Here is a 72,089-nt window from a genome sequence, read left to right as displayed (position 1 = left end):
TCATTTCAGTAGAAGCAGTCCATCAGTGGCACCCAGCATTGTGGAACAGGTGCAGACAGCATCAGGTGACATCATTTCAGTAGAAGCAGTCCATCAGTGGCACCCAGCATTGTGGAACAGGTGCAGACAGCATCAGGTGACATCATTTCAGTAGAAGCAGTCCATCAGTGGCACCCAGCATTGTGGAACAGGTGCAGACAGCAGTCCATAATATTCACTATCACTAATCACACTGTTCATCAGAGTTTATAAGCAGAAAGTAAACATGTCCTATTGGCACCAATCATGTACAAAAAGTACAAGTAACAGTCCATAATATTCACTATCACTGATCACACAGTTCATCAGCAGAAATTAAACATTTCTAAGTGTCACACATCATGTTGAAAAGTGCAGGTAACAGTTCATAATATTCACCATCACTACTCAGACAGTTCAAGCATGAACAATAGTTTGAATACACATACAAATGCTTTTACACTAAACATACAAATCATAACAAACACACAAATGATGTCAGGTAAGTGTCATATTAACTATTACAAGTACACAAACATCAGTAAACCTATAATATTTATGGGTGTCAGTGCAAGCCACTACAAACAAATAAAATAATATTTAGGAGATAGGTGGGTAGGATTAGGAAAGGAAAACACACAAAACACACTCACTCATCTTTCATCCACATTAAGTACTACTGTGTAATTGAATAGTGTTAACTGTGTAATTGCAATTCTGTCAAAATTTGATGTTCATCATGTGTATCAAGTGGTAGTGGCAGCAATGTATAACAGTCAATAATAGTTAAGTCAACGTCATAGTCATCATGTCAAGACCAATGTTTGCCAAGCCAAATAAAAATGTACGGTTGCTGAACAACTGTCAGTGTGCCAAGATATGCAAATACTTCCTCTCTTCAAAAATATATGTACTGCTTAGTGATGCATATTTTTTTTTGTTGTTGGTCTATATGGAACAAGGAGGATGAAGATAGCAGACTAGAACACTAAAATGGAAGGAAGATTGTCTACACACACTTTGTTAAATCACTAAGCAGTATGTACTTTTTTTTTGGAGAGAGGAAGTTGCATATCTTGGCACACTGACAGTTGTTCAGCAACCGTACATTTTGATCTGGCTTGGCAAACATTCGTCTTGACATGATGACTATGACGTTGACTTAACTATTATTGACTGTTATACATTGCTGTCACTACTACTTGATACACATGATGAACATGAAATTTTGACAGAAGTGCATTTACACAGTTAACACTATTCAATTACACAGTAGTACTTAATGTGGATGAAAGATGAGTGAGTGTGTTTTGTGTGTTTTCCTTTCCTAATCCTACCCACCTATCTCCTAAATATTATTTTGTTTGTAGTGGCTTGCACTGACACCCATAAATATTATAGGTTTACTGATATTTGTGTATTTCTAATAGTAATATGACAATTATCTGATATCATTTGTGTGTTTGTTATGATTTGTATGTTTAGTGTAAGAGCATTTTAAAAGCATTTGTATGTGCATTCAAACTATTGTTCATGCTTGAACTGTCTGATTAGTGATGGTGAATATTATGAACTGTTACCTGCACTTTTCAACATGATGTGTGACACTTAGAAATGTTTAATTTCTGCTGATGAAAAAAGCACAAGTGTAGCTGTTCTGTGTGTGGAAGTGTGACTCAACGTACACATCTGGCACGGTTCTTCTTCAACAAGACAAGAATTTTTAAATACCAATTATATTGACGTGATAAAAGAAAATTAGAAATACTATAATTGTGCAAGAAAACCAAAATTACACTCTAATACAAGAACACAAGCCAGATGCTTTGTTGACTGAACCTGTAATGATGCATTATTTGAGACACACAAATAATAAAAGAACATAGCGTTTTATTACCTTCATATGTATTGACGAAATGCACTCTGATCATTACAATATCTCCATTAGAATAACATCTGCTATCTCTCCCATCAAATAACTGCATAAAACATGGAAGAAACACTCCCTACTACCACATATCCACTCCGACTTCACGACAAGCAGTGTCCACCACAACTTCTCGGCAAGAACTCTCCACTATCTCTCCATAATCACTGCCAGTGGAGGCGGCAGAACAATACTCTCTGGCACGATCTCTGGCGCTGTGGCTCAGTGTAGCCACCTTTCAGCCCATGACTTAAAACACCACCAAAAACAATTCAACTTTAATTCAAAACCATCTGCTATGAGCCATACAAATATACACAACAGAAAATAAGAAAAGGCAGTGCAGCTAACGGCGCTCAGAAGTTTCTTGGGTCGGCCAGCACTTGAAATACTAACGTTCACTTAGGTGAGACAGGCAGGCAGGCAGGCAGGCCCAACCATTCTAGATCCGACGACAACCCAACCAAGAGACAGTCAACGGACTCACCGACAAGGTAACTTGCGCTCCACTCGACCAGCACACAACCGGGAGTTAAATGCAAACGTAAAAGGCATGGACGCCCACAACCAAGCATACATTAAGCTATCGAACTACACACCGTGCTGGACAGTGACAACACGGTGAGGAAAGGGCACTGCCTAAATTTACGTCGACGTCCAGGGCAGGTAATCGGAACGTTAACGGCCACAAGGCAGAAAATTCCGTTGGTGAATTTCAATTGCAAACAAGCAAATACAGTTAGACTCCACCGGACGGTGGCTAAACCTTCGCCAACTCGAACACACACGTTGTTGCCCGCGGGAATGTCCCAACAGCCAACAACGAGAACCAAACGGAACAGTCTTGACTTGATGGTAAATTAAATCCAAACTCATCTTTCGTCTCCAGGGTCGATGAGCCACGGACCTCGTAGCAGTGGGAACAGCCCCACACACTGTGACACTGCATAGAGACCGGCAACGGGCCCAGCCAAACTACGCCCTGCGGAGATTTCCTCGCTGCTCCACGCCAACCGACCGACTCCTCGCACACCAGCACGGAGACAGCACTACAATAACTGAGCAGTCGACATCACAAGCTACACACACTTTCACAAACACTAGGAAGGAGAACGCAACCAATGGTAAAAGCAGTGACCGAGTAATGACGCAGCTTAACCACGAGTTGAGACACACACCACCAACCAATAAGCGACCGGCGAGCAAATACATGTCGTCCGGTAAGATGACCAACCGACGATCAACCAAGACCGTCCCCAGTTCATGTGTGCCGGCGACGGTCGGGCGAGTCATCGCTATCCAAGCCTCACTATTGCTCCAACCCGACCGACTTCTGCCTCATCCCAACTCTACGACTGCCAGGGTCCGAACTGCACTGCAGGCGCGTTCCAACTTCCTGATAGATCCGAACTCCCTCCCAACACCAACCGGGAAGTAATAGCTTATGTCGATAAGCGCCGCTGCTGCCGCTCATGGGCAGGCAAGGCGGCAAGTCAGTGACACCAGTACCTGAAATTAACATAACGAGCTGATAGTACAGTAAAAACAGGATGTCAAATGAGACATGGCACGAACACGAACCACGCACGGCTCACATGCAACTGTTCTGTAGAAATCAAAACGAATTCCACAAGTACCAATTGTGTGGAGGTTATCTCGACAGCAGATCGTACACCGATGCAGTGTTTTTTGACTCCCAAACACCTTTCGAGTCCTTTCACCACAGTCGATCGGTAAACAACATAAGTTAGTAAGGAATATCGCACTCACAGTCGATATAATGTTCTATGCACGCCTATGTTTTATGGACCTTCTGCAAAACGTGTGGTGATGATTCCCATTATTAACGTGATGATCGAGTGTCATAGAGGGACATGAAGATGGTGTACCGTAATGCCAAATAAATCTAGTGAATACAACCGATGATGGTATTTTTACTAGATACATTTATAAATGACTGTAAGTTTGTCTGTTCAAAATTCGCTCCTACGAGGATTGACTTCAATAATATTTGGTACACATATCCTTAGTGTCTCAAAAGAATTGCTGTGGGAGTAAGAAACATCTGGCTCCCATAGGGGTGGGGGTGAGCGTTTGGTAATCGCTGACATCAGAGCAACCATTCATGACTGGTGTTTTGAGGATAGTATCAGATTGCCCTTCAAGGGGTACGTGCGGATGGGCACAGCTGAGCGCAGAGAGTTGGCAGTAAGAGGGGAGGAGGGGTGAATGAGATGGGCAGACGAAAGGCAGATGCACAGATATATGTGAAAGAAGGAGATGGACAGAGAGGGCGAAAAGGACAGACAGAGGGGAAGGATGAGATGGACAGCAAGAGCAGGGACGAGGAGACAGTCGGAGATGGTCAGAGAGAGGTGGGAAGAGGGATGGACGAAGGTGAGAAAGGGATAGACAGAGGGAAGAGAGGATAGGACAGGGAGGGGGGGGGGGATGAACAGAGACGGGGAAGATGAAAAGAACAGATGTGTAGGGGGCATGAGGAGATAGAGAGCTTGTGGAGGAAGAGTTGGAAAGAGACAGAGAGAGGGAAGATTAGAAGAACAGATGGACTGGGGCAAGAGGAGATAGAGAGTTTGGAGAGGAAGAGATGTAAAGAGAGATATAGGAGAAGGAGATGAACAGGGGATGAGATGGAAGGGGGAAGAGGAGACAGAAAGACGGGGGAGGGGTTAAGAGTGATGGAAAGAGATGGGAGGAGAACAGATTAAGGGAGGAGGTGGAGATCGTGAGAGGAGGGAGTAAGACTGGAATAAATAAGTATCTGGGCAATGTAGGCTATTCAGTTAGTAATATCAGGTATAACAACTGCTGTCCCAATATCCAGAAGACTGATGTGAGGAGATTAGTCATCGCTGGTGATCGGAAACTTACTCTTACTATACAGAGAGCTTTTAAGTAGTTCCACTTTCGTTTCTGTGTACAAGCTTGGAATTCTGACCAACTTTACCGAGATTTGTAGGCGCGTTTGGTGGCTTAATGAGTGCGCACGTAATTTCTGAGCTGAAGTTTCATATCAGATTGTGGAGTTGTCGGCTAGGTGGAGGTAGTGTTTGATGTAAAATTGTTTGTCGTTGGTTTATTAACGTTAAGAGTCATATTTGTATTTATTAAACATTGCAAGTTTCTAAAGAAGTAAATGCAGGTTATTAACGTTTTATGCAGGAGTTATTGGTTAATGAGTCACACGAATCACTTCCCGTCCCATCATATCCCGCATGTGGTCGACTGGAGACAAGTCCGGAGATGGTGCTGGTCAGGGAAGTTGTTGCACGACTTGCAGAGCACGTTGGACCCTACGAGCAGTGTGTGGGTGAACGTTATCCTGTTGGAACAACACATCACCTTGCTGCTGCAAAATGTCAAAAGAACTGGTCTACCAACATTCTGAACGTACCGAGCGCTGGTTAGTGCCACCTCCAGAAACACCAGAGATGAACGAGAGTTGTAGCTTTTCGCATCTCAGACCGTCATTTCTGAGGTGGGGCCAGTATGCCTTGGACGAATGCACTCTAGGAGACAATGCTTACCAGGTCTACGTCTTGCGCATGAACACTTGAGTGCCGGCGGAATCTGCTTTCATCGGTTGAAGACCAAGGAGCGCCATTTAATTCCAAGACATCCTTTGTCAGCACCAGTCGAGCCATGCTCCTCGATGTTGTGGCGTGAGTGGAGGACGAGGTAGAGGTGTACGTGTCCATAGTCCCACTGCTACTGACCGGTTCGCAACAGTTCACGTTAACACGTTTGGGCTTACAAGCCCTCTTATCTATGCTGCGATAGCTTTAGGATCTGCCACTGCTGCCCTTACAATAACGACGATCCTGCATGTGTGCTGTCCAGAACCTCGTCTACGGGTGTGAAAATGTTCACGTGATCACTGATATCAGGATCGTTGCACCACTGACACAGTGCGCCAAACATGTGGAGAAGTTCTCCGAAAGGACCATCCCGCCAGTCGGAAGACCGTTTCAAACTCGCTTATTTGGCTGCAGGGAACGCATCTCTGTCGCATGGTTGCCTGCTCACTTCTTATGTCTCATCCTCACTGAGCCTTCTGGCTGTGAACTTTCCCCACTAAAGAGAAGACACGGATGCCGCTCTGGTAGCTATCGGTGGCTAGACGACGTTGAAACCATTGACAATATATCTGCTATCCCCCAGGTGGCATATGCCGTCATCGCATCAAAATCGCCGGCTATCCTTCCTGGCGTGCTAATTTTTTTTCGACAGTATAACTATCTGAGGGTTGTATACCGTAAAGGGGGAGTAGAAACAAATAAATAACTTAGATCTGTTGCTGGAGAGGAAAATATCTAATACGAAAAACAGTTACTAGCTCGTAGATAATTTCACCAATCGCCGGACTTAAAATTCAACTGAAGAGATAACATAACAACACTGCTGCTCATTCATTCACTGATTCATCAATTCACACAACTTGTTCCATAAATTCCATCGTGAAGGAGCACCTCAAGGATGTGGAACGAATTACGTAACACATCTGTAAAATGCACCATAAAGGAAATTGTGACAAGGGGTAAGCTGCTCACAGAGATAATGATGAGGACTACGAAAAGCAGCTATTTCGAGAGAGCTAGTTCTCTTCCTTTTGACACTTCTCAGCTGCTTTTATTAAATAACTTTACTGATTTCTTGCTGTCGTCTGTCTATACATGGGAAAACTTAAAAATGTGTTTACCAGTGGTAATCGATATTTATACTGCCTAGTTTAAATATTTAAATAAATTACAGGAGTGATGTTGTTTAATAATCTCTGTCGAGTGCATTTATTATTTTTCTTGCGTCTGGAACACGTTCTGTGAGTGTTTTTCTGCACGAAACAAATAGCAAACATTGACCACCGCTGCATTTCTTCTGCTATGAGGTGTTGGACGTGAGGGTCACATTGGTGATGTAATTAATAAGGTTGCATTAAGTTAAGATGCGGAAGATTATCAACAACTTCTGCAGAGACCACACTGCAGTTCTGATGAGCAAAGGATGAATTGAGAAGTCAGTAAGCTAGGATTTCAGCCCATGTCCCATGTTATTTTATCTATGCATACACCAAGCAGCAAGGAAATCTCAGGACGAATTTGAAAAGTTGTTTAAATTTCAGGGAGAGGAAATAATAATGACATCGTGATTTTGCCATTGTTTTTAAATGATATGGAAGATCTGTTGAGAAAAATGAGTGATGTCTTGAAAAATATGCGCATATATAGATAGCTGACTGTTTGGTGTGTCTCCACTGCTTTGTCTGCACCTATAGGCTCAACGCAGAACTGTCGGTTGCATAACATAGTATCTAATCCTAAAACTATCGTAATATAATTTGGTCTGGTGTATCCACTTATATCCCCTGCTCTGTTAAAGCGGAAGTGCTACTACAGTCAATGTTTTCTATTTCTTTTGTGAAAAACAAATACATAAAAAACGTCTGGGACAAAAATATTATATTTTCATCAGGCTCCCTGGCTGCCTCAAGTTTAATGTCTTCTTTATATGAATTTTCCATTCATTCGTTGACACATATTGTGCTGTAATTCCCCGCATGAAGCCTTCAGAGATGTCATAACCGGAAGCGCCAGCCACTGCTAGCTACTTCTGTAGAATAGGTACTAACCAATTGTGACAAGAGCTAATCCACTTTCACTGAATGTTCTTCCTCTTAGGCTTCTCACTGCTTTACCTGCTGAGCTTCACTCATTAACAACGTAAAAAAAAGAAACACCAATAATATGAAGTTTAGTCTTGACTGCAGTTCACAACTCAAGAGTCCAAATAATCTGGTAAAATATGGGAGTACTTAATAAGGTACGCTTTCACTTTGGTGTCTTTTTTTTGGGTTCCGTTCCTCAGTCTGTAAAAACGGAACCTTTATTGAATTACTTTGTTGTCCGTCTGTTTGTATGACTGTTCAAAACCCCTTTTTCTCAGGAAACAGTAGGCGCATCAAGTTTATGTCACTTACCAAGGTCTTTGGCCTCTTGGCGGTATAATAAATGTTAGCTTCTAAGTCAGTGCTGTCGTGGCGCCGCCAGACACCACACTTGCTAGGTGTTAGCCTTTAAATCGGCCGCGGTCCGTTAGTATACGTCGGACCCGCGTGTCGCCACTATCAGTGATTGCAGACTGAGCGCCGCCACACGGCAGGTCTAGTCGAGACTCCCTAGCACTCGCCTCAGTTGTACAGCCGACTTTGCTAGCGATGGTTCACTGTCTACATACGCTCTCATTTGGCGAGACGACAGTTTAGCATAGCCTTCATCTACGTCATTTGCTACGACCTAGCAAGGCGCCATATTCAGTTACTATTGATATTGATATTTTGAATCATGTACTTTCAAGAGCGAGGTTCATCATTAATCGATTAAAGTTAAGTATCAAACTAATTTCGTCCGCTTTCTGAATTCTAATTCCTTGTCATGTTCCAGACCTCACGTCAGTATAGTTCTTCCCTCCTCACGCCAGCCTGCGTGAGCTAAGACGCGTGCATTTCGGCCTCCTCTAGTAACACGGTGTTGGCTCTTCTGCCAATACAATAAGTGCAATCAAAGATACCGGCGGTTACATCACATATTTTGATACTCGCAAACTCACTCATCAGAACCTACAGGTTACTTCCCGTTGACCTACAACCATGAAATTTGGCAAGAAATAAGGCTTCACACTACAAACAAAGGAGAAAATCAGAAAATTGTTGATTTGTTATTATACCACACGAAAACAATTGCCAGCTTTTTATCCGACTGACCTTCTGTCCGTCCGTTTTTGAGACCCTATTTTTTAAGGAATGAGTAGTCTTATAAAGTTGAAATTTGCGTCAGATACTAAAGTCCACAGTCCTTTGGTTGTGAAATATTTTAAGCTCCTATGTCTATGCGATCAAAAGATAAGGCCATATATGTGACACATTTTGATACACGCGAAGTCAGTCATTAAAACCAGTAGGCTACTTCCCCTTGATGTAGAATGATGAAATTTGGCGTCCGCAGCTCGTGGTTGTGCGGTAGCGTTCTCGCTTCCCGCACCCGGATTCCCGGGTTCGATCCCGGCGGGGTCAGGGATTTTCTCTGCCTTGTGATGACTGGGTGTTGTGTGATGTCCTTAGGTTAGTTCGCTTTATGTGGTTCTAAGTTCTAGGGGACTGATGACTATAGATGTTAAGTCCCATAGTGCTCAGAGCCATTTGAACCATTTTGAAATTTGGGAAGAAGAAAGGTTTCACAGTACAAGAAGAGAAAAAAATCAGAAAATTGTTAATTTTTAGTTATACCATACGAAAAAATATTTCTTTTGTCATTTGTTATCCGATGTCAAACTTGAAGTTCAAACATTCGCGAAAGTCTTGAAATCAAAAAATGGCTCTGAGTACTATGCGACTTAACTTCTGAGGTCATCAGTCGCCTAGAACTTAGAACTAATTAAACCTAACTAACCTAAGGACATCACAGACATCCAGGCCCAAGGCAGGATTCGAACCTGCGACCGTAGCGGTCGCTCGGTTCCAGACTGTAGCGCCTAGAACCGCACGGCCACTCGGGCCGGCAGTCTTGAAATCCTTGGGACTGACATCTTGCCAGTATCAATGTCGAGAACAATCAAAAATCGTGGAGATCCTCGAGTCCTGGTTAGACGAACTGTCTATCTACATACTAAGTTTGCATGGGATCCTCATAGTGCACGAGTCCTACTCGCATCTGACCAATTTTTTATTATTTTTTGTATATCGATAATTTCCAACTTCCTCACTAACGTGTACAGAAAACTTTTCGAATTTCGTACAGCAGACTCCTCCCCCCCCCCCCCCCCAATTTTGCGCGCCCACCAGATACACACACGCTAAGATTTGTCTGCGCAGAAATCGCAGACATATCGTAGGGTGTGTTTTGAAAAGAGTGAATCGTGTGGTCCCACGAGAACTGCAGCTACTTGTCTCTCTATACACGCGTCAGGGCAGGCAAATAGTAGCGCGTGGACCGAAATCAACATCAGTGCTGCCCGCTCACGCAGCGTGTGCCGGGGAGCCTTTGACAGAGAGGGGTAGGCGTGGCCCTGACCGGACTCTGTCTGACCTGTCTTGAGCGCCTCACTTCGCCTCCCACCGCTGGCCTGCCGCCCAAATCGGTTTGCTGCCTCCCCCCCCCCGTTCTCCCCCCCTCCCCATCCCCGCCACGCCTCCAACACGCCGACCGTCAAAGCCTGCCAACTCCCGCTTCCGGTCGTTCTCCCGGCAGACTTCGTTTCCGCGCCTGTCGCTGCTGTGACGTCACTGGGCGTCCGACTCCCCGCTCCTTTTGCAGTCCTCCACCGCGGCCCCAGCGACCGCGACTTCTCAGTCGATTTTCACCACTCATCCTCCTCCTCCGCTTCGTCATTCGATTATCTGGAAGGGTGATGGGAAGAGAAACGCAGTACGCTTCCTACTGCCGGCATTCTGTTGCTCGGGTCACGACTGCAAATGACATTTTCCTCTGGCTTTAGTGAATAAAAAACTTCCTGAATGTGCAACGATGATTCGTTTGCGATATCCCGGCTCCAGGCGTTACGAGTTTCAACCGATATGCCACAGATACTTATCGTGTTTCATTCAACTGCTTCGGTAGTTCTGCTTCAGTTCTCGTATACACTGGGGTAACGAAAGCCATGGGATAGTGGTATGTACATATGCAGATGGTGGTAGTATCGTGTATGTCCTCAGGGGATTCATGTGAAAGGGTTTTCGACGTGGTTATGGTCGCACGACTGGAATTAACACACTTTGGACGAGGTAAAATAGTTGTAGCTAGATGCATGGGACATCCCATTTCGGAAATCGTTAGCGAATTCATTATTCCGAGATCCTCAGTATCAAGAGTGTTCCGAGAGTACCAGATTTGCGTATTACCTCTCACCATGGACAAAGCACAGGCCGGCGGCCTTCACTTACCGACCAAGAGCAGCAGCATTCGCATAGAGTTGTCAGTGCTAACAGACAAGCAATACTCCTAGAAATAAACACTGAAACCAATGTGCGACGTGCGGCGAACGAATTCATCAGGACAGTGTGTTGAAATCTGGCCTTAATGGGCTATGGCAGCAGACAACCGTCGCGAGTGCCTTTGCTAACAGCACATCGCCTGCAGCGTCTCCAGTTGGTTCATGTCACATCAAACTGCTGCACTGGGGAAAAAGGGTCCGATACGATATTAGGATGTATTCAGTGACTCTTCTCATCTCAGTGTACAGCATGCAGAGATGATGTATTTTCTTAAATGCTAAAAAAAAAGTCATGTTTTCTATTTTTTATTATTTAGGTGTTTTAATACAGCGAAAACAAGGCTCTCCAGAAATTACACAATGGAGTTTTTTCTGAATTTTCCTAGCTAATTGGACAAGTGGGATATTAAAGTCATCAGTTTGAAGTATAGTTTTACAGGAAAGGTTTAATAGCTTGATAGGTATCACGGTGTTTAAGAAAAACGTAGCTGGTGACTTGAAGGAAATATTTCCCAAACAGCTGCTGCTAGGCATCTAAATGAAGCGTCAAAAAATAGTTTCCTGTGTCTGTTTCACGCACGAAAAGTTACCTTGGTGTAGAAATTGTAGACTTCAGTCTTTGAGGATGATAAAATAATTAAATATTGAATTACAGAATAAATGAAACGCCTCCGCTCTCTCTTACCTCTATATCGGTACTCTTAATAATAGTACGAGGGTTGGAACTTTAATAGCGGCAACTATTTATTTACAGCTCATACAAAGTAGATACTGTTTCAAAGTCTTACTGGCCTTCAAAGTAGTCACCAGCATTGTGTACAACCCGTTGCCAGCGATGTGGAAGTCGTAGGATACTCTTAGCAGTGCCAGTTGTGTTGACAGTTCGAATGGCGCGGTCTATTGCCCGACGAATTTGAAGCAGTTCTAGAGCGTATGCCGTGAAGTGTTTCCTTCAGTTTAGAAATGGAGTTGAACTCAGGTGGGCTTAGGGGAGTGCAGTAGGTGTATAGAACTTAACAGCCCCATCAGTCAAACAAATCAGTAACATCTTGCACTGTACGTACTTGGGCACTGTCCTGCAAAGTGATGGTCAGGTCTTGCAGAAAGTGTCATCACTTCTGTCTCTAAGCTGGTCGTAGGTTGTGTTCCGAACATTAACAGCATAGAGACAGAAGTGATGACATTTTCTGCAGGACCGGACCATTATTTTGCAGGACAATGCTCAAGCACGTACAGTGCAAGGTGGTACTGATTTGTTTGTCTGATGGGGCTGCTAAGTGCTGTACCACCTACTGCACTTCCCTGACTTAAACCCTCTGAAGTTCAACTCGATTTCTAAACTGAAGGAAACACTTCACGGCAGTCGCTTCAGAACTGTTACAAATTTGTCGGGCAGTAGACCGCGCCGTTCGAACTGTCAAACCAACTGGCACTGCTAAGAGTATCAAAAATGGTTCAAATGGCTCTGAGCACTATGCGACTTAACTTCTGAGGTCATCAGTCGCCTAGAACTAATTGAACCTAACTAACCTAAGGACATCACAAACATCCACGCCCGAGGCAGGATTCGAACCTGCGACCGTAGCGGTCGCTCGGTCCCAGACTGTAGCGCCTAGTACCGCACGGCCACTCTGGCCGGCTGCTAAGAGTATCCTACGACTTCCACACCGTTGGCAACGTGTTAGACACAATGCTGGTGACTACGTTGAAGGTCAGTAAAAGTTTGAAACACGTATCTATTTTGTACGAGCTGTAAATAAATAGTTGCCACTATTAATGTCCCATCCCTCGTATATTTCTTGCTTTCTGAACAAAAATAAAAAATAAAAACACAACAACAAAAAATCAACGTTCAAACTTTTTTTAAATGATTTATTTACTTATTTATTCATGGTATGACATTCTAAAACATGAAAAAAATGCAGTGCAGAGCATAATATGTAGAATATAAAACCTTATAAACAGGCATCTAGAGCATTCATATAAGCTTCTGCCTTGGAGTCACCAGCAGGAAGTCTTCTGATCTACCGCCGTATAATCTACTGAGGGATTCTTCTGTTATGGTTCCTATGGGATGCGGGTCTCTGCAATCACGAAATGGGGATGGTTGCTTTCTCCATTTCTGAAAAAAAAAAATTCTCATCTGCCGTGTTGGGTTCTAATACTAAAGCACTGACCATGCGGCCAATTGAATAATTTTGGTTTTTGGTTGATACACGGTATATTATTATTTTTTGTCTCGTCCGTTCTTGAGTTCATGCGTTAGTGAGTTTGAACCTCATCTTCCATAGCGACGTTTGCTTTAACGGTTTGTTGTCGTCTAGAGTGGAGTCTCTTATGTTTTCTATTATCGGCATCTACGTTTTTATTACCAATGATCTTGTTGTTGCGCTAGTTCGTGAGAGCATTTATGCGTCGTTATTGTAGGAGTGGAATGAGGCTTGGTATTGGAAACCATTCTCTAGGTGTTGATCTGATAACGCCAGCAGTCATTCTCTTGGCGTTGTTTAGTTGGACATTTATCTTTAGTGGATGTCTGCTATTTTTCATGCTGATGCTCCACAGGTTGTACCACATAGCTTTGGAAATGACATGTTTGAAATCAAAAAATAAAATTGATTAGAGAACTATTTGACGCACCTCATTTTCTACATATGATTTCGAGTCTCATTCAAAGACGCATCAAATGTGTGTCTCATCTACTTTACTTCTTAATCTTTCATAAATCATTTCACAACACATTTGATTGCTTTTTCTAATTTTTTGATGATTTATTTTTTACCCTGGCAATATAAAGGCCCATAAGGTCATCTCTGATATCTAACAAGTAATATTTACATTCATTATGATACACGCTTTAAAATGAGGGTTACGTTCAGTTTGGAATCAAGCACTTATAAACAGTTTTGGCAGATTTAATGAAACCAATAGTTAAAACAGCAGTTTATATTCATTTGAGAAAACTACAGTATGTTTAAAAAATCATGCAGTTTCACAAGGCTCTTCCTTCCGTATGACTAAATATAGAAACTTGCGGTAGATGTGAACTTACGAGTCGAAGCTAAAAAAAGTTTACCTTGTCGCGAGCTGTAAGTTGCCAGATCGTGTGGTTGCCGGCAGCGGTCGCTTCGGTGCTGCTACGTCGCGCTCTCGAACTTCATCCACTATCCAAAATGCGTCTAATCGAATTGATGAAAAAAAGAAAAAAACATTTTACTTTTCGTTTTTTACAGGTATAAGTCAGTACCACTGCATGACATGGTTGTCGTCGGGAGTACTGAGGTGCACCACCTACGGCTCAAGGCATTCGACGATAGCACCAGCAGATCTGGCTTTTTTCCCACTGGCGAGGACATGGCGAATTTTTAATTTATCGTCGGAACTGAGCACCACCGGCCTGCCATCTGTGTGAAAAGCCTTTCTTAACAATGTGCTGCCTCAGTGAAGGATCGGTCTAAGACGGTGTACAGATCTCGCATTGCACCATTGGCCCAGAAGGTCACATTATCCAACCCCACGTGTTTTTTTTGCGACTTTTGTGAAAGATTCTGTCTATATGCCTTTCGTTTCAACAACTTGTCGATAGCAGTGAATACGGTAACTCCACACATGCTCGCAAAAATATGGGACGAGTTTGCTTGTCTGTATGTTTGCAGTTCGTGTGGTAGAGGGCATAATGACCATTTGTGGAATGTAACGGACAACTTGTATGCGCATGAATGTGAAATATGTAACCATGGGATGGTTATTTCGAAAATAGTAATTTGTAATTCTATGCCTAAATTAAAATTAAATACTTATATTTCAGTCTCAAAGCTTTCATTTCATCTGCTACCAGTTTTGACGGTTAAACCTTCATCAAGTAGGAGCCGTCACACAGCTACTTTAAGTGGCAGGTAACATCAGTTTTCTCAGCACCATGTAACATGCCCGCGAGGTTAAGTTGCGACTTGCACTTGTATTAATTAATTGAAATAGTGACAGACTTTAAAGATTTTTTTTTTTTGGTCATCAGTCTACTGACTGGTTTGATGCGGCCCGCCACGAATTCATTTCCTGTGCTAACCTCTTCATCTCAGAGTAGCACTTGTAACCTACGTCCTCAATTATTTGCTTGACGTATTCCAATCTCTGTCTTCCTCTACAGTTTTTGCCCTCTACAGCTCCCTCTAGTACCATGGAAGTCATTCCCTCATGTCTTAGCAGATGTCCTATCATCCTGTCCCTTCTCCTTATCAGTGTTTTCCACATATTCCTTTCCTCTCCGATTCTGCGTAGAACCTCCTCATTGCTTACCTTATCAGTCCACCTAATTTTCAACATTCGTCTATAGCACCACATCTCAAATGCTTCGATTCTCTTCTGTTCCGGTTTTCCCACAGTCCATGTTTCACTGCCATACAATGCTGTACTCGAGAGGTACATCCTCAAAAATTTCTTCCTCAAATTAAGGCCGGTATTTGATATTAGTACACTTCTCTTGGCCAGAAATGCCTTTTTTGCCATAGCGAGTCTGCTTTTGATGTCCTCCTTGCTCCGTCCGTCATTGTTTATTTTACTGCCTAGGTAGCAGAATTCCTTAACTTCATTGACTTCGTGACCATCAATCCTGACGTTAAGTTTCTCGCTGTTCTCATTTCTACTACTTCTCATTACCTTCGTCTATCACCGATTTACTCTCAAACCATATTGTGTACTTAGACTGTTCATTCCGTTCAGCAGATCACTTAATTATTCTTCACTTTCACTCAGGATAGCAATGTCATCAGCGAATCGTATCATTGATATCCTTTCACCTTGTATTTTAATTCCACTCCTGAACCTTTTATTTCCATCATTGCTTCCTCGATGTACAGATTGAAGAGTAGGGGCGAAAGGCTACAGTCTTGTCTTACACCCTTCTTAATACGAGCACTTCGTTCTTGATCGACCACTCTTATTATTCCCTCTTGGTTGTTGTACATATTGTATATGACCCGTCTCTCCCTATAGCTTACCCCTACTTTTTTCAGAATCTCGAACAGCTTGCACCATTTTATATTGTCGAACGCTTTTTCCAGGTCGACAAATCCTATGAAAGTGTCTTGATTTTTCTTTAGCCTTGCTTCTATAATTAGCCGTAACGTCAGAATTGCCTCTCTCGTCCCTCTACTTTTCCTAAAGCCAAACTGATCGTCACCTAGCGCATTCTCAATTTTCTTTTCCATTCTTCTATATATTATTCTTGTAAGCAGCTTCGATGCATGAGCTGTTAAACTGATTGTGCGATAATTCTCGCACTTGTCAGCTCTTGCCGTCTTCGGAATTGTGTGGATGATGCTTTTCCGAAAGTCAGATGGTATATCGCCAGACTCATATATTCTACACACCAACGTGAATAGTCGTTTTGTTGCCACTTCCCCCTATGATTTTAGAAATTCTGATGGAATGTTATCTATCCCTTCTGCCTTATTTGACCGCAAGTCCTCCAAAGCTCTTTTAAATTCCGATTCTAATAATGGATCCCCTATCTCTTCTAAATCGACTCCTGTTTCTTCTTCTATCACATCAGACAAATCTTCACCCTCATAGAGGCTTTCAATGTATTCTTTCCACCTATCTGCTCTCTCCTCTGCATTTAACAGTTGAATTCCCGTTGCATTCTTAATGTTACCACCGTTCCTTTTTTTAATGTCACCAAAGGTTGTTTTGACTTTCCTGTATGCTGAGTCTGCCCTTCCGACAATCATATCTTTTTCGATGTCTTCACATTTTTCCTGCAGCCATTTCGTCTTAGCTTCCCTGCACTTCCTATTTATTTCATTCCTCAGCGACTTATATTTCTGTATTCCTGATTTTCTCGGAACATGTTTGTACTTCCTCCTTTCATCAATCATCTGAAGTATTTCTTCTGTTACCCATGGTTTCTTCGCAGCTACCTTCTTTGTACCTATGTTTTCCTTCCCAACTTCTGTGATGGCCCTTTTTAGAGATGTCCATTCCTCTTCAACAGTACTGCCTCCTGCGCTATTCCTTATTGCTGTATCTATAGCGTTAGAGAACTTCAAACGTATTTTGTCATTCCTTAGTACTTCCGTATCCCACTTCTTTGCGTATTGATTCTTCCTGACTAATGTCTTGAACTTCAGCCTACTCTTCATCACTACTATATTGTGATCTGAGTCCAAATCTGCTCCTGGGTACGCCTTACAATCCAGTATCTGATTTCGGAATCTCTGTCTGACCATGATGTAATCTAATTGAAATCTTCCCGTATCTCCCGACCTTTTCCAAGTATACCTCCTCCTCTTGTGATTCCTGAACAGGGTATTCGCTATTACTAGCTGAAACTTGTTACAGAACTTTAAAGATATGACTTAACAAATATTTTTAAGATTAAGAGGCAATTATAGCGTCGGGAAAACGGTACATGCTCTCTATTATGGTTACATATCATTTTCACTATACTTTAACCGCACAGTGTCTTGGTTTCGTAGCATTTTTGCAGAAGATTTTGAGACCAAAGAATTTACAAAACAGAATTATGGAAAACAGAAGAATTACGATATGTATGCTTGCTTTCCGTGGCGATGTGGCACAGAGTTAACAAGTCTTTTTAATTATATTTTAACAACAGTAAGAAATGATTAAACTACTTATCTATTTCACACAGTTTTATGTTAGAACAATTTCTGTAATAGCATAATTAGAATTAATGAGAAATTGTGAAATTCTTTATAAATTCACTAAAACTGACTCCATATTTATGGCTGACATTATAACACTTATGACTGTAAGGTGCAGTATAACAAACTAGTTACATTTCAGATAAGTAAAGAGTTTCCATTTATTGTCTAAATTTTGGTATTTATTGCTGTAACACGCCGGGAGTTAAGATGTGTATAAAAAATTAGCACGCTGGAGAAATAATTAGTCGTCCTGCGAAATACAATGCTAATACAGTGTAACGGCACCTCAAATCTTGTTAACAGCCACTCTTCAGCGAGGAATTGAGTCGACAAATTTATTCATGCATGCCGTATCCAATTGCAGCTACTCGTTGATTAGATTTCGTAATATTCATAGAATAGAATAGAAGAATGAAAATCACCAACGAGGCCTAGTATGAACAGGTGAAATATGTCAGAAATAACAAAAACATTCATTTGCAAAACATAGATTTTTTGTCTACATGATAAACATAGCAAACGAGGAGGAAAGGCTACAAATATTCAGAATATTTTTCCCACTTGCACTGAGGATTGCATCTATATCCTTACTATGACTTGCAGATGACTGTCCCAAATTTCTGCCCCTATTTACCATACATCATAGCGCAAAGAGAACAGCGTGAGAGCATGAATACAGGTATTGGACAGTTCAAGCTTGGAAAGAAGTCAAATAAGCTGACGTGTCGTGGTACGCTATTGTACTTTTAATGGAAAGGCTTGAGTGCGACGGAAACCGCACAAGGCAATGCATCGTTTTGTCATAAAGTCTGGGTCCTTACTTAAAAGATATTTCCATGGCACGAAATCAAGTGCTTAATACGTCTGCCACTGTCTGTCATTGGTAAACAACACAAGAACCTTCCGGTCATTTACGTTGGTTTATAACCTTACAGACCCATAAAGGTCATCTGTATCTTCAGCAAGACAGTGCACTAATTTGTCCCACTAGCTGCACGGACAAAAGAACGTTTTTGTGCCACGTCAGCTCTCTCGTCTTCAATCGTTCTGAACACGTCAGGAACGTCATCGAGCGAGACGTGTGTGGCTTGGACACGCCCCGGATCAATGTATGTGGGTTGTGGGCTATGGATGAGTTATTACGGATCAAGATAAGTCTGCAACACATCCAGTGACTTGCGGAATCCCTGTCAGAACTTGGCGCTGCACAAAGATAGTGCTGCTTGCTTCTGGGTGGGTTTCATGGTACCCATTATATGTCACATGAGTTATCGGTTCTTTCTGTTTGACAATATTATTATAATAGCATTCAAACACAATGAATGTGAAATATCTCTCACAACAACGAGTTTCAAGGGTGAAAGCACTCATATTCAAGTTGCCAACACTTTCCGTTAGAGAGTCTGAATGAAATTATACAAATGTCAACAATCCTGTGATGAGAGCTTTGAGGAAATGCTAATTTGTGTAAACCGAAAAATGCGAGGCGTGTGAGAAGAGTAATGAAATTGTCAATGAGACAACACTGCGAGCGATCTGGCAACCCTCTGTTGTTCTACTTGTGTAAGCCGTAGTGTCATTCAGTCCGAGATTCAGCTACGTACAGCCATCACGTGATATTTTTGAGGGCGCCATAAGTGAAGTTGTGTTTTAGTTGTGTGTTAGGGAAATGCAACAGCGGAATTTAGAGCAACCTTATGCCATAAGTTTTGTATTAAACCTGGGTAATCCCTGAGTGTGACCTGAAAAGTTGAAACAGGCCCAGAGGAAACAATCCTCATCAAGAGCACTAGTTTTTCACTGCCACAAATAATTTTTGGAAGGTCGAGAACCTCTCTTAGGGGGACCTTTAACTACAAAAACCAACCGCATAGGTACCAAATTTTGACCGACGTTTTGCACAGGCGAAGGGTTTGTGTCAAACTGGTGCCGGAAAACATTACATCTAAGCAGAAGGACAATCGAAGAAACGTGTGCATTGATCTTCTTGATACACTCCTGGAAATTGAAATAAGAACACCGTGAATTCATTGTCCCAGGAAGCGGAAACTTTATTGACACATTCCTGGGGTCAGATACATCACATGATCACACTGACAGAACCACAGGCACATAGACACAGGCAACAGAGCATGCACAATGTCGGCACTAGTACAGTGTATATCCACCTTTCGCAGCAATGCAGGCTGCTATTCTCCCATGGAGACGATCGTAGAGATGCTGGATGTAGCCCTGTGGAACGGCTTGCCATGCCATTTCCACCTGCGCGCCTCAGTTGGACCAGCGTTCGTGCTGGACGTGCAGACCGCGTGAGACGACGCTTCATCCAGTCCCAAACATGCTCAATGGGGGACAGATCCGGAGATCTTGCTGGCCAGGGTAGTTGACTTACACCTTCTAGAGCACGTTGGGTGGCACGGGATACATGCGGACGTGCATTGTCCTGTTGGACAAGCAAGTTCCCTTGCCGGTCTAGGAATGGTAGAACGATGGGTTCGATGACGGTTTGGATGTACCGTGCACTATTCAGTGTCCCCTCGACGATCACCAGTGGTGTACGGCCAGTGTAGGAGATTGCTCCCCACACCATGATGCCGGGTGTTGGCCCTGTGTGCCTCGGTCGTATGCAGTCCTGATTGTGGCGCTCACCTGCACGGCGCCAAACACGCATACGACCATCATTGGCACCAAGGCAGAAGCGACTCTCATCGCTGAAGACGACACGTCTCCATTCGTCCCTCCATTCACGCCTGTCCCGACACCACTGGAGGCGGGCTGCACGATGTTGGGGCGTGAGCGGAAGACGGCCTAACGGTGTGCGGGACCGTAGCCCAGCTTCATGGAGACGGTTGCGAATGGTCCTCGCCGATACCCCAGGAGCAACAGTGTCCCTAATTTGCTGGGAAGTGGCGGTGCGGTCCCCTACGGCACTGCGTAGGATCCTACGGTCTTGGCGTGCATCCGTGCGTCGCTGCGGTTCGGTCCCTGGTCGACGGGCACGTGCACCTTCCGCCGACCACTGGCGACAACATCGATGTACTGTGGAGACCTCACGCCCCACGTGTTGAGCAATTCGGCGGTACGTCCACCCGGCCTCCCGCATGCCCACTATACGCCCTCGCTCAAAGTCCGTCAACTGCACATACGGTTCACGTCCACGCTGTCGCGGCATGCTACCAGTGTTAAAGACTGCGATGGAGCTCCGTATGCCACGGCAAACTGGCTGACACTGACGGCGGCGGTGCACAAATGCTGCGCAGCTAGCGCCATTCGACGGCCAACACCGCGGTTCCTGGTGTGTCCGCTGTGCCGTGCGTGTGATCATTGCTTGTACAGCCCTCTCGCAGTGTCCGGAGCAAGTATGGTGGGTCTGACACACCGGTGTCAATGTGTTCTTTTTTCCATTTCCAGGAGTGTAGAATTGCCAGTGACTACGAATGGTTCAGTCGTGTGACCATAGGTGATTGAAACGCCTGCTAAACTCGCTGGGCAGAACAGGTAATTAGGATTGTGGAAAGGGCCAATAAGGTTGGGGTCAGCTTCACCTTCTAATTGTGTTGTGTTGGCAGAAGAGCCAACATCGTGTTACTAGAGGAGGCCGAAATGCACGCGTTTTAGCTCACGCAGGCTGGCGTGAGGAGGGAAGGACTATACTGACGTGAGGTCTGGAACATGACAAGGAATTAGAATTCAGAAAGCGGATGTAATTAGTTGATACTTAAATTTAATCCATTAATGAAGAACGTCGCTCTTTACGGTACATGATTCACAAAGTAATTATAGTAACTGAATATGGCGCCTTGCTAGGTCGTAGCAAATGACGTAGCTGAAGTCTAAGCTAAACTGTCGTCTCAGCAAATGAGAGCGTATGTAGGCAGTGAACCATCGCTAGCAAAGTCGGCTGTACAACTGGGACGAGTGCTAGGCAGTCTCTTTCGACTAGACCTGCCGTGTGGCGGCGCTCGGTCTGCAATCACTGATAGTGGCGACACGCGGGTCCGACGTATACTAACGGACCGCGACCGATTTAAGGGCTACCACCTAGCAAGTGTGGTGTCTGACGGTGACACCACAAATTGTAATTTAATAACGCATTTACAACCAAAGCGGCACAGAGCCGAACCTTTATCAAATGCAACTCTTTCACGGCTGAAGGCCTCCAAACAAGAAATCTTAAAAATTATCAAGTTAAAAAAAGCAGTTAAAATAGCAAATAAACAATTAATAAAACATCACAGCTAGGTGGAAAGCCTCAAGGCAAGAAGATGGAACAAACATCTGCAAGGTGCAATACAAATGGCTGAAGGCCACAATTAAATTTCTAAATTTTAAAATATATTACCATAATAATTTAAAGGCAGAATGCCGCAATGTTTAAGCTCGAAATATAATTTTAAGTATAGGGTTGCAAGGCTGAAAGCCCACAATTAATTTTCCAAAATTTTGAAAAATATAACCATAAGCCTTAAATTTTAAATAGCTGAAAACAGATAATTAAACACTGGTGGGGAAAACAATAAAGACAACGGCACTCAGAAGCCTCCAGACAGGTCGGTCTGCCCTCGTTCACTTAGCTGAGACAGGTGGTGAGCCCAACTACACTTAATCCATCGGAACCCAACTAGGGGACAGTCATGGACCGACCGACAAAACGAATTGCTTGCCACCAATCGGTACATGAGCGTAATTATCCACAATCAGATATGTATATGACTCAACTTTGACTTCCTTAGTTGTGACCCACGAAGCTGGTAGCGATCGGACAGCTCCACACACGCTCCGACACTGCGCAGGGACCGGCAGCGGACCCAGCCGACTGCGCCGCACGGAGATATCCTCTCTGGTCCGTACCAACCGACCGTCTGCCTACTGGTCTGTCCGCGACAGCTGCTCCATCACGACTGCACTTCTGGTGCGTCTCCCACTCACTTCCAGACACACGACGGCGGATATACTGGCTTGGACCCAACCATGCAGAGGAAACACGCCCACTGGCTAAACGACATCCCTGCACCAGGAACGGAACGACCCAAGTTCCACAAGATGGTAATTGAAGGGGCCCAGAAGCGCTCGGAGCACCAGTTACACGTCGCCCGATAAGACGACCAATCTCTCAGAGGCAGTACGCCGACAACATTTAAAATAACTTGTCAAAGGAAATAACGCCAACTACACACACAACCTGACAAACACTTGCACGGAGTCCTGAACGATACGCAACAGTAACTAAGCACACTCGAAGACAAATAGGGAGTCGATGCGCGCGCGCACACACACACACACACACACACACACACACACACACACACAGCCGACTCATGAACGATCGGCGAGCCAAAACACGTCGTCCGGTAGGACGACTGACCGACGATCCACCGAGACCGTGGCCCGGCTCAAGTGATGCGTGGGAGCAATGGTCGGGCGAGCCATGTCAACGCAGATCTCACTGCTGCTCCAACCCGACTGCACTACTGCCGCATTGCAACTCCCCGACTGGCAGGTCCGGACTGCGCTCCAGACGCGTTCCAACTCACTGGCAGACCCGAACTCGCGACCCGAACTGGTGACCCAAACTGGCTTACGACAGACAACAACCGGGAAGTTATAGCAGTCGACCAAAGATACTACGAGAGGGGATATATCGATACGCGGTGCTAACGCCGTTCGCGGTCAGGCAAAGCAGCAAGAGGTGGAAGTACGTTAAAAACAGGGTGTAAAATACATGATGGTGGGAACACTAGCCACGCACGTCTCAGTGATGAAGTCTGGATTTTTGGGTATGCTCCTAAGACAAAGCGGCAATGTGAGTAATGGCATACTGACACATCTTATCGATTGAAAAAAGCCTGAACGAGCAAATCAAAGATCAAAACAATGCCTTTTTGCTTTTTTGACAGGGGCATTGTGCATAAAGAATTTATTCCGCTAGGACAAACTGTCAACCAAGTGTTTTACACAGATGTCCTTGAAAGGCCTAGGGAAAATGCGAATCGAGTCAGTCCGTTCATTTCGGACAAGTGAACGTTGCGTCATGGCAGTGGCCCATGTCACGGAATTTTTCACCTCGAAAGGCATTCCTGTTGGTCCATAGCTCCTCCATTCACCTGACCTGAGTCCTTTCTTTTTCTGAAATCGAAAAATATTTTGAAAGGATGTCATTTTGGGACTCTGAAGAACATTCAGAGGAATATAACCCATTTTTTTAAGGCCCTACCAGTTGAAGCCTTTCAGAGTTGCAACTAAGACTGGGACACACGACTCCGCCGAATACACCTGCCGAAGGGAACAAAATTATTTTTTGAAAAAAAAAAAGACCTTCCGTGGATAAAAAGATCTGTCTCAGTACTTTACTCACACACTTCATATGTTACATAGTGGGTGAATGTTGCAACACTGATGTTGTGTATCAGCTACTTGTTCCAATTAATTGTTGATGAGTGACTTGCGTGAAGTTTCTCCTTTGTGATGATATCCAGTAAACTAGACGAATGAATGAATGAATGAATGGATGAATGAATGATTGAATGGGTGAATGAATGAAGAGGCCGATAAGCCGATAATCGCTGATTGTAAAATACCTTATTGTCCACTTGCTCGATGGTTTCGTATCTCACTGAAGTAGAAGGAGTCTCTCAAAAGCGATCAGTAAAAAAAAAAAAAAAAAAAAAAAAAAAAAAAAAAAAAAAAAAAAAAAAAAAAAAAAAAAAAGGAAAAATCCCTAGCGAGTTTTAATTCAGTCCATATCAATATTTTTTCGTTGTTGAACACGAAAAGCAGCCTCCTACGCATCTACGACTCTGATTTCTTCATTAGAACGTAACTAATGTGGAACAGCTTTTTTAAAGCCGTATAAACAAAATGTACGGCGTATCGAATTGACATTTGAAGTACATTATTGTCGAACGTCTAACAATATAAAAAGTTGTTACTTGCCTTCTCTGAAAAATTTTCACCTTACTATTGTATTCCCTGTCCCTTTTCCTTCCTCTTACCGATCTTACGCCTATCTTACACGTCATAATGCCAGTGACCATTGAATAAATAGATGCCTAATATCCAGCTCGAACTGGATAGGAAATACGTCGTAACATTTTTTTAAAAAGACATGCAGGGAACCTTTTCTTGCGATTCAATGAAAGCACAGGAAACATACATCAAGATGAAGGTAGTGCCGTAGTTTCTGCTTTTACTCACTCGGCGTTGGTTACCGACTTTATTTCTATGTGAATTTTGAGATTCAGGTACTGTTAATCGGCATAAAAATTTTAATCAAGAAGGGAAGTGGCAGATCAAACATCATCATCATCAGCCAGTTCGGCCATTTAGTGATGTGGGCTCTTTGAATCAGCTTTCAACATAGGATCCTATAAGTTGCTTACATTTTTGCCGATATTTAGCTTCCAGTTGCCAATTCATTCCAGTTGTTCAAAATGGTTCAAATCGCTCTGAGCACTATGGGACTTAACTTCTAAGGTCATCAGTCCCCTAGAACTTAGAACTAATCAAACCTAACTAACCTAAGGACACCACACACATCCATGCCCGAGGCAGGATTCGAACCTGCGACCGTAGCGGTCGCGAGGTTCCAGACTGAAGCGCCTAGAACCGCTCGGCTACCCTGGCCGGTCATTCCAGGTGTCTAAGTCTCTGTCCCATCCATTCCGTGGCCTTCATATTCGTCTTTTTTGGTAAAATGGGCTCCAATCCAGTACTTGTTTTGACCCTCTGCCACCTTTTCTTCGAAGGATATGACCAGTCCGCTACCGTTTCAAGGTATTCACTCTTTCCATTATGTCACTAGCCTTTGTTGTACGTTTGATATCAACTGCCATCTTTCTGTCTTTCTTTGTGTAGCCCAACTTTGAACTTCCGTTCCTGTTTGGGTTACAACAATGAACTCATTGAATGTATCTGTCTCAGAGCCACAAATTATTACTTGCAGTATACATTGATGAAAAACTGTCTTCTTCAGCTCAGCGGACATCTTAGACCTCAAGACTTTAGAGCATCTTTCTTAGGCTTGCCAGCCCAATTTGATATATTGAAATACTTCTGGTTTTCGATCTCCTTTCATATTTACAAATTGTCCCAGACAGACATATGCTGTAACCTTTTGCAGTTGCATAATTCTAACATATATTTGCCTCTGATGTCCCTTCATTCATCATGGTCTTGATTTTATTATAGTGCGTTTTGATCAACTTCAGTGTAGGCGAATGAAAGTTGGCTAAACAATATTTAACGTCAGTTTGATTTCCGTGATAATTCGTTGTTCTCATCGACTCTTAAATGATTATAATCAGCGATCAGTTGGGTATCCATCTGTATTTTACTGCAGATCTAGATAAATATCAGCTAACGTATAGCTATCATCAGTGCGTTTACTAGCGAGTCATACAGACCCTCAGAGCTTGTTTAAGCACATGTTAAAATGACCTCAAACTGTCCTCAGCTCAATTCACACTAAGGCTACTGTTTGCAGTCCTACGCAGCCAGCCACAGTGAACACCCCTGATTATAATGTTTCATCCCTATGTTCATACAGGAGTATAATATTTGAAGTTCTGCTACATTGTCTGCAAGCAGAACATCAGCAGTAGCAAACCTCAGGTTATTTCAGCTCTTATCCAGAAATATGATGCTCTTTGTTTCCCAGTTCAGTTTGGAATTTTCGTTTTCTAGGAATGCTGAAATTAGTTTTGGTGATACAGAGTATCTTTTAGATAGGAAATTGATTGGTTTCTTCACTAAGACTCATAAATGCGACGGAGCTTTTGCATTTGTTATACAGGATTTTAATGTACCCTTGTTCTCTACCTTTTTCAGTAAAAGCCTCAAACACAGCCAAGTGACCATTCTGGTCGAATGTCTTTTCAGAATCTATGAAGGCTTGCAGAAAGGTAGATGGTATTCATTTGTTCTACTAACTGTTTCGCGTAGGGTGAGGGTATGGAACCCATCTTGCTCAGTGGGTAGAGCCAGGTCAAGTGCAGCGTAGTGCTCAATGCGGTAGTCAAAATTCTAGTAAATACTTTGTATAGTATGAACAGAAGATTGATAGAGCAATAATTATTTATATCTTTGTTGTTATGTATTAGGATAATCTTGATTTTATTCCAATCCCTCGGTAATGTTCCACTGCTCACATGGCTTGAAAATATTTTTGCTAAATGCTTTACACATTACTCATCTACCAGCTATAAAATATTGACTGAGAGGTCATGACGTATGTTCTTGAATACCAGTCGTGGAAAATCCACCAGAAGCTTTAAATAAAACAAACGGAACGCAAACGAATAAAAGCATCAAGGCAGTTCAGACAAATTTTCTGGACCGCGAGCCAAAGCAGAGTAGTTTATCTGGTATGCCTCTGGTGCGTGCCCATTCCGTATGCATGAGCTTCTGCCCACAGTGGAAAACGAGAAGTTGTGTCAGAACGGAGGAAACCTGGTGCGGGTGAGGAATAGACAATTGTATACATGCAGAAATTATAATCCGTCCTTATTCTCTTTCTGATATTTTGAATATCAGCACATGTTCTGTAGTTCCCCCAATTTCGTTTTGACGAATAATCAGGGGACGTGCACATAAGCCAACTAGACTTCCGAGTCTAATGAAGGTAAGGCTGCTGAATCAGTAGTACTTATTACGTCTTGCACTTAGATGCAGCGATGTCAATACCAGAGTTAATTACGAGTGGCGCTTCGTTCAAAATCATTGTCTCTATGCTCTATACCGAAGGACTCTGTATTTCACGGTTTCTCGGTTTGCCTGGATGTGTTTGTTAGTAGAAAAATATAAATAAGATAGTAGTATTCCTTAAAACTTTGATCATTTCGTATTTCGTTATGGACAACTTAATTTGTAAGGTAGTATACAATTTGCCAAACAGAATGGAGAACGTATCATATGGATACAAATATGTATGTTTCAAATATATTTAAAAATAGTACAAAACTTACATTCAAATCATTACACACCTTTAATAATATCTTCTAGGGTCATACGCGTATACACATGTATTTGAAAGTAGTGATAAAGATGCTTGAATGTGAATACTTTAAGTCTTTCTCAATGCTATTAGAACTTTCTCTAGTAATCCCTGCACTTTTGCCTGACGATTTCTATACAGTCGGGGAGTTTCTTAAAAAAAATGAGCAAATTGCTTTGTTACATTGTTGGTTATGCCTAAACATACTCACCATTTTGTCGTTTGTTGAAGACTCGTTTAAATTTTATTTTATTTTTGTTAAAACTTCTGATGTAATTTTTTGTGCTGACGTGTTGCATGACCATGGAGATTGGCTGCTTAATGTTGTTCTGCGGAAACACACGTGTATAAAATTAAAACGCTGACGCCATTGCTCTCACTCTGCTTCACACACTCACCTTCACTAAGACAATCATTATTGTTCTTCGTCAGGCTCTCTTGTGTACCCGCCTCTACCTAGACAACAGGCAGCAGAAATATCCCTGACATGAAAGACTTAGTAAACACATTACACATGAAATGTATTTGAAGAAAGTGGCGGAGATATGTCAAAGTGAATAATTTAAGTTCTCTTCAGTGCTTTAGGAAACTTACATCTCTAAAATATGTTAAATGCTACCTTTCAATAACTCAATGCTTTTTTGTTCTGTATTTTTGCAAATAATGCATGCAGTCAGTTAAGTTGATAAAGCTACCTTGACTGTTAAAAGACTATGATGTACATTTCACTATGGAAATCATTAATATTTTTACTTTAATAATCGTGAAATTGGCTCTATAATGCAGAAAATTCTCTTGTGATTTCAAGTAATGCACACATTCATTTGTACATAATCCCAAAAAAATTATACTAGCGTTTATCTTTTAATTTTGAATGATCGTTTTGGAAAACTTGCATTTACCCTAAACAGCACAGCACAACATACCTTAACAGGAACGTAGATCGATGTGTAAGACTTCTGCTACATCTAGATTGAGACTTTTCATTTGCTTATTGAGATTTTCTAGATTACTTACTACAGTAGGTTCTCACATCCCTACCTTCCAATTTTCGAACATTGCTGTTCAGTTTATCGGATCCTCGATATGGACTTATTTTCTACATAATTGTTTTTGAAGTGGGTTCACATATTGTTGAATTTTTTAAAGAACTACATTTTCTCCTTGGACTTCACTGGTAACTACAGTTTCCACAATCGAAATTTCGACTTCTAAATCATGCTCACGTGTTATACGGGAATGCAGGTCTTCTAGGCGAATGAAATATTCTCGGGTTATCAGCTGAGCCGTGGCGTCGTTTTGTCGCAATGCTTCGACGAGTTTCCTACTCGTCATTTTCATGCGAATATGAGGATGACATGTGTTTGTTTCATTAATGTTGACAACTGCACTATTTTCAGCACCTTAATCACTTATAAAGACATATAGCCGAAATTTCAACTGTAGAAATTGTACAGTAATCGTGACAAACAAAGTTGCACTTTGAAGGTCCCGACCGATCCACTGCAAATTTATTGGGTTCGTTGCACACTGTTAGTTATGCCTATGATAATTTTTGCACGGTCGATTGTACCCTGCCGGCTGGAGTGGCCGAGCGGTTCTAGGCGCTACAGTCTGGAACCGCGCGGCTGCTACGGTCGCAGGTTCGAATCCTGCCTCGGGCATGGAGGTGTGTGATGTCCTTAGGTTAGTTAGGTTTAAGTAGTTCTAAGTTCTAGGGGACTGATGACCTCAGAAGTTAAGTCCCATAGTGCTCAGAGCCATTTGATCGTGCACTCGGGGAGCGCAGGTGGAGCCGTGACGTCGTCCACATTGGCCAGAACGATGGCGGGTAGCGTCACCACAGTCTCGCCTGATCGTGCACTGCAAACATGCCCAGGTGACATGTTCGACAGCAGGTTACCCAGCTAGACGAGTTCGAAAGCAGCTGCATCGTGGTGCTGCAGGTGACTGGCCTCCTCGTACTACGTGCCGCACCAGTCGTATGGAACCATTATTGCGCGTTGTTGGTGGCAGCGAATATAGGGAGGCACGCATGTAGGACTCGGCTGATGTGGAGATCGACACTCACCACAAGGATGGAGGACCGACGGATTGTCCGCCATGCGCGGCCGGATCAAACAGGAACGATAGGGGCCATTCATCGGGATGTCCTGTCTCCTACGCAAAATCCCGTAAGCGCCACTCCCATTGGGAGTCGGTTGTATGACCCAAGTCTCGCCCACGTCGTCCGTTAGGACACCTGTCACTTACACTGCCGCAGCATCGCACTCGACTCGCCTGGTGGCGATAGCGACGGACAAGGCACCCTGCAATTGGAAGTATCGAGAGTTCCGGAACCTGTACAGAAAACTGAAATAGAGATCAACAAAACATAATTTCCGCCCTTTTTATTGCTCAAGAAATCGACACATTGCATGTTGTACCACCATACAGCGAGACCTTCAGGAGGTGGTGGTCCACATTGCTGTAGACACCGGTACCTCTAATACCCAGTTGCTCGTCCTCTTGCAATGATGCAGGCCTGTATTCGTCGTAACATTCCACAAGTTCATCAAGGCACTGTTGGTCCAGATTGTCCCACTCCTCAACGGCGATTCGGCGTAGATTCCTCAAGGTGGTTGGTGGGTCACGTCGTCCATAAACAGTCCTTTTCAATCTATCCCAGGCATGTTCGATAGGGTTCATGTCTGGAGAACATGCAGGCCACTCTAGTCGAGCGATGTCCTGAAGAAAATCATTCACAACATGTGCACGACGGGGGTGCGAATTGTCGTCCATGGAGACGAATGCCTCACCAATATGCTGTCGATATGGTTCCACTATCGGTCAGAGGATGGCATTCAAATATCGTGCAGCCGTTACGGCGCCTTCCATGACCATCAGCGGCGTACGTCGGCACCACATAACGCCACCCCAAAACAGCAGGGAACTTCCACCTTGCAGCGCCCGCTGGACATTGTGTCTAAAGCGTTCAGCCTGACCGGGTTGCCTCCAATTACGTCTCCGAAGATTGTCTGGGTGGTGGCATATGCGACACTCATCGGGAAAGAGAATGTGATGCCAATCCTGAGCGGTTCATTCAGCATGTTGTTGGGACCATCTGTACCGCGCTGCATGATGTTGTTGTTGCAAAGATAGACCTCGCCGTGGGATTGAAGTTGCTCGTCATTCAGTCTATTCCGCACAGTTTGAGTCGCAACACGACGTCCTGTGGCTGCACGGATAGCAGTATTCAATATGGTGGCGTTGCTGTCAGGGTTCCTCTGAGCCATAATCCATGGGTGGCGGTCATCCACTGCAGTAGCAGCCCTTGCGTGGCCTGAGCGAGGCATGTCTTCGACAAATCCTATCTCTCTGTGTCTCCTCCATGTCCGAACAACATGGCATTGGTTCAGTCCGAGACGCCGGGACACTTCCCTTGTTGAGAGCTCTTCCTGGGTCAAAGTAACGATGCGGTCGTGATCGAACCGCGGTATCGACCGTCTAGGCATGGTTGAACTACAGACAACACGAGCCGTGTACCTCCCTCCTGGTGGAATGACTGATTGGCTGTCGGACCTCTCCGTCTAATATGCGATGCTCTTGCATGGCTGTTTATATCATTGGGCGGGTTTAGTGACATCTCTGAACAGTGAAACGGACTGTGTCTGTGATACAATATCCAGTAAACGTCTATCTTCAGGAGTTCTGGGAAAAGCGATGATGCAAAACTTTTTTTGATGTGTGTATTTAGTGACGATTACCGCTTCTGCTTTGGAGGCAACGACCTCCGTGTCCGTGTCTGGAGGTGCAGTGGAGGACGCCACAAAGGGCGGTTTAAAGTCTCCCATCACACATCCCGCCAGGCTGGTGTGGTGGTGTGGAGGAGCTTTTGCAGATCGTAGCTCTGGCGTTCTGAACGTCCATCCCCATACCCTACTTGAACACAATAACGCTCGTTCTCAAACCGCTGTCACTTCCCGGACGTGCTTGCAACTGTGAATACTCTGTCATGGCTAGCCGCATCGTCCCATCGTTTCCCGATCTAGAGAGTGTGGATGCGATGGAACGTGTCGTAGGAGACCACCTACACTCACAAACCTATGAGAACTGCGCGCTCAGGTGCAAGTAGCATACGAAGAGTATGACAGGACTACACCAAAGAACTGTAAAGCTCCATGCCGCAACGTCTGCACACTTGTACCACAGCAGTGGGGGCTAGAGGTCGTACTAACACGTATGTTTTGTGCCCATGTAACACAATAGATGTTGGTCCTTTAAAGTTTAAAGTGTAATAATTTCGTATGTGTAATAACATTTGTCTGGCTGCCAACAGTGATCGAAATCCGCCTTGTTCTTCTGGGTGTAGCTCTTATCATGATGATTCGTGTGAACAGTGCAGTTCACGTCGAAATTTTTTTTAAAGACTTGATATGCCTTGGAAAACCTTCCGTTGTTTCTTGATGACTTTGGCGTCCTGGGTACTATCCTTACTTAGGACGTTCCTGCACGAAAATTATCTTTAGCCTGTGACCTATGGCGAGCGAATCAGTTTATATATGTATGTGTACTGCCTGTATCCACTCCTGCTTAATTTGTGCTGAGCTGTATCAGTTAATTTGTGTTGGTACAAATACAAGGAAAAAAAATTCTAAGAATATGCCCTACCGTTTTCGAAGTAGTCGCTTACAGAAGTTCCTTCCGACCAGGCTCGAAAGAGGTGGAATGAAAACTCTGTCAGTTGCGTGTGAATTGCAGGGGGTATTCTAGAGAGAGCTAAAGCCAAGAAAAATGGGGAGGGGGTGGGGACGAGTAACTGGAGACAGGAGAACCGTGGAAAGTAAAATTAAAGGAAAGAAATGTGGGGGAGACAGAGACCGCCGAGCTGACGGAAATTGAGATTTAAGTGGCCACTGTGGCTCTAGTCGAGGCCCACTGGCTCATTTTTCTCCTTAGCCAGGGAAGGTGAGAGCAGAGAATGAAAGGGTGGGGTTCCGTCAGGCTCCCCCTGACCTTCCGCGACCCACTCGTGCCGCGCGCTGATTGCTGCCATTGTCTCCGGAGCGACCCCCGCTCTCGCCCCCTTCCCGCTCCCCTGCCTCCCTTCCCCCGCCATCATGCTGAACCCGTTCTCTGCTGGTTAGTTCTTTACCCGCTCCCTCCGTCTCTGGCGCCAGTTACGCCGTCACAAGATCTCTGTGAGTGACAAGAGATACTTCGACAGCTGCCTGTAACTTCGTGTGCGAGTGACGTCTCGCTGCAGATTGAGGTAATACACAATGGCGGAAGAGACCTAAATTTGCGATAAGAGAAATTTCTTAAAATGATTAATTCGTGTCTGTTCCTTTATCACAGTCTTTATAAGATATCGCCAATAATACAGTCTCGTCTCAAGTAAATCAAATATTGGCTTTTCACTATTAAGTAGTTACACTACTGGCCATTAAAATTTCTACACCAAGAAGAAACGCAGATGATAAACGGGTATTCATTGAACAAATGTATTGTACTAGAACAGATATGTGATTACATTTTCATGCAATTTGGGTGCATAGATCCTGAGAAATCAGTACCCGGAACAACCACCTCTGGCCGGAATAACGGCCTTAATACGCCTGGGCATTGACTCAAACAGAGCTTGGATGGCGTGTTCAGGTACAGCTGCCCATGCAGCTTCAACAGGATACTACAGTTCATCAAGAGTAGTCACTGGCGTATTGTGACGAGCCAGTTGCTCGGCCACCATTGACCAGACCTTTTCAGTTGGTGAGAGATCTGGAGAATGTGCTGGCCAGGGCAGCAGCCGAACATTTTCTGTATCCAGAAAGGCCTGTACAGGACCTGCAACATGCGGTCGTGCATTATCCTGCTGAAATGTAGGGTTTCGCAGGGATCGAACGAAGGGTAGACCCACGGTTCGTAACACATCTGAAATGTAACGTCCACTGTTCAAAGTGCCGTCAATGCGAACAAGAGGTGACCGGACGTTTAACCAATGGCACCCCATACCATCACGTCGGTTGATACGCCAGTATGGCGATGACGAATACACGCTTCCAATGTGCGTTCACTGCGATGTCGCCAAACACGGATGCGACCATCATGATGCTGTAATCAGAACCTGGATTCATCCGAAAAAAATGACGTTTTGCCATTCGTGCACCCAGGTTCGTCGTTGAGTACACTATCGCAGGCGCTCCTGTCTGTGATGCAGCGTCAAGGGTAACCGTAGCCATGGTCTCCGAGCTGATAGTTCATGCTGCTGCAAACGTCATCGAACTGTTCGTGCAGATGGTTGTTGTCTTGCAAACGTCCCCATCTGTTGATTATGGGATCGAGACGTGGTTGCAGGATCCGTTACAGCCATGCGGATAAGGTGCCTGTCATCTCGGCTCCTAGTAATACGAGGCCGCTGGGATCCAGCACGGCGTTCCGTATTACCCTCCTGAACCCACCGATTCCATAATCTGTTAACAGTCATTGGATCTCGACCAACGCGAGCGGCAATGTCGCGATACGATAAACCGCAATCGCGATAGGGTACAATCCGACCATTATGAAAGTCGGAAACGTGATGGTACGCATTTCTCCTCCTTACACGAGGCATCATAACAACGCTTCACCAGGCAACGCCGGTCAACTGCTGTTTGTGTATGAGAAATCGGTTGGAAACTTTCCTTATGCCAGCACGTTGTAGGTGTCGCCGCCGGCGCCAACCTTGTGTGAATGCTCTGAAAAGCTAATCATTTGCATATCACAGGATCTTCTTCCTGTCGGTTAAATTTCGCGTCTGTAGCACGTCTTCTTCGTGCTGTAGCAATTTTAATGGCCAGCAGTGTATTTTCATATGAAAAGAAATATGTCTGTAAATAGGAGTTGTAAATCATTCGTTCGACCGACTTCGCAAGCTAGCACTACAAGCTCAGGGGTTGGAGAAACATGTGGAAACATCGCAAGAAATACATGTTTGAAAGTAAGAGGAGATGCTAGGCAAGCCGGCACGCTGCGCTGTCGTATTTGACCAAGAACGGCTCCTATGCTGTGTACTTCAATGCGTTGCAACTGTCATTGGTGCAGTTGCGAGTGCATTGTGTCGGAGCTAAGTGTGGGCACTTTGTTGGTGCTAGGATGGTGGGCGATCCGTATACAAGGTAACTAAAGTGTTTGGTGCTTAAAGAAGCATCATAACGAAGATTTATACCACAAACTGGGGAAGCGGAGAAACACTTTCCTCTAAGTCACAACGCGGATGAGAGATTTTTTGACTGATCGTGACAACCGGTCGTTGAGCAGGATTGTGACGAAAAATAAAAGGGATGACTGAGCAGTGCGTGGCTCGTGTTCCCGCCATCATGTATTTTACTCCCTGTTTTAACGTATTTCTATCTCACCACGTTGATGTAAAATACTGACGTTACTGAGTTACTGTTTTGCCTGACCGTCATCGGCGCTAACTCTCGTAGTATCTTTGCTCGACTGCTATTATTTCCCGCTCGTTGTCTGTGCAGTTCAGGGTGGCGAGTTCGGGGTCTGCCAGTCAGTCGGAACGTGCGAGGAGGAGAGTTCACGGCGGCAGTTGGGGTCGTGAGTTGGGCCCTGGCAGTCAGGTGCAACGGGTCTGGAGCCAACGGGTCTGGAGCCAACCAGTCGCCGGCTTGCAGCAGAATTGAGGCCTGCGTGGACATCGCCTGCCCGACCGTTGCCGCCACGCTTCACTTATAAGCCGGACCTGACATTTGGTGGATTGTTGGTCGGTCGGTTCGTCCGAGAACATCTCCGTGCGGCGTAGTCGACTGGGCCACTGGCGGTTTCTGCGCAGTGTCGGAGTCTGTCTGGAGCTGTCTGATCGGTGCGAGCATCGTCGCTCGCCAACCCAGGACGTGAACGTTGAGTGGTTTTGAACATTATGTTGTTGGTTCCGGCGTTGCTGTTGTGGAGGTTTTCCTGTGAGCGACAACGAGTGAAGTGTTCGAGATAGCCGCCGTCAGGTGGAATTGATTAAATTAATTTATCCATAGTCAAGTGCACCAGCGGAATTTTCTGCATTGTGGCCCTTAGTGTTCTGTTTACCTGCCCTCGCCGCTAACGTAGTTTCTAGGTAGTGTCTTTTCCTCACCCGTTGTTGCTGCTCAACATGCTGTGTACTTTTGGCAGCTCAGTTCACATACACGTTTGTTTGGGGATAGTGATACTTGTAATTTTTGGGGGCCTTGAATTCTCGTACTCTGTCGTGGCAAGCAAGCGGTTTGTTGCTCGGTCCGTGACTGTTCCTTGGCTGGATTCCCACGAATGAAGTGTAGTTGGACTCACCACCTGTCTGGCCTAAGTGAACGAGGGCAGACCGATGCACTGGAGACTCTTGAGAGCCGTTCTCTTAATTATCCTTTTGGCAGTGTTAATGTTGCTGTAATTTAACTGTATTTTATATTTTTGATTTGGCAAGGTTAGTAGTGGGCCTTCAGCCTTGGAAACATGTTCTCAGAGTTTCCTTCAAGTCCAAATATTATCACCTTCTGCTCTTGAAAGGTTATGGTAATTTCCTCTGAAAGATTTTACAAGTTATTGTGGGCCTTCCACGGTTGGTGTTGCAAAAAGGAAACTTTTAAACTTAATGTAATGTTTTACCGATTGTTGAAATATATATTTCCTTAATTTTCAGAATTTAACTTTGCGGCCTTCAGCCATCTTATTGCGTTTGTTTATCTCTTTCTGTGCACCTTGTGGGCCATCAGCCCTGTTAGTATCTTAAAACATTGTGGCCTTCTGCCTTCAGTAATCATCATAGTATATTTGGAATTCTGAAGATTTAGTCTGGCGGCCTTCCGCCGCTTGACATGCTGATCTCATAAATGTATACGATTCATCTTTTTCGTAAATTTAACTGTATGTAATGTCTTTTCAAAATTGAACTTATTCTAAAGCATTTGCTTGGAGGTCTTCAGACGCGAAGGAAATTTAATTCTTTCGAAAGCGTATTTGTGAACTAAATGATAATAAATTACAATTGTGAAATGAAACCGACCGAAACTCCCTTGGCCCTTTCCACAGTCCTCATTACCTGTTAGCCCTGCGTGATTTAGCTGGCGTCTCAATGACATGTACAATAGTCACTGCATAACTGAATGTCGCACTCGCGAACCGTGTCAGCACCAACAGCAATGAAAATCCATAAGCTAGGAACTTTGAACGAGCTGGAATTCCAAAACCACTCTCCAGTGAAGTAAATGCCAGTAACAGGATAACGTGGTGGCGAATCCACAAAACCTGGACTACGGAGCAAAGGAAGAAAGTCCTTTGGTCGAATGAGCCTTGTCGCACATTGTTTCCAACTTTTGGCCGAGTTTAAGTCCCAGGAGTGCAACGCGGCGTCGGTTTGATGATGACTGGACACCAATATTCCGGTATTCTACGGATTCCATGGCTACTGTGGAAGGTGGCGTCACTGCCAAGGATTATGTGACCATTTTGGCAGATCAGGTTCATCCCATGGTACAGCGTTTGTTCCCCAATGGTGATGCTGTGTTCCAAGACTGCCGGCCCCAGTCCACGTAGGTCCACTGTCGCGTCCCGGCACAGGCCCCGGATACCAATATAGAGTTGGTCGAGCCTGCGTGGCGCAATCGGGACGTTGACGACAATTATGGGTTTGTGGTTCCCTTTAACTAGTCTTTATTACGGAGGTGAGAGGGAGTGGAATCTCCTGGACTGTCTAAGGGCGTGTAGGAGGTGTAGATACATCAGACAATACTTTCTATAGGTAGCGGGTACAAGGGGGGAAATTGGCAGCACTGAAACAACAGTGAGATTTCTCCTTTAAAGTAATTTATTAAACTAATATCACAAAGGACATGTCAGGTTTCAGACCCTTCACCTTATTCTGTACACTTCTATAGATTCAGCCAGAATCTCCACTTATCACTCTATGTCGGAAACGACTACTCACGAGAACTACCACCTTTGAATTCACTCTTCGTTTACTTAATGGACTCTTGTCCTAGGAGACAAGCACCAGCAGTGGCTTGTTCCTTCTATTGCTGGAACTAACTGTAGGGGCTACTTGAGACAGAGACAAACTGTCCCTGTTCAAAACTATTCCGATGTAAAACTTCTATTTAACTGACAGTTGTAGTTGATTCCACCAGAGCATCACCTTCTTCTCGTAGTTGCAGTTGCTATAGACTCATCAGTAGCAGCTGCTACCTTCTCGATTCTGCCGGGCCTTGGGCGCTGCTTGTCCCCTCTTCAACTTCTGCGACGACTCTGCTTCTTGCTGCTCGTGGATGCCCTTAAATACCCATTTCGAAGGTCTGCCCTGCTCGGACGCAGCCCTCGCATCCACTTTCTCTAACTTATTTTTCGGTCTTCCCGAACATTTCGTCGCTGTGGACCTATATTGGTTTCGATAAGTCCGGCAGAGTCCCGGGGCGGAAAGTTCCTTCTCGCCCTCCAAGGTTAGAGAGACGCGCTGTTCGTATCAAATGGTTCAAATGGCTCTGAGCACTATGGGACTCAACATCTCAGGTCATAAGTCCCCTAGAACTTAGAACTACTTAAACCTAACTAACCTAAGGACATCACACACACCCATGCCCGAGGCAGGATTCGAACCTGCGACCGTAGCAGCCTCGCGGTTCTGGACTGCAGCGCCAGAACCGCACGGCCACCGCTGCCGGCGCTGTTCGTATTCTCGACATGTTTACTAACTCAGGCTATTTGTACTGTGTGACACTTTCCCTTCCGTGTCTGCGGTACTGCGCGGTGTCTGCGTAAGAAATACTGGCTGAACCTTTACATTATGAATAGCGATGTCATTTTGTTAATTAAATCCTCTGGGGACCTGACACCACTGGTTTTGTGAGCACGAGGATGAACTGTCTCTCCTGGCCACTACAGTCACCAGATCTCAATATTATTGAGCCTTTGTGGTCTACATATGAGAAAAGGGTACGTGATCGCTACCGACCTCCGTCATCGTTACCTGAACTAGCCATTGTAGAATGGTATAAGATTCCCTTAAAAACCACACAGGACCTGTATTTATCCATTCCGAGATGACTGGAAGCTCTTTTGAATGACAACAATTTTTCTACGCCGTGTTATTCATGGTAATGTGTTATATTTTTGGCGTTCCTGTATTTTTGTGCACCCCTTTATATGGTATGTACTTACGATATAATATACTCTATAAGATACTCATAGTAAAAGATGCTGACTGTACCGGCTGTCTCTGTTAACAGTCGTCAGGTGCATTTTCTCTGGTTTTCCCGCAATTTCGTTTTTGCCCTGTGCTGCTGGAGTCAGCCCAAACGAATTGTACTCACCATGTCCTTCACCGACTCCCAATGTCGACGGAAAGCCTCAGTTTACTCCCCACTACAAACAAAATGATTTTAAAGCGGAATTTTACGTGCCCATTCTATAGAACCAGATTAGCCTAGTCCGATATTCGTTCTATCGTTACGTATTAACAGCGACAGTAAAAAAAACCAAGGAAGAAGCAGAGCTGTGGGAGCGGCTCTGCGGCGCTGCATGCTTGATGGTAGCAGTCACCGCGAGCCAGGACAGTGCAGTCGCTGCCAGATTACTGCTTGTTCTTCGAGCTTTACTGTCACTGTTAATACGAGGGTGTGTCAAATGAAAACCTTAAATTTGTAATAACAAATCGAAATTTCGCGCAGTTTTCCTGTAAGTTGGTAAGCGAGCTACAAACAGCGTGCAGAATGGCCTGTAGGTGGCAGCATAGTGCAGATGCACACATACCGTCACAGTATCAGTATAAAGACGGCCGCCCCACTTGCGACTTGCACCAGGGAAGAACAGCGTTATGTTATTCGGTTTTTGCGTAGTGAAGGTGTGAAACCTATTGAAATTCATCGACAAATGAAGGTTCAGTACGGTGATGCACGTTTGTCACAGCAGCGAGTCTACGAATGAAGTAGGAAGTTCGCAGTTGGTGTGACTTCAGTGGAAGATGTTTCTCGTCCAGGTCAGGCACAACGAGTTGTGACTCCACAGAACATTGCAGCAGTTGAAGCCATACTGAGGGAAAACCGCCGAATGACACTGCAGCATGTTTACATATTAGTCATGGGTCAGCACACCACATTGTGCATGATGTGCTCCAGTTTCACAAAGTGTCTGCAAGATGGGTGCCACGGCAGCTGACTCCTGAAATGAGAGAACGACGTGCTGATGCTTGTGAAGAACTTCTCTTCTTCGGCGCTTTGAACGACAAGGTGATGGCTTCCTTGCAAGAATCGTTACTGGGGACGAAACGTGGGTTCACTTCCACTAACTGGAAACGAAGAGAGCGAGAAAGGAATGGCGCCATTCCTCATCACCAAAACCAAAGAAGTTTCGAACAGAACCATTAGCAGGGAAGGTTATGCTGACTCTCTTTTGGGACGAAAAAGGCGTCATTTTGTAGCATTTTATGCCTAAATGGACCACTGTCACCAATGCATCATACACAGATCTCCTAAAAAATCGTCTGCGGCCTGCAATCAAATCAAAGCGACGTGGATTGCTGTCAGCAGGTGTCCTTTTGCAACATTACAATGCAAGGCCCCACACTGCCTGCATAACAGTTGCAACAATCACAGACCTCCATTTTGAGTGTCTTATTCATCCACCATACTCACCAAACCTTGTTCCAAGTTATTTCCATATGTTTGGACCACTCAAAGACGCAATGGGAGGAAAGAAGTTCCGTTCTGATTAAGAGGTACGCCTCTCGGCGCGTAAGTGGTTGCGCGGACTACCAAAAGATTTTTTTTCTAAAGGAATTTATGCACTTTGTAAGCCCTGTAGGACTTGCATTGAGCGTGGGGGAGATTATGTTGAAAAGTGATACAGATTTGTACCGCTTCTGCACAATAAATAACATTTAAAAACATTTAAGGTTTTCATTTGACTCATCCTCTTACATACCGACGAAACTAACACCGCACTGGACTAATCTGGGATCGCTTTAACAAATGGGCAAGTAAAATTCCGATGTAAAAGTAATTTTCTTCGTAATGGGAGACAATCTAACGCTTTCCGTCGACATTGGGCGCCGCATGAAGGATCTGATCAGCACTCATTGTTTGGGCTGACTACTGCTACACAATGCACAAACTAAATTGCAAATATCGGCTCAAACATCGGAGAAAAGGCGACTGACAACTCTTAGGAGGGACAGCCCGTAAAAGACGCTCCCCATATAAAATGCCGTATAAGATACTCAGCACATAAGATGCTGACTGTATAAAATACCATGGTATAAGATATTCACTATAGAAATCCCCTGGCTCTCTGGTCTTGATAGACGATAACCACTGTAGATGCCACCGAACTGCTCCTATACACAATGCAGTGTGGATGGATGAAAAAGTTGAAATGAACCAGCGTATGTAGATAGAGGGTAAAACAACATTATGTTAAAGCAGCTTAAGTACTGTCTGACACTACGTGATGAAGTATGATCATTCGGTGATGATATAGTGGGTATTAGTCGCCCGAGAGTGATTTAAACTGTCAGGCATGAAGGCATCAAAGACAAGTCACGAATAATGAAGTCTGTCAAATCCTCTTGTGCAAGCAGGTGGCGAGAAGACCGTATGTCAGTCACCTCACGAAACTTAGTAATAAATCATCACTTCTTCATCAGGGTCATTTAAAGATTCGGTTCGTCTTATTTATAACTCTGTCATCTTCATTGCGCGTACACTGTAGTAACAGGGACTGAAAACTACTCAAGCTATGTTTGGGAAACTGTGACCTATAAATCTGACGCGATGACTTTCTTTCAATCTCCAGTCATCATACTGTTTTGATGCAGCCTATCACAAATTCCTCTCTTGTGCGGACTTCACTTACACCCTACATCCTTAATTATTTGTTGGATGTATTCCAATCACTGTCTTCCCCTGCAGTCTTTACCCTCTGCAGCTAAGGGTAGTACTATGAACGGTATTCTCTGATGTCTTAACACGTATCCCATCATCTCACCCCCTTTTTCTACTCGTACTTTTCTTCGCTGATTCTTCAGAGAATCTCCTTATTCTTTATAGTTGCAACCAATTTTCAACACTCTTCTATAGCGCCACATCTAAAACACTTCGAGTGCCTCCTTTTCCGTTTTCCCAGCAATCTATGACTCGCTACCATACAAATTCTGTACTCCAAACAAACATTCTCAAATATTTTTTCTTCAAATTAAGGTCTAAGTTTGCTTTCAGGCTTCTTTTGTTTAGAAATTACCTCTTTGCCAGTGCTGGTTTGCTTTTTATGTCCTCGTCCTTTATTTTCGCTTCCAAGGTAGCAGAATTTCTTCACAAAGTTTTCTTCGTTATCATTAGTTCTTGTCCCTGATATTGTTTTTACTACATCTCAGTACTTTTGTCTCTCTTCAGTACATTCTCGAGCGATGTTCTGTACTCATTGAACTGTTCATTCCGTTCAAGAAGCCGTGTAATTCATCATCTACTCTGAGAAGAGCACTGTGTTCAGCGAATGTTATCATTGATATTATTTCACTCCGAATTTTGATCCCATTTATTCCATCACGTCAAGTCGTCGCTCTGGTAGAGGCCTTCAGTATACTTAAATTGCACCCAGTAAGGAAGGATAAAAGAATGGGGAGCTGGGTGGTAACCTCAGAGCTGGATTGCTTGGACACATTGTTCTCTAAGTGGGAAACCACTAAGCTCTATTCAGAATTTATTTTGACCCCAGAGCACACGGTACATACATCCGTACTTGAGTAGCACAGGAAAGGGTATTATTAAGAACATTTTTTCCAATAAAACAAAGGATGACGATAGTTAAGTCCAAAGAATAGTACAATTAGAGTACTTGTGTCAGGAGAAATAGTTTCATTTAAATGGCTTCTATTAAGTTTCTTGATACCGAAAAGTTCTAGACAATTACTCTTTCCTCAAAAGAATTCAGTGAACTAAATCCAAAGAGCTGTCTCAGTTCTAAATCCATGTAGCTTTAAAAATTATTTTGATAGCATTTGTATCCAAAATGGTCGTGACTGACTAGCGAAACAGTTAATTAAACATTGATAGAAAACCTCACAGTATTACAAATTATTTTGCTAGAATTCTCTATCCCAAACGTTTGTGACTGAGCAATGAAACAGTTAATTAAACACTGATAGAAACCCTCATAGCATTAAGTAAGACTCTCCAATTAGACAGTTAGATTAAATATATGAAGCAGAGCAAGCGGCCGTTGTTAACCACCAGCTAAATGCAAATATTCTTTAACTACCGGCAGCTGCAACTGAATAATAAAGGAAACAATTAGATTAAATATTTAAAAGCAAAGTAACAAAACATTAAACACGCTACCATTATTGTCCAGCAACTAACTAACTTGAGAACGAAGTCTTTCGAGATGACACTGTTGTATAAAATATTCTCGGACTTCTCGCCGCGTCAGTTCATGGTAACACCTCTAGCTTTCAACAATTACCACCATCATTATCATCAAGAGCATCAGTTGTTCTTGACGATGACGATAGTGGAAATCGTCGAAAGTTTGAGGTTTTACTCTGAATTGACGTGGCAAGAAGTCCGAGAATGTTTTATATAACAAATCTACTTACAGTACAAGTGTAATTTACTGAGAGGACGCCCAAGAACAAATGACAGTAAGAGTCTATAATAGGCAGATATTTCTTAGAGACAGACGGGCGTAACTGACCAGTACAAGAAAGAATTAAATCCACTCTTTACAAGAAATATAACATAGTATTTATTGGATCTTACCCACTCGTCACTTACAGGGTACCTAAGAGATGAAGCGTTCTCGGAATGTAATACAACAATGCAAGCAAATAACTTTAGTAGTTTTATTTATATAAAACAGATTTGAGAATACTTAACTTTGGGCTTACATCGGTGTCGCAAGTAACATGCAAACAGTAATGTTCGTCGCTATAGACGAAGTTCCTGCAAGTGACATACGTCACTGATAACTGAATCTGTGATACGGAGTCCAGTCTACAACTGTTCCCATAATGTCCGTATACGGATCCTATCTGAGCGCCTGAGGCAGGCAGGAGCAGCGCTTATGTTCACTCCTTGCAGGGGGCTCTCCTGGCGCGGCTTGGCCCTTGTCAGCGGGCTATTGGCTTACGCTTCCTCACCAACTTCTCTCGTCTTGCGTTTGTCCTCTTCGTTCCGGCGCTTGTGGTTACGCCACAACAGTATTAATCAAGCGGCACTCATGCAGGACACAGCGAAAGGCGCCGTTTTACGCCACCTTTTCCAATTTACAGTGCCTTCCCACGCTGTACAAGGTAGTTTCATGAGCTGGGTAAATCACACAGAGCACTATAGCAGACAGATTCAGTATGAGTTATCTTTCCCGTTTGTCACAAGGCGCCTTAACGAAAGACACACTATACACAACTGTGTTTAACATAGAAACTCCGAGTCACATTAGCGTCTTTCAAAAATTCGGTACTAACTTAAGCGTGGGAAAACAGAGCACACACTCTGCTTCGCGCTTCTCTCCCTTTCATAGTCCAAAGCATTTTCAGGTCTTAAATACACAGCAAGGTTACGCCGAGATGTGCGAAACTCAGACAACTCCTGTATAAAGTTCTGGAATGCTCGCCATAGTTCCACAGGCAAGCTGTCCTCTAAGCCAGGTCGCAGGCTTTCTCATAACTCGGCGCCACAGTCGCTAGCCCTGCGCCAACTGACGTCCTCGGTCTGCCCGCAAATGCTTCCGTTTACAACGGCCAGCCGTCTTTACTCGCGTTGATCTCCGCTACGGGTGTGTACACAACACCGATACCCAAAGCTGTCCGTTAGCAGCGTGCCCTCAGTTCACTACAACCGCCTTACCCGATCCATCTTTTTTTTTTTCCTTTATTGAATTTCGATCCCCCCCCCCTCGCCCCCCCCCCCCGAAGGGGGCTGGCTGGCAAGCAGCTTAGTGCGCTGTTCTTCAGCCTACAGAATTTTTAAAACATAAGAAGATAAGAAACAATAAAAGCAGGCAATAAAACGCTGACTTAAATTGTAGAATGGTGGAAAATTGTGGAAAGTTAAAACTTAAAAAAAAAGGGCGGGCGATGCTAATAAAATACATAGGAAGCAGACAGGTAGAATAGTAGACAGACAATAAAAAAACACGGCAACAGTCTAGTTTCTGTTCGCAAGAGATATAAAAATCACTCCCAGCGACAGTATGATGCCCGTTCGCAACACTTCGGAAAAGACGCACAATGCTTAACAATCACTGGAAACACTGCATTAAAAAGTCGGCAGGAAGATGACACACCACAGCCAAGGGCAGTTGGCTGGGGGGGGGGGGGGGAGGGGGGGGACCTGGACAGATGAGGGTAAAAAAGGGGGAGGATAGGAGAATCGAAAGGGGGGGGGGGATCCGACGGAAGGTTGGTTGGTTTGTGGGATTAAAGGGACCAGACTGCGACGGTCATCGGTCCCCGACGGAAGGAGAGGACTCATAAGGGCGGGAGGGGCAGGGCAGACGCGAGAGGGAATGGGGAAAGGCAAAGGAGGGAAATGGAAAAGGACTCGGGGGAGAGAAGGGTGGCAGAGAGAGGGTAGGCAGGGAAAAAAGAACAGGATGGAAGGGGAGGAGAGGGAGCCCAGGAAAAGAAAAGAGGAAGGGAGGGGAGGTGAGGATCAGAAGTGATAGGAGGGATAAATGGAGGGGGAGAGGGCATCATCTGGGAGGGGGAGCTGATGGAAGCCACCTTAGGAAAGGAGATGAAGGGTGTAGATGGAGGGTAGGGGGGGACACAGCAGTGAAGGTATGGCAGAGGGCGGGGGTTGGAGAGAAGAGGAGCAACGAGGGGATGAGGGGGATCATGGCAGCAGGAGGTGTAGAGTATGCAGATATGTTCGAGGAATAGGAGCAAATGGGGGAAAGGAATCAGGTCGTAGAGGATCCGTGTGGGCGATGGAAGGCGTATATGAAAGGGAAGGCAGAGTGAATGGCGCTCAAGGATTTGGAGGGACTTATAGAATTTGGGGGGGGGGGGGACGGATATCCAGGTGGGACGGGCATAACAGAGGATGGGACGGATTAAGGATTTGTAGGTGAGGAGGATGGTAGAGGGGTTCAACCCCCATGTCGGCCAGAGAGGAGTTTGAGGAGTTGGAGGAGGTTGTGGGCTTTGGATTGGATAGAGCGGAGATGAGTGATCCAGGTGAGGTGACAGTCAATGGTGTGGCCAAGGTAGGTAAGGGTGGGGAAGAGGCCGACAGGATGGGCACAGATGGTATGGGAGAAATGAAGGAGTTGGAAGGAGCGAGTGCTAGGACCTACGATGAGTGCCTGGGTCTTGGAAGGATTGATTTCCAGGAGCCACTGGTTACACCATGCGGCAAAAAGGTCAAGGTGGTTCTGGAGAAGGCGCTGGGACTGTTGGAGGGTAGGAGCGAGGGCAAGGAATGCGGTGTCAGTAGCTTACTGCATGAGGTGTATTGGAGGGGGGGGGGTGTTGGGGCATGTCTACCATGTACAGGAGGTAGAGGAGAGGGGAGAGGACAGAGCCCTGGGGCACACCTGCAGAGGGTTAGAAGGTGTGGGAATCGGTGTTATGGATGGTAAAATAGAAGGGGTGGCGGGAGAGGAAGAAGGCAATCAGATGAACATAGTTGACAGCAAGGGTGTAGGTCTGGAGTTTAAACAGGAGACTGGGATGCCAGGCATAGTCGTAGACCTTTTCGAGCTCAAAAATTGCGGAGCGACGGGAGTTAATCTGGAGGGAGAGGAGATGAGATGAGTGAGGCGTAGGAGTTGGTCCTTGGCAGAGAAGGAATGTCGAAAGCCACATTGGGTGTCGATGTCGGTGGTGATGGATGTGCCGGGTAAGGATGGATTCCAAGAGGTTGCTGAACACTGAGGTGACCCCATCCATCTTTATACTGGCCACCGCGGCTCGCACCCTCTGGCCTGGAGCCACACGTCATTGTCTTTGCCTGTCTCAGTCGATACTGGGGAAAATAGATGGGCACATCTGAAAACTATTTCCATCTAAGCGCTTTCCTCTCTGCGATAGTGCAATTCCTGTTGCAGTTTTAATGTTACCACTCTAGCTTTTAATTTCATCTACCAACGACCATTTCTCTTTCGGTATCTTCACATTCTTCCTGCAACCATTTCGTCTTGGCTTCCCTACAGTCCCTGTTTATTTTACTGCCAAGTGATTTACACGGTGACAATTACAGAACTTTATGAGAAAAAAAAGGTAAATTAGTTACAGCGTGCACACACTGCGTTCGACATGTAAAGGTCATTACAGATATTCGGATTAAGGTTATGACTTTTTCGATATGTCTGCCATCATTGGAGATGATGTGGCGCAAACGAAAAGCAAAATTCAGCTTGACCCGTGAAGTGCTGGAACATCGATGCTGTCGATGACCTCATGGACTGTGCGGTTGGTCCCGGCGGAGGTTCGAGTCCTCCGTCGGGCATGGGTATGTGTGTTTGCCCTTAGGATAGTTTAAGTTAAGTAGTGTGTAAGCTTAGGGACTGATGACCTTAGCAGTGAAATCCCATAAGATTTCACACACATTTGAACATTTTTTTTTGTCGATGACCTTAAATGCTGTTCTAAGCTCTGAAGTGGATTTGGGATTATTGGTGTACACATTGTGTTTAATATAGCCCCACAAAAAGGAGTCGCATGTGTTCAGAATCGGAGAATGAGGCGGCCAATCGAAGCCCATGGCCAGTGGCCTCGGGTAAACCAGAGCCAGAAGGTCGTCCTCAAAATGCTCCTCCAGGACACCAGACACTCTCCTACATCGATGTGATCTTGCATGAACCACATCTTGTCAAAATCAGGGTCACTTTGAATAATGGGGATTAAATCATCTTTCAGAATCTTCAAGCACCGTTCGCTAGTCACAGTGCCATCAAGAAATATCGCACCGATTATTCTGTGACTGGACATTGCACTCCACACAGTCACCCATTGAGGGTGAAGAGACTTCTCGATGGCGAAATGCGGATTCTCAGTCCCTCAAATGCGCCAGTTTTGCTTATTGACGAACCCATCCAAACGGAATATGGCTTCTTCACTAAACCAAACCGTACACCGCATACTAATTCCCATTATGCCCCCCGGTCAACAGTGCAGTTTGAACGTCGTAACGCAAACCGTTCACAAGTTATGACGATTATATTTCACACAGTTCAAAAATTGTCAAATTGTACTTGGCTTCAAATGGTTCAAATGGCTCTGAGCACTATGGGACGTAACAGCTCTAGGGGTCATCAGTCCCCTAGAACTTAGAACTACTTAAACCTAACTAACCTAAGGACATCACACACATCCATGCCCGAGGCAGGATTCGAACCTGCGACCGAAGCAGCCGCGCGGTTCCGGACTGCGCGCCTAGAACCGCGAGACCACCGCGGCCGGCCAAATTGTACTTTTCGATATTATTTCTACTTCCATCTTTCGTCGATCAGTTGAAGTACTTCTTACGTTACTCAATGTTTCTTCGCCGTCACATTCACTCTCTGTCCTTTCTTTAAATTCTTAACAAATTGTACTCCCGTTATTCGATTTCTGCTGCCACTGACATAACCTTATTCGAGTGACCATGTACCTTTGTCCTCCTTTCATTAACCTTACTGACCTCATTATAAGTAGAGGGAGCAGTTTAACTTCGTTTCAGATTTTCTAGCATCCCTACCACGTTGTATACTGTTAAATTCCACGCTGTAATCTGTGGAACGTTATCCTTTCGTTGGTTATTCAATCTTCTTCTCATATTTACATCCTCATTGGCAGTCCCCTTCCGGAGATTCGAATGGGTGGCGAGTTCAAAACTATTAGCCAATGAAGACGTCATGAAGTTGCTGGCCTCATGTTTATTTAATACAGTGGCTTCCATTGACATGGCCTACAACCTCATGCCGTTGTTCAATGCCGAGTGTTCCACCTTTTAGCGGACGTTTCCCATGGAAGTACTAAGGAATGAGGAAATACGACTGAAGTTCTCTCAGGCTACAGCTACAACAATATGGAATAGCTCAATAGGCAGTACAGTTGAGGAGGAATGGACATCTCTAAAAAGGGTCATCACAGAAGCTGAAAAGAAAAACATAGGTACAAAGAAAGTAACCATGGTTAACAGAAGAAATACTCCTGTTGATCGATGAAAGGAGGCAATACAAAAATGTTCAGGGAAACTCAGGAATACAAACATACACGTCGCTCTGGAAGGAAATAATGGCTGCATGCCCTCTACCTATAACAATTGTGCATCTGTTATTATTAATGGCGAATATTCTTTTTAATAAAACAATTTTTAAGGTAATAACATATGACTAATCTTTTTGAGTGGACCATGAAACGAAAGATTTTTACATTAATTTAAAATTTATTTATAAAGAAACATAAAATATAATTAAAATGTAGATATTCTTCCGAAAATGTGCGTTTGCTCTTCTTTGTTTTTGATTGGTGGTGGAGTGGATTTCCCTAACGCCACGCCGAGTCGTCTTGCGCCGCGCCCAATTCACCTCGCCGCCAGTACGCTGAGGGCCGTTCCGCTGTAGCTGTTTCCTACTGGGGCGTGCTGTTGCATTCAAGAGTAAGCCTAAAACAGGTCTTTAAAAATCTCATAATAATTCCTGTGCATAAAATCACTTTGCTCATTAAGTAGTAGGCCTGGGGTTTTTCTTTGATGTGCGTATATTTCAATCTCTTCGAGCACGTTGAGATAGAGACTTTTTGGAGCTTTATGTAGCACCTCCATTTGTTCATTTATATTACTCACTTCATGTCTACTCTCTTTGACATGTGTTCCAAATGCTGTTCGATTGCTATGACTGCAATGTTCCCTGTATCGAATTTCAAAATTCCGCCCTGTTTGTCCTATATAATAACTGTCACATTCAGCACATTTAATCTTATACACTCCGGAATTATTGTATTTCATTTGTTTCGTCGTTGCTGGTTTATGTCTTAATCTATGTGCAATTTGCCCTTCGTTCTGAAATGCCACTGCGATGTTTTTTGGAAAGCATTTAGCAATTCTTTCCGACACACGCCCTTTGTATGTCAGGGTGACAAACTTCTTCTTAACTTTAATTTTCCTAGAATCGCTACTGATGCCCGCGGATTTGTTTTTGATCTTGTTAAACATACGTGTAACATCTTGTGTCCTGTATCCGTTAGCTGCTGCTACTTGCTTAGTAATACCTAGTTCTTTCTGCAACTCATCTTCCTGTAGTGGCAATCTGAGGGCTCTGTTGCACATTGCATGAAAGTACGCTCTTTTATGCGTGCCGGGTGGTGCGACGTCGCTACTATGATGTTGTCGGAGCAAGTGTCTTTTCTATAGACGCCGAAAACGTGCCTGCCTCCCTCCTTTCTGACTGTCAAATCTAAATAGTTAATCGCCCCATTGTTTTCCATTTCTAGTGTGAATTAAATTTTTGGATGCTTCTCGTTTAAAACTTTAGTCATTTCAAATGGTTCAAATGGCTCTGAGCACTATAGGACTCAACTGCTGTGGTCATAAGTCCCCTAGAACTTACAACTACTTAAACCTAACTAACCTAAGGACAGCACACAACACCCAGCCATCACGAGGCAGAGAAAATCCCTGACCCCGCCGGGAATCGAACCCGGGTACCCAGGCGTGGGAAGCGAGAACGCTACCGCACGACCACGAGATGCGGGCTTTTTAGTCATTTCCTCTACGTATTCTTTTTCCTCTTTGAATAATAAAATAGTGTCGTCAACATACCGTCTGTAATAAATTAACTTCTCCTTAATTTCTGAAAAATCTGCGTATAAATACGAGCAAGTTTACAACGTAAAAAATAGTGTGTGTTTCGCGAACGAAGTGAAGGACATTGCAATCCCAGAGGATGCAGTCCTAGTCTCATTGGACGTCGTGAACCTCTACACTAATATACCAATACCGGAAACTTTGCAAATTATAAGGAAAAACCTGATAAAAAATAAGTCAATGAGCATGGGTGACATCGTCGAACTCGTAGATATGCTAGAGTTCACACGGAGTTTTAATAGTTTTAACTTTAACGATAAAGTTTTTATTCAAGATGAAGGTTTAGCTATGGGTAACAGTCTATCAGGCATTTTAGCTGAAATTTTTATGAATGACTTTGAGAACAAAGTTTTTAGCTCTTTTCCAGAAATTAAGGAGAAGTTAATTTATTACAGACGGTATGTTGACGACACTATTTTATTATTCAAAGGGGAAAAAGAAGACGTAGAGGAAATGACTAAAATTTTAAACGAGCAGCATCCAAAAATTCAATTCACACTAGAAATGGAAAACAACGGGGCGATTAACTATTAAGATTTGACAGTCACAAAGGAGGGAGGCAGGCACGTTTTCGGCGTCTATAGAAAAGACACTTGCTCCGACAACATCATAGTAGCGACGTCGCACCACCCGGCACAGCATAAAAGAGCGTACTTTCATGCAATGTGCAACAGAGCCCTCAGATTGCCACTACAGGAAGATGAGTTGCAGAAAGAACTAGGTATTATTAAGCAAGTAGCAGCAGCTAACGGATACAGGACACAAGATGTTACACGTATGTTTAACAAGATCAAAAACAAATCCGCGGGCATCAGTAGCGATTCTAGGAAAATTAAAGTTAAGAAGAAGTTTGTCACCCTGACATACAAAGGGCGTGTGTCGGAAAGAATTGCTAAATGCTTTCCAAAAAACATCGCAGTGGCATTTCAGAACGAAGGGCAAATTGCACATAGATTAAGACATAAACCAGAAACGACGAAACAAATGAAATACAATAATTCCGGAGTGTATAAGATTAAATGTGCTGAATGTGACAGTTATTATATAGGACAAACAGGGCGGAATTTTGAAATTCGATACAGGGAACATTGCAGTCATAGCAATCGAACAGCATTTGGAACACATGTCAAAGAGAGTAGACATGAAGTGAGTAATATAAATGAACAAATGGAGGTGCTACATAAAGCTCCAAAAAGTCTCTATCTCAACGTGCTCGAAGAGATTGAAATATACGCACATCAAAGAAAAACCCCAGGCCTACTACTTAATGAGCAAAGTGATTTTATGCACAGGAATTATTATGAGATTTTTAAAGACCTGTTTTAGGCTTACTCTTGAATGCAACAGCACGCCCCAGTAGGAAACAGCTACAGCGGAACGGCCCTCAGCGTACTGGCGGCGAGGTGAATTGGGCGCGGCGCAAGACGACTCGGCGTGGCGTTAGGGAAATCCACTCCACCACCAATCAAAAACAAAGAAGAGCAAACGCACATTTTCGGAAGAATATCTACATTTTAATTATATTTTATGTTTCTTTATAAATAAATTTTAAATTAATGTAAAAATCTTTCGTTTCATGGTCCACTCAAAAAGATTAGTCATATGTTATTACCTTAAAAATTGTTTTATTAAAAAGAATATTCGCCATTAATAATAACAGATGCACAATTGTTATAGGTAGAGGGCACTTTTTACTGTTACCAATCAGGTTACTCTTAAATACTGCGATATAATGTTTTAACAGATTGAAATTTACTTTACTTATGACAGTGAACTGTGTGTTCTGTACGGACAAGTTACTCTAACTACAACACATGGTATATTGGCATTTAATACGTTCCAAAATTTCTTTTTGTAAACTAAGATATTTTTATCACTAACTGTATCTCTCTTATTAATTACATTTTTAACATTGTCTAACAGATCTGAAGATGGGCAGCTGTCCCGAAACCGGTAATTGAAAATAAAGAATAGCGATCGAAGACTGAAACGCCATATTTTATCTAATGGATGATCGCGGAATTCCCAGTGAGACAACCATGTCTAGTTTTGATAAGAAATGGTGGTAACATTAAGAGGGCAACCGGAATTCCGCTGTTAAATGCAGAGGAGAGAAGGGATAGATGGAAAGTATACATTGAAAGACTATGTGAGGGGAAAGATTTATCTGATGTGATAGAAGAAGAAACCGGAGTCGATTTAGAAGAGTTTGGGGACCCAGTATTAAAATCAGAACTTAAGAGAACTTTGTAGGACTTAAGATCAAATGAGGCAGGAGGGATTGATAACACTCCATCAGAATTTCTAAAATCACTGGAAAAAGTGACAACAAAACGACTATTTACGTTGGTGTGTAGATTGTATGAGTCTGGCAACATACTATCTGACATTCGGAAAAACATTTTCCACATAATTCCGAAGATTGCAAGAGCTGACAAGTGCGAGAATTATCGCACAGTCAGTTTAACAGCTCATGCAAGCAAGTTGCTGATAAGAATAATTTACAGAAGGATGAAAAAGAAAATTGAGGATGTGTTAGATGCCGCCCAGGGTGACTTCAGGAAACGTAAAGGCATCAGAGAGGTAATTCTGACGTTGCGGTTGACAATGGAAGGAAGACTAAAGGAAAATCAAGACACGTTCATAGGATTTGTCGACCTGGAAAAAGCGTTCGACGATGTAAAATGGTGCACGATTTTCAAAATTGTGAGAAAAATAGAGGTAAGCCATAGGGAGAGACGGGTAATACACAACATGTGCAAGAGCCAAGAGGGAATAATAAGAGTCGACGACCAAGAACGAAGTGCTCGGATTAAAAAGGGTGTACGACAGGGATGTAGACTTTCGCCCCTACTGTTCAATCTGTACATTAAAGAAGCAATGATGAAAATAAAACAAAGGTTCAGGAGTGGAATTAAAATTCAAGGTGAAAGGATATCACTTATACGATTCGTTGATGACATTGCTATCCTGGGTGAAAGTGAAGAAGAATTACATGATCTGCTGAATGGAATAAACAATGTAATGAGCACAGAATATGGACTGAGAGTAAATCGAAGAAAGATTAAAGTAACGAGAAGTAGCAGAAATGGAACAGCGAGAAACTAAACATCAGGATTTATGGTCACGAAGTAGATGAAGTTAAGGAATCCCACTACCTAGGCAAAAAAATTAACAATGACGGACGGAGCATTGAAAAAAAGTGGATTCCTGGCCAAGAGAAGTTTACTAGTATCAAATATAGACCTTGATTTAGGGAAGAAATTTGTGAGAATGTACGTTTGGAGCACAGCGTTGCATGTTAGTGAAACGTGGACTGTGGGAAAACCAGAACAGAAGAGAATCGAAGCATTTGAGATGTGGCGCTACAGACGAATGTTGAAAATTAGGTGGACAGATAGCGTAAGGTATGATGAGTTTCCCCACAGAATCGGAAAAGAAAGGTGAGGAACAGGATGATAGAATATCTGTTAAGACATCAGGGAACGACTTCCATGGTACTAGAGGGATCTGTAGAGGGAAGATGCTGTAGGGGAAGACAGAGATTGGAATACATCCAGCAAATAATTGAGGACGTAAGTTGCAGAGGTTTAGCACAGGAGAGGAATTCGTGGCGGGCCGCATCAAACCAGCCAGAAGACTGATGAAAAAAAATAATAAAAGGAGGGTCTGCCTGAGGTAGCTGCGAAGATGTCTCCTTTCCGACCAGCTAGCAGGTTTCATAAACTGATACAGCGTGTGTTTCGTGTATGATGAGAAATTTATCAAGATAACATCGGAGGCTGTTTGTTCCTCCGTCACAATGAATACGAGACTGAAGGTGATGCCACACAGTTGAGATTCGATTGGAGGTTTAATATTTTAAAGAAAGTTACGGGATGATCATCAAATGTCAGGCTGGAGCTTCACGGTGTAACACTTTCCATTTGCGTCAGTGTAATAATTAAATGAAAAGATAGCTGTCGAAATTATGAATCTTTGGCAATCGTGAGCAAACCGAGACATAGCTCTCAAATTATGTCCATCATTACACGTAAAAATTTGCTTGACCAAACGCGAACCATATGCATTTTTAATCCACGGAAAGAAAGAAAAGCTCTGCATTCAGGCTGTGTCGAGCATATCAGAACCGACTCACCACAGTGTCGTCCTTTGCCGTTTGTGTCAGATGGATACAAAGCTGCGACATGAAGTCACGAAGGAGGTATGCGACCTTGTTGAAAACGGTGTGCAATCTGTAAAATGTTGAACAGGTCGCTGATGAAAAAGTCGTCGGCTATATGTAAAATTAAGCGTTTCTTACACTGCCATTACCGGATTTCCTAGAACATCATGTTGCACATAGAAAGAAAGTTACAAGTTATAGTAGTAACGAGTCTTGTTGTGATCGTAATTGTTGCAACGTGTAACTTTCGCGTCTAGGTGCAGCATGGTATTCCAGGCTATTTGATGGTGGCAATGTCCAAAATGTCTAATATTGGAATAATAAAGTCAGCTTTCACCCAGTCAATGACCTTTTGTTCATCGACCTGTTCAGTATTTTACAGGCTGCACTTATCATTTGAATGCCGTATGGAGGAGCACACCGCCCTCCCGGCTTCTAAAACTCCTCAATTGGCATCACGAGACTGACTGCACCCTGTTCCAATCCTTTCAGCAAGGAAAAATCCCCGGCAGTGCCAGAAACACAACCCGAGTCCTCCCCGTAAAAGCCAGAAAAATCTGATACCTGAGCTGTGGAGGTGAAGTGAGAGTTTGAAATTAGAAAAGTTTCCCCACTGAGACATCGTTCCACAAGTAGAAGCGCCCTCTTAGGGCACGGCTGATGATAATTTTCCGCGTAGAAAGAACTGTACTGTAACTACCCTGTGGAGCGCGTCGATTTAATGCGCCTCCCGTATGAGGCTGCATACATGTCACACTGTCCCTCGACACGTGGCAAAGCTCTTTGCCAGATTTTTCTGGAAACCGAGGGTAACGTGACGCGTGAAGCCGGTTTTATCCGTTCTGTCGGAATTTCCAATAACTGCGGAGAGACGGACGCGTCCCTTCACACACACACACACACACACACACACACACACACACACACACACACAGCTTTGACTGGACGCAGGGACGCCGCCTTATTGGTGTCACGGAATCCGCGAAGCTGGAACTCCTTGCAGCAAGACAGCACAGCCGCAGGGATTTCTGGAAGCTCCGCTGACACCTGTTGCTGTCTCTGCGTCACACCAACGTCACCTCTACTTTACTGCCTCTACGAAGCTTACAGCGTTGGTAACACACCAGGGCGTATGGCGTCATTATAACAAAAGTAATATCTCGATCAGCTGACAAGTCTGTAATGGTTGTAGACTGCTTAAGGAGCTACGTTAATTTTTATTTATTGTAATGGTTTCAGCCAAGATTATTCAACAATAATAATAAAGCCTTAAGAAGCCTTTAGTTGTACTGAAAAGCACGGAACAGAATGAATAACTCGTGTGAAAAATACTGAAAAATTGCTACCAATTTTTCCGAGAAAGAGTAATTATGAGTTAAGCTTACGAGTGAAGTAGTTACCGAGCAGATCCGAATGGTCTTCTCTTCAGGTATACGACCTGTTTAATATGACAGCTTCCCATTCGTTAACAATGAGTAGTCATATCTATCTCCTCGCAAAAATAAGGTCACTTAATTAATTTTCTGTTTGTTTACTGACGTCCTGGTACACAATGAAATCCACGTGAAATCCAGTACCGTATCACCTCGCTGAAGTAGCCAAAGAGAATGACACAGACCACTGATAAACTGGGGTATCTTGAGTTAATTTATCTCCTGACTTTGAAGGGGGCAGACTGGCCGGAGTGGCCGAGCGGTACTAGGCGCTTCAGTAAAATGGCTCTGAGCAATATGCGACTTAACTTCTGAGGTCATCAGTCGCCTAGGACTTAACACTGATTAAATCTAACTAACCTAAGGACATCACACACATCCATACCCAAGGCAGGATTCGAACCTGCGACCATAGCGGTCGCTCGGTTCCAGACCGTAGCGCCTAGAGCCGCACGGCCACTCCGGCCGGCTAGGCGCTTCAGTCTGGAGCCACGCATCCGCTACGGTCGCAAGTTCGAATTCTGCCTCGGGCATGGATGTGTGTGATGTCTTTAGGTTAGTTAGGTTTAAGTAGTTCGAAGTTCTAGGGGACGGATGACCTCAGATGTTAAGTCCCATAATGCTCAGAGCCATTTGATCCATTTGAATTTGAAGGGAGCAACGCTGCAACAATCCGTACTGAGCTGGCGGACGCGTACAGCAACAATGTAGTATCACGTGAAACAGTGATTAAGTTGCGGTAACGTTACTAGTATGGCCAAACAACCCTAAATGACGCAGAAACAGGAATCATAAGAGAAGATGAGGCTCTCTGGTGCACGAAAAACGGCGTACCACAACCTAGGTGAAGGTGGAAAGAAAGTAGTCAAGGATCAGTTTTAGTTCTGAATATGAAAAATGTCGCCACCCACTGAGTTCAGAGATTTTTTGCATTCATTAAAAATGTCCGCTTAATCGAGGCAGCAGCGGAAATGTTATCTGTGCGAAGCCAATCCAGATGAGCTCTTTAGCCACTTAACCACCATGGAGGATTGATGGGTGTTTCGCTGTGATCCCTAAACAAAGGAGCAAAGCAATCAGTGGAAGCGTGCGTTTTCACCATAGCCGAAGAAGCTGAAGATCCTAACATCATCTGTCATGGCGATGCTACCTTTAGACTGCTACGTTTTGGTGCTCACAAATTATGTTTGTAAGGGGAAGAACGTCAAGAACTACTGAAATCTGACGAAGTTGCTGGATTCTGTAGAGACGAAGTGTAGCAGGAAGATTTTACAATTGGTGTTTTTGCTCCATGGCAGTGTCCCACTTCGTTCTGTACGGGTCAGAGTCACGCGTACTGCCTCTTTGCGCAATCGAGTCTTCGTTTTACCTCTATGAATTTAAATCGAATTGGTACCTGATGTAGCATGGCAACTGATATAACACGACCCAGTCACATTGAAGTGGCCACCGCCTATATTTGACGTCAACGTGCAGTAGTGGTGGTAGTAGCAGTGGAGGGTATATAATGCCTGGCGTTGTAATGTGGAAACGGAGCAATTTATATGACATCCAACTAGGCATGATCATTAGTTTTCAGGCCAAGAGTGGAAGAATTTTCGAAACGCAAAGTTTGTAAACTGTTAGCCTGCAGCCGTGATTAAAGTTTACTGTGCGTGGCAAAATAAAAACTAAACTCCTCCTGCACAGGCCATGAAGGCCCAAAGGTACCGACCGGCCGCCGTGTCATCCTCAGCCCACAGGCGTCACTGGATGCGGATGTGGAGGGGCATGTGATTAGCACACTGTTCTTCCGGCCGTATGTCAGTTTCCGAGACCAGAGCCGCTACTTCTCAATCAAGTAGCTCTTCAGTTTGCCTCACAAGGGCTGAGTGCACCCCGCTTGCCAACAGCGCTCGGCAGACCGGATGGTCACCCATCCAAGTGCTAGCCCAGCCAGACAGCGCTTAACGTCGGCGAACTGACGGGAACCGGTGTTACCACTGCAGCAAGGCCGTTGGCGCATGGCAAAATGGCTGTATCCAAAACCGGCGCCGAGGTGACCGTGTTGCATCAAATGACAAGGGTGAACGACCGCTGCGGAGATGTGCTCAGAGGAACAGACATGCAACTGTTGAAGAACTGATTGCCCGGATGAACCAGGTGTCGCGTAATCTCCACCGCACATCCTTTTTACTTTATATGCAGTTAATATGGCATAAAGTTTTAATTAATTTTATACTGCTTATTGTTGCGAGCACGACAGATAAAATACGATTCTCACTATCAGTTTCTGCAGTTGGAAATATTTAAACTTTGTGCACTTTGACCTATTATGTGTGGATACGCACAACACAACACAGAAAAATTTCCTGGTGTGTACGTACGATCTTTAATTTGCGAACTATTTTTATATAACACTGATCTGGCTTGTTATATATGGAACATGGTATCATTACTGTAACTAATTATGAAAAAAATGCCCTTAGCTACTTTGATCTCTTGAATGCACAGAAAATAACTCTTCTTACCTGTACGGAAGTTACAGTATATTATGTTCTCCAGACGCAAAAGCTGCAGTGGATTTTATTTTTTTAAATATATGAACACTATTAACTGCCACGACTAACATGAGAGCATGAAACTAAAAAAAAAATGAAATTTGATTATTATGTTATTAGCCAGAACAGGTTTTACATAGCAGTCTTTGATCACACACATGTAGAATTTTATCACTCATGAATTATTTGCGTAACTGATAACATAATAGCAGCTGCCACGTCCACCTGAAAATGACGTAATAAAATCCACAATTTCCCTCTGACGTCTCCAGGAAGCTGAAAGAGCTAATTTTAATGTACCGTTACCTGCCCGCTATATTGCGGGAAAACTGCTTCCATTCAGTTTAATTTGAATTTGCCGCGGCAGCGGCTCCCGCGACCGCTGCACGGCTCTGCGTCATGAAAAACTCCTAATGTGCTGAATACTGTTAAGAATGTGGAATGATATCTTGGGCAAGCTACCAATAAATTATTACAGGTAATAATTTTAACAATTTCTGTATTCAAAAAATCAACATAAATTGAATGTACACACCTTTTACAAATATCAGTCTCCAATGTCGTCTTTCTCGATCAAAGGACAAACGAAGGTTTCCTAATCATTCAAGCGAGCTTCACAGGCTCTTACAACTTTAACGGGTACAAGAAGACAGAGAGAGTAATGTTTCAACGCCCACTATTTATATGCAATTTAATGTGCATCTTTGTTATCTCTTTGCATTATCATTATCTGCTTCGATTCATACATTCTCCGTCCACGGACGTTATTTGTGAAATATAAATGCATAAATATTGCACAAACATAAGAATGAAAAATTGATATTTCCTTTTATACATAATCTACAACCATTCATACAGTAATGAAATAATAATAATAATAATACAGATAAATGTTTATTATATATATATATATATATATATATATATATATATATATATATACAGGGTGTTTCAAAAATGACAGGTATATTTGAAAAGGCAATAAAAACTAAACGAGCAGCGATAGAAATACACCGTTTGTTGCAATATGCTTGGGACAACAGTACATTTTCAGGCGGACAAACTTTCGAAATTACAGTAGTTACAATTTTCAACAACAGATAGCGCTGCAAGTGATGTGAAAGATATAGAAGACAACGCAGTCCGTGGGTGCGCCATTCTGTACGTCGTCTTTCTGCTGTAAGCGTGTGCTGTTCACAACGTGCAAGTGTGCTGTAGACCACATGGTTTATTCCTTAGAACAGAGGATTTTTCTGGTGTTGGAATTCCACCGCCTAGAACAAAGTGTTGTTGCAACAAGTTTTCAACGGAGGTTTAATGTAACCAAAGGACCGAAAAGCGATACAATAAAGGATCTGTTTGAAAAATTTCAACGGACTGGGAACGTGACGGATGAACGTGCTGAAAAGGCAGGGCGACCGTGTACGGCAACCACAGAGGGCAACGCGCAGCTAGTGCAGCAGGTGATCCAACAGCGGCCTCGGGTTTCCGTTCGCTGTGTTGCAGCTGCGGTCCAAATGACGCCAACGTCCACTTATCGTCTCATGCGCCAGAGTTTACACCTCTATCCATACAAAATTCAAACGCGGCAACCCCTCAGCGCCGCTACCATTGCTGCACGAGAGACATTCGCTAACGATATAGTGCACAGGATTGATGACGGCGATATGCATGTGGGCAACATTTGGTTTACTGACGAAGCTTATTTTTACCTGGACGGCTTCGTCAATAAACAGAACTGGTGCATATGGGGAACCGAAAAGCCCCATATTGCAGTCCCATCGTCCCTGCATCCTCAAAAAGTACTGGTCTGGGCCGCCATTCCTTCCAAAGGAATCATTGGCCCATTTTTCAGATCCGAAACGATTACTGCATCACGCTATCTGGACATTCTTCGTGAATTTGTGGCGGTACAAACTGCCTTAGACGACACTGCGAACACCTCGTGGTTTATGCAAGCTGGTGCCCGGCCACATCGCACGGCCGACGTCTTTAATTTCCTGAATGAATATTTCGATGATCGTGTGATTGCTTTAGGCTATCCGATTCATACAGGAGGCGGCGTGGATTGGCCTCCCTATTCGCCCTGTGACTTCTTTCTGTGGGGACACTTGAAAGACCAGGTGTACCGCCAGAATCCAGAAACAATTGAACAGCTGAAGTAGTACATCTCATCTGCATGTGAAGCCATTCCGCCAGACACGTTGTCAAAGGTTTCGGGTAATTTCATTCAGAGACTACGCCATATTATTGCTACGCATGGTGGATATGTGGAAAATATCGTACTATAGAGTTTCCCAGACCGCAGCGCCATCTGTTGTTGAAAATTGTAACTACTGTAATTTCGAAAGTTTGTCTGCCTGAAAATGTACTGTTGTCCCAAGCATATTGCAACAAACGGTGTATTTCTATCGCTGCTCGTTTAGTTTTTATTGCAGTTTCAAATATACCGGTCATTTTTGAAACACCCTATATATATATTCTAACGATATCTTGCCAGGAGACGTCACACAAGGAGCTAGCAATAGTGACTCCACAGCGAGCGTTCAGCGAATGTTGCTGCGTAAGGGCCTCCAGGATTCGGAAAGTTATCCTCATTTAAAGTCAAACCACACTGGTGGATTGTTATAGTAAAATTGAGTACACACAAAAGATGTCTGTCAAAAGCATGACTGTTGGATTAGTCATGCCGCATATCCTGTTTTATTTAATAATTTGTCACATAGGTTCATTATACAGCTTTTTTGATTCTCTTTTCGGTGGTATATCATATGTTTGTGAATACAGGGTTATTACAAATGACTGAAGCGATTTCACAGCTCTACATTAACTTTATTATTTGAGATATTTTCACAATGCTTTGCACACACATACAAAAACTCAAAAAGTTTTTTTAGGCATTCACAAATGTTCGATATGTGCCCCTTTAGTGATTCGGCAGACATCAAGCCGACAATCAAGTTCCTCCCACACTCGGCGCAGCATGTCCCCATCAATGAGTTCCAAAGCATCGTTGATGCGAGCTTGCAGTTCTGGCACGTTTCTTGGTAGAGGAGGTTTAAACATTGAATCTTTCACATAACCCCACAGAAAGAAATCGCATGGGTTTAAGTCGGGAGAGCGTGGAGGCCGTGACATGAATTGCTGATCATGATCTCCACCACAACCGATCCATCGGTTTTCCAATCTCCTGTTTAAGAAATGCCGAACATCATGATGGAAGTGCGCTAAGGCTTCTGCTTTAGCCTTTTCCGTAAGATTTTCCAAACCGTCGGCTGTGGTACGTTTAGCTCCCTGCTTGCTTTATTCGTTGACTTCCGCGGGCTACGCGAGAAACTTGCCCGCACACGTTCAACCGTTTCTTCGCTCACTGCAGGCCGACCCGTTGATTTCCCCTTACAGAGGCATCCAGAAGCTTTAAACTGCGCATACCATCACCGAATGGAGTTAGCAGTTGGTGGATCTTTGTAGAACTTCGTCCTGAAGTGTCGTTGCACTGTTATGACTGACTGATGTGAGTGCATTTCAAGCACGACATACGCTTTCTCGGCTCCTGTCGCCATTTTGTCTCACTGCGCTCTCGAGCGCTCTGGCAGCAGAAATCTGAAGTGCGGCTTCAGCCGAACAAAACTTTATGAGTTTTTCTACGTATCTGTAGTGTGTCGTGACCATATGTCAATGAATGGAGCTACAGTGAATTTATGAAATCACTTCAATCATTTGTAATAGCCCTGTATATTTATTAAAACAGGATTTTATATAAATATTAATAACATTACTAATATGTATACTGCATGAGTGGTAAGATGTGCATTGGAAACATCTTTTTATTAAGAGTTCAGTGCTACATTGACATGTGCTCGTCTAGAACTGATTGTACTGTTTTCTGCTGAGTATTTCAAGCATTCACAGACCAATGCTGACAGCTTCTCCCCATGCTGGGCTCGTTTGCAAGCGGCCGTGCGGATTAGGGAAATGCAGGCAGGGCGCTCACTGCTGACTGCCTCCATCTTTGGCCCGTTTGCTACCGATTCTCCTTTACATGCGCTGTCCAGTCACTCTGTGACCACCCGTCAAAAGTTTGAATAGCCAGATTTTGCAGTGCGGACTGCTGCGAGAGGCGCATGAAGAGAATTGTGGATGGTTCAGATGGTTCAAATGGCTCTGAGCACTATGGGACTTCACATCTGAGGTCGTCAGTCCCCTAGACTTAGAACTACTTACACCTAAGTAACCTAACGACATCACACACATCCATGCCCGAGGCAGGATTCGAACCTGCGACGTAGCGGTCGCGCGGTTCCGGACTGAAGCGCCTAGAACCGCTCGGCCACAAAGGCCGGCGTTGTGGATGGTACCGACGGAAATGTGGAGCCATGCCAACCGCAGCGCCGTGGGTAGCTGTGGCAGCTGCGCTAGATTTCTCGGCTGAGAGTCCATGGCGCGAACAGCCCCAGCGATGTGATTCCACAGATTCTCAACTACATTTAAAACCGAGAAGTTTGGGGGCCATGGGAGTAGACGCACTACAAGTTGCATTGTGCTGTTCATAGATGTCATCGTGCCGACGAAAAATGCCATTAAAACCTTACTGCCGGCCACAGTGGCCGAGCGGTTTTAGGCGCTACAGTCTGGAGCCGCGGGACCGCTACGGTCGCAGGTTCGAATCCTTCCTCGGGCATGGATGTATGTGACGTCCTCAGGTTAGTTAGGTTCAAGTAGTTCTAAGTTCTATGGGACTAATGACCTCAGAAGTCCCACAGCGCTCAGAGCCATTGAACCATTTGAAAACTTTACTCAGAACATAACACTCCCTCCTCCGGTCTTCACCCTTTGGCGATTGTTGCAGAGTGTTTGCATTAAAACGTTTCACGCCGTACCCGCCAACGACCATCTATCCGATGGATCGTAAAACGCGATTCATCTGAAACGTCAGCTTGTAGTCACGCAGTAGACGTCCAATTGTGGTACTCGTATGCAAATTCCAGCTTTCGTCAGCGATGACCAGCAGTTAGTATGGGTGCGTATTATGTCCGCACTATAACACAACAAATATTCCGTGTTAACCAAATTTATTTGAGCTTTTGTCACTCAAAACAAAACTTAAGTTCGACTACGCAACACTTCGCTGGCTGTAGCGCCAAGGAGAAATCAGAGTCACTAGTAGAAAATACAAGTCGAAACCACTGCCAACCAGTCGATACCGACGCGTCGCAAGTTTCCAGCCAGGGAGGCCACAGTACGGTCCGGTCGTCGTGAATCCAGCAGCCGGGTAGTAACACAGTCATCGGCGAAGGTTGAACTGGTTAAACGGGCTCAGGGAGCTCGCTTAAATCCGCATGTCCGGCCAATCAGAGTGTTGGTAGATGGCGCCCTTATACGGTTGCTCACTCTGGTGGCAGGGGCAGCGCCGCCAGGGTACTCCGTATGGACAGTGGTGTGTACGCTGCCGCTAACCCCGCGACGACGCGTTCACTGGCGCCAGTTGTTAACACCGTGTGCGGCGCCAGCTGTACTCGCTGTGTGCCGCGCATGTTGTAGCACGCCGTGCCGAGTTGACGGCTGCTGTGCGGCGGCCAATACGACAGTGCTTGAAACAAGACGTCGATCGGAATGCTCGCACCATGGAATTTCAGCCGAGAAACCTAGAGCAGCTGCCTCACCTGGCCACGGCACTGCGGTCGCCATGGATTCACCATCCAGTATCTCGTTGACTCACTTGCTGCACGCCCTTCAGCAGTCGCACTGCAAAAGCTGGCTATTCAAGCGGTTATTCAAGCTTTTGACGGGTGATCACAATGTAACTGGACAGTGTCCAACTACAGCCTGAAAATATAACCATTATAAACTTGAAGATATATCTATAGTGATGTGAAACCGGTAGTTGCGAGTAGAGCGCCTTCATATGCGGCTTTCGGGAACACCTCATCAGTCTTGACTTTTTACTTCCTATAATTTTTACGACCATTTAAAATGGTTATGAAGTGTTGAAAGTCTTTATTGTCATTCACAATGTCTCCAAGCTGTGGTTGCCCTCCCCAAAACGTTGTTTGAATTGATTAATTTTCTGATCTTACTATCCGTCTAATTTCGGATGTAATCCAGTTGTTATCTTCCTACATCTTCTGCCCTTTACCAAATATACCTCCACATCATATGATATAATGAGTGTATGTGACCTCAATAGCTGAAATTTATTACAGAACTCAAGGAGCCTTTCTCGTCTCGCACCTCTGTTATTGTGCATGGATTCTTCCATAACCCCGCCTTCTAACGCTTCCCTCTGCTATAGCGTTATAATCCCGAGTGATTATCAGATTTCTATCTGTCTTTAGATATTGAGCCGGCCGGAGTGACCGAGCGGTTAAAGGCGCTACAGTCTGGAACCGCACGACCGCTACGGTCGCAGGTTCGAATCCTGCCTCGGTCATGGATGTGTGTGATGTCCTTAGGTTAGTTAGGTTTAAGTAGTTCTAAGTTCTAGGGGACTTATGACCACAGCAGTTGAGTCCCATAGTGCTCAGAGCCATTTGAACCATTTTTTTAGATATTGAATTAGTTATTCAGCGCCGTACTGTCTCGTCATTTTTCTGCTTGTGGCGTCATCATGTGTACACCTGAATTATAGTTGTTAGCGTTTGTTTAGTTTCGATTCTGACGAGAAAACACTATTGCTGAATTACTCACAGTAATTCACTCTTTGCTCTAGTTCCGTATTTACAATGAATCCTACTCCTTTATGAAATTTTGCGCTGGTGTTGATATCCCTTCATTTGTTTGGTCAGAAATCCTTATCTTCTTTCAGTTTCACTTCGCTGACCACCAATGCGTAGAAATTGAAGTTATATATGTTTTAAAATTTTATAGCTTCCTTACCACATTCAGACTTGCTACATTCTATGCATTGATTACGATATGTGACTGTTTCGTTGAATTTAAACTCTTTTCTTACTGTATTCTCCCCCTTGGCAGTCCCTTCCAAGAGATTCGAATGCGGAACTAGTCCGAAATCTCTTTTTCAACTTCAGGTTTAATTTCCTGAACATTCATAGATATATGGGATATTGAGAATCAAGTTTACAAGAGATGTCGTAGAGGTGAAGGTGTTTTATGTTGAATTTTGGGAATTTTATGAGCAAATACACTATGTGATCGAAAGTATCCGGACACCCACCAAAACATATGTTTTTCATATTAGGTCCAATGTGCTGCCTGCTGCTGCCAGGTACTCCATATCAGCGATCTCAATAGCCATTAGACATAGTGAGAGAGCAGAATGGGGGCACTCCGCAGAACTTACGGACTTCGAGCGTGGTCACGCGATTGGATGTCACTTGTGTCATATGTCTGTACGCAAGATTTACGCACTCCTAAACATCCCTAGGCCCACTGTTTCCGAAGTGATAGTGAAGTGGAAACGTGAAGGGACACGTACAGTAAAAAAACGTAAGAGGCCGACCTGGTCTGTTGACTTACAGAGACCGCCGATAGTTGAGGAGGGTCGTAATGTGTAATAGGCAGACATCTAACCAGAGCATCAGACAGGAATTCCATACTGCATCAGAATCCACTGCAAGTACTATGACAGTTAGGCGGGAGGTGAGGAAACTTGTATTTCATAGTCGAACGGCTGCTCACAAGCCACACATCACGCTGGTAAATGCCAAACGACGCCTCGCTTGGTGTAAGGAGCGTAAACGTTGGGCTATTGAACAGTGGGAGGGGCTTGCACCCCTTGTTTTGCGTGGCACTATCACAGCACAGGCCTACATTGATGTTTTAAGCACCTTCTTGTTTCCCACTGTTGAAGAGCAATTCGGGGATGGCGGCTGCGTCTTTGAACACGATAGAGCACCTGTTCATAATGCACGACCTGTGGCAGAATGGTTGCACGACAATAACATCCCTGTAATGGACTAGACTGCACAGAGTCCTGATCTGAGTCTTGTAGAACGCCTTTGGGATGTTTTGTAACGCCGACTTCGTGACAGGCCTAACTGGCCGACTTCGATACGTCTCCTCAGTACAGCACTCCATGAAGAATGGGCTGCCATTCCCCAAGAAACTTTCCAGTACCTGATTGAATGTATGCCTGCGATAGTGGAAGCTGTAATCAAGGCTAAGGATGGGCCAACACCATATTGAATTCCAGCATTACCGATGGAAGGCGCCATGAACTTTTTAGTCATTTTCAGCTAGGTGTTCGGATACTTTTGATCACATAGTGTATGTATACACATGGGAGACACTTGCTGGATCTAAAGTAATGCATAGTGCATGTATTTCCAGGATATGGGAGAAGTGATAAAACTTGAAAGTACCTACACTGGCATAGGTAAGGATGGGACGGATGAGGATTTAATATGTAGGGATTATCATCGTGGGATTTAATCTCAGTATTCGCCAGTTAGTATTCTGTTGTTAGCCCATAGCCCTCTTGACTTTGTACAATTGGCAGGATAAATTTCTTATTGGTGTCCCTACATCTAAGCTAACGGAAAACATTGTTGGCCACATTGTACTGTTTTGTGACAGTATTGCATAATTTCATTTGTGAAGCCGTGGTTGATGAAAGATGACACAAGTACACTGTTGAGGAGTGATTCGTTGCTTGTATGTGTGTTTCCACAGACAGGGCAAAAAATAACAGAGACAATGATTGTGGATAGAGATCGCCCTGGAAAGCCCAAACTTGTAAAGCAACACTGCTTGTGTTGTTTTCTTTTTAGCCGCTTTTATGTCGTCTCGTTGTTTCTGTTGAGCTGTACCATGAGAAGCAAGGAGAAGATGTTGGTTGGTGGCCGGTATACTCGTTCTATAATACAAACTGCCCGCAGTTAATAACTGGGTTCTTTATTCATGAACAAAGAGCTACTTAATTTGAGTTTCCATATGATGTGGTACAAAAAATGGTTCAAATGGCTCTGAGCACTATGGGACTCAACATCTTAGGTCATAAGTCCCCTAGAACTTAGAACTACTTAAACCTAACTAACCTAAGGACATCACACACACCCATGCCCGAGGCAGGATTCGAACCTGCGACCGTAGCAGTCCCGCGGTTCCGGACTGCAGCGCCAGAACCGCTAGACCACCGCGGCCGGCTGATGTGGTAAAAGCTCTCTTCTGTATAGTCCATGTAGCCTCAATGCTGTTGAAATAGAAGTCCGGTATGTTGACTGTAAGGTTTCATATGCTGCCTGCCTCTGCGCTAGGAATCTGCGGCCCTGTCTCGGTGAATCGTTGGAACTCCACGGCGTACAGACTCGAACTAACTGGCGTAAGAGGCTCGAACTAAGTGGCTAAACAGATCGTCTGGTCCGAGGCGGCTATCTTAAATACTGGCGGCTGAGAGGGCGTTGGTGGCAACTTCCCAGCGAGTCTTGTTGTTCGCCTCTATCGATACTCTCATAAGTCCTATGCTACATGGTGTGCTGGCGCCAGTGGACGCAGCACAGCTTGATTGGGAGGAACGTGCTTTACTTTCAGGCAGAGTCAAAGACGGGCCACTCTCTTTCTGTCTGTCTGTCTATGAATCTCGCCTCCTCTTGGCAAAATTTCTGCGGATGCCCATTGTCGTTAATCCCTCAGCTTGGAGACAATGGAACCGTGAGTCATGTGGGGTTACAGTAGGTAATTCCAATGCACATGGATAAAATTAAGTAATAATGTGCAGTTCGTTGCTAGCAAGGTTTATGACGAGCGTGACTGAAACGCAAATAAGCATTCATCGTATCCGAATGAGAACTACATTTTAATGCAACCTGAACAGGAATCGTCTTAGGAGGAGGTATTGACGATTGAGCAAAACCCCGACGCCGCAGGTTGATCCCTATCCATTTACTAATCGTGATGAAAGTTTATTTTGAAGTGTTTTTATTACCTATCTACATCGTACGATGGTTATGCGTTTGCGTCAATCGCGCTGGCCACCTAAAACTGGATTGCAGTGAGGACCGTGCTAATTAGTGTGTGAAGATATCAAAGAGCGAGCTGTGATGGGGTACAATCATCATTAAATTGTAAGGCGAAGTGAAAAAGTGTCTCACAGTTGTGAAAAATCAGCATACAACACTTATTTAGAGTGGGACACCGCAGTGAGTATTATTACAATAGACCCTTATTCATTGTGTTAATGCATTATTCAGCAGCCGAAACACTGATACGGAACAACTCCCGCAGTAGCATTAGCCGATCAGCATTTTATCCTTATGACATAGTTATTATAACTCATTTATTAGGCTGCTGCTGGCGATTAATAATATCTAGACCAAATGCGAATGTTTTATCATGTAGTGGACATAACTCGGAAGGCAACATGTGGCATCGTCGCTCAATCGCCAATTTATCCAGTTGCAAAAGAGAACCTGAACATCTATAAGTCGACGTGTCATAACGATACGTGTTGAGAACATATGTTTTTGAAAGGTATGTCAGTGGAAATATTTATTTTATCTGTAGCAATCGTCATTAGCATGGGTGTGCGCTATAGGGAAAAGGGGAGGGGGGAGGGTGCACGAGGGGCCACTTGCTTCCCCCCCCCCCCCTCCCCTGCATTCTGAGTACGGCGCCTTACGGAATTATCTGTAATTTATAGCAACCCATGTGTGCGACACAAATAGTTTGCAGATTTAACACCGCAAACCGCGACGAGAAATACTGCAGCTTTAGCACACGGATTAAGTAGCCGTTTCCCAATACATAAAAATGGCAGTAGGATACACGCTAGTCACCTGTCCCCAATTCTTGTACGGACGCCCCCTCTCCTTGATGCTAAACGGAATCACTACAGTTGTTCACCATTTGTCAGCCGAAATAGATGGGTCGTTGCTTCTGCATCCAATTTTACACGATCATTACATCCACTAGAGCTAGAAAATACTGGGACATTTTGTATTTCACTTAACATTAGTTCGAGCTCCGAAAGACACGACAGCATCAAAGGATGTAGTGGACGTCGGGATTCAAACTCGGCTATAAACCACATTGCGAGACCAACAATAGTTCACAGTTGGTTAGAGTCCAGACAGGGAGAACACATAACAGCAAAGTTAACAGCACATGAAGAAGACGGCTAGATCGCTTGTCGAAGTATCGTGCAGAAAATGAAAAAAAAAAAAAAAAAAAAACAGATATATTGGAGTGATGGAGAAAGGCGCGCGATTTAGGACAGAGCCGGTAAGAGGAGATGGAAACTTGGGTGCGTAAGACACTGTATGGTGTAGAAAATTCGCAGAAAGAAGATCTCGCCAGAACACCCGAAAGCACACAATTATATTGTAGGTGATGTGTCGACAGAGGGGCCGACACAGTGTTATTTTGAGGGGGCCGAATAGGCACGCTATAAGCTCACCCAGAATATCGTGAAGTCTGAAACAGGACGCTCAATGAATGCTAATAAGAAAAGAACGTAATGTCGGTTTACTTAACTTTATTATCCTTGTGGTATACATCGTTCTTGTTGAGACATGCTTTGGACGATAATTATCAATTGCTATGTAAGGCTAATGGCGCCTTGCTAGGTCGTAGCCATGGACTTAGCTGAAGGCTATTCTAACTGTCTGCTCGGCTAATGAGCGATGCTTCGTCAGTGTAGTCGCTAGCAAAGTCGTCTTACAACTGGGGCGAGTGCTAGTCCGTCTTTCTAGACCTGCCATGTGGTGGCGCTAGGTCTGCAAGTACTGACTGGCGACACGCGGGTCCGACATGTACTAATGGACCGCGGCCGATTTAAAGCTACCACCTAGCAAGTGTGGTGTCTGGCGGTGACACCACAGTAGGTATACTCAGTACCATTGACATCAGTCAGAAAAAGGAAGTGACATTAGGCAATAAAAGCGTGAAATTTCAAGGTCGATAAAATGTGCTCTTAATTACACGGGTGTTCTCAGAGTCTACTGGTTCAACACAGCGCCATCTGCAGTCACAGAACTACATATTCTGCATTCCACTTGCCACGCTCTGCAGCAATATGACAAACTGGAGAGACGAAGATTACCTTGGTGTAGTGCTACGCCTCTAAAAGGTGATTCTGCCGGCAAATGTGAGGATGGTTTTGGGAGGTTTCCCCCATTCATCTAGTAAGGTATTAGCCATAGATTTACCCAACTGAACCAGAAAATTTAGCTTTCACAACACATTTGCCTCCTGTTATGCAAGTCAACAGTAATAAACGGAAATCATAAAAGTTATGAATAAATCCGTTAACGAGAGCAGACTTGAAGTATAATAATCAAACAAATTGTTATAGACGGTGTCAGAGTTGAATAATAAAGTTTATCCCCTTTTTCTCCAATTAATATGGTATTTTTGTTGGTATCCATAACGATTTTCTCTGTCATTCTGTCATTTTCTATTTTAGATTTTTAATTTTCATACATTATGGGAATATGAATAAATTATTTTTGTGACTATTTCTAGATTTATTTCACAACACGTTGGATAGCCTGGAATTAGTTACAGGGGGATGCAATTTCAGATAGCTGAATCAAATGGTGGCGTCCGTATTCATAATAATAACATACGCAGATATAATTTGCATAGACTATTGAAATATGTTTACCGTTTAGGCGCCATAGCAATCTACCTTTGTAAGTAGATAGCTATCACTTTTTTCAGATACAGCAAGTTTTGCGTATTTGTTAGGAAATTTACTTCTTTGGGCACGACACGTTTTCAGCCTCTCCTAATGAGCAAAACTTGTAAAATTTGAAGCTTGCCTCCTCTTTGCAAAATTTCTGCAGACGCCCATGGTTTTTAATCCCCTAACTCGAAGACAATGAAGCAGTAAGTCATGTGGGTTTACAGTAGGTAGGAGCTCCAATACGCTTTGCTATTCAGGTGTGTGAGTCCCTTGATGAACAATTTCTAGGGACTCTGGAGTACGTGTGGTTCAGCAAACCTCTCCACCACCATTGTAATGGCCACCAAGAAGAGCAGACGTTAACATTATTTGACCTGTGGTATGAGGACTTCTCGAAAACACTGTAGATGCGTTGCAGGAGATGGTTTCTGGACATCATTTTTTATAGGACGAGAAAGGAATGAGATCATCAACTACGTTTTATTGGGAGAATTTTGGGAAAGTGTAAGTGATCTACAAAGGAGAGGGGTTATAGAACACTAATGCGGCCCATTCTTGGGTATTGCTCGAGTGTTTGGGATCCCCCCCGAGGTCGGATTAGAGGAAGACATCGAAGGGGCTCAAAGGTGGACTGCTAGATCGTTAAGAAAATTCAGAGGATCTGTATTTGAAGCTGACTGCAGAACGATTCAATTGCCGACGATGTACATTTTGCGCAACGACCACGAAGATAAGACAGTCGTTTATCCCTCGCTCTATTTCCAAGCGGAACAAAAATGGAAATGACTGATAGTGGTACGTGATAGCCTCCATACGCTTCGTATAATGGCTTGCAGGGTATGTATGTACAATGGCGATGCAGAAGAAGTAGCAGTGATAATACGGATCCTAGGGGCGCAACAGTAGTTGGATGTAAAACTATTATGTGGGACGGACGGTAGCAGTCTTGGGAAAAAATTCACTATTTCACCATTCATTTTATTATC

Source organism: Schistocerca cancellata, chromosome 7 (assembly GCF_023864275.1).
Source record: "Schistocerca cancellata isolate TAMUIC-IGC-003103 chromosome 7, iqSchCanc2.1, whole genome shotgun sequence".
NCBI lineage: Eukaryota > Metazoa > Arthropoda > Insecta > Orthoptera > Acrididae > Schistocerca > Schistocerca cancellata.
Note: the sequence above shows the minus strand (reverse complement) of the source record.